Here is a 72,089-nt window from a genome sequence, read left to right as displayed (position 1 = left end):
TTGATGCCTGTTCTTTCTGTCGCGATAAAGATGTTAATTTCCATATTGCTAATGTATTTTCCCAACTTAAAGAAGTGAAAAGAAATTTTTCTTTTGAACACAGTTATCAGAGCCATGATGGCCAGATGCGTCTGAGAGTTACAACTGTTACTAGACGATGGGTGGATAGTTCCTTGGGCAATGAGGTAGGATGACTAGTTTTTCTCTATCCATTTTCCATGTCTATTTCTTTCTTGTTATCCAAGTAGAGAAAGATTGTCCACACCAGAACGTTGAGAACACGAGAACTATCTAGCCTTACCTGGTTCTGTTTGTGATTGGGCCCTTGTTTCTTGTGTTAATATTAGCATTCGATTCAAATATTAATCTAGAACCCCTGAATATCATTTATGGTCAATTCTCTCTGTTGTAATTTAAATCGTGCATCTGATTTCTGTTTGCGGATCTGTTTCTAAGATAGTTTGGACGACCACAAATTTATGATGTGGACTGCATGTTAATTATGACACAGGGACTTCTCTTGGATTGATGACAATACGTGACTGACATGCCTATATTAGTTTGAACAGTTGATGTTTTAAAATCTGTTTACTTAAATAAATGTGATTTACTCAGTGGCCACTACAAGTTTAGACTTTAGATTATGCACAAAAGGTTCCTATAAGTTATTAATGTATGTTTTGTCTTTTTTTTTTTTTTTTTTTTTTTTTTTTTTTTTTTGCCGCTGGGCAAAGATTTTCGGAATTTCTTAGTCTTTCCTATTTATTTTTCTGAGCATGTTTGTATTATGTTTTGTCAATTGACTTTCAATTTTGTAAGCTTTCTTACTTAGTATGCATTTAGAAATATCTTCAAACATGGAATGGACTGTAATGTCATTGGTAATTTGCTCTGTGCCTGCAGGATTTAGTTCAGGGATTCGATCAAGAAGTTGCGGCTGTAGTCTTGGCCAGACTAGCTTCTTATAAGATGGAGGTGGAGGTAATATAATATAATATAGAACCGTGACTAATGTGGATGACAAATTCTCATCCATCTGGCATAGGTCTAGGCTTTTCTTATGAATTAAAAGCTAAAACCTAGTTCTTGCTGCATAACGCAGCTATGATTCTGAATTTCGTCCACTAGTAAGTTTGAAAAATGAAGCTTGAGATAACTGTATTGGCATAAAATTATCTGACAATATTTGGGCATGCGTTGGTTTATATTGAAATGAAAAATTTCAAAATAAAACTAAAATACGTAACCAGAACATACAAAAGTTTGGACATGCATTTGTCTACTGCAAGTTTATCACCGTTGCTTCATGAGTGAAACTGCTCATCCTTTTTCCTGCATGGTTGAATTCGAAATGGATCCACGGTGTTCATTTTTTCCTACCGTAATTTCTTTGACCAATATTGAGGGTGGCTTTCGAATTTAGCATATTTTTCAGAAATTTATGATATTTAAAAAAGAAATGATGAAATTTTCAAGGTCAGAAGAATTATTGCCTTTGATTGCATCTTAGGGTGTTGTTTTATGGTACCTGTGACTTCATTTATTATTTCATCCATCAACTTGTTTTCCCTTGCCTTAAAACTTGGTGGACACATTCATCAATTTGATTGGTTCTATATTTGCAGGAAGGTTTTGATGCCACAAGGTGGGTAGATAGGAATCTGATTCGTCTATGTTCCAAATTTGGGGATTATCGGAAAGATGATCCAGCCTCATTCACATTGAATCCCTGTTTTTCATTGTTCCCCCAGATCATGTTTAATCTGCGTAGATCACAATTTGTACAGGTCAACTGCTTATAATGTTTATTTTCTTCTTTTTCACTTTTGCTTGTTTTATAATCTGATATCTCTATCTTTCCCTTTTTTCTCTTAGGTATTCAACAATAGTCCTGACGAGACAGCCTATTTTCGCATCTTATTGAACCGGGAGTCAATAAGCAATGCCATAGTCATGATTCAGCCCTCATTAGTATCATATGCATTTAATGCACATCCTGTACCAGTTTTGCTCGATGTCCAATCCATAGCAGCTGATCGTATTCTGTTGCTGGACTCCTATTTTAGTGTAGTTATTTTTCATGGAATGACAATAGCTCAATGGAGAAACATGGGTTACCAGAATCAGCAAGGACATGAGGTACATTTTCATGCTGATGTCTTTGTTTGTGGTTGTGAATATATATTATCTGTAAATACTTTTAGATCTTGGGCTGTTATTCACTTCAAAGCATTCTGTTTTCTCTTAGTTTGGTTGCTGAAAAGAGAGATTTGTTTGTTGTTGTATCAAGAAATCAGTTTGTCGCATCCTTCTAAATCTTTTTTTCTTAAAACAATTTTTCTTTAAATCCGACGTAGAAGAGGAAATATGGACAAATATAAGGGAATTCTAACATGCAAGACAAGAGTTGAAGAATATTATATCCGCACCTATTTGTTATCTGTATAATATCTTTTCACGAAGTCCAGTAAATGGGTGTTCTAGAGTCCTAATGAATTCTCAGTTTTTCGGTATTCACCTGCATTAATTTTTAAATGCTTTCATGATTTACAATAGTATCAGGAACGATAAATTGTCTTTATAGGATATACCTTATCTCTTCCAAATGAAGTTGTAAACCTAGTGGAAGTAGGAGATGGTACAACCTATTTATAGAGATCTAATCTTTTTTAATGCTTAATTAAAATTGTTGATACTATCAATGTAATGAGTTTTGAAGAGATCTCGATTTTTGTTAGATCGTATGATGTGATTCAAAGTCTTTGGGTGATACATTTTGAGTGAAATGCCTTGTTTACTTTGCTTTCTTACTTTATTGAAAGTTTCCACCTTCTTGTTCATAATCAACTAAAATTGGCTTTGGTACCGTAAATTCTCGTTGATGAGTGATTTTCTGGTCCGTAAACAGAACAAAAAATGCTTCATCTAGTTTTTGTTTTATGTCAAAGTTTTGCATTATTTTCCACGGGATTAAGATAAATTTCCATTCCCATGTTACAGCCTTTTGCCCAGTTATTGCAAAGTCCACATGACGAAGCACAGTTAATAATTCGTGAACGGTTTCCTGTACCAAGACTTGTGGTTTGTGATCAACATGGCTCTCAGGTAATAAACTTGATTATTCGGTATATTACCTTTAAAGTAAATGCTAATTCTGTTATCTATAAATAGAAAATTAATAATGTCTCCGAATATCGGGTTCTCTGAGATCCATATAGTTTATGATGTGGTAGGTTGGATAAATAGACGAGTTTCTTTGAATGCACATAAAATTATTGATCTGTCGACACGCTAGTTTAATAGACCTTTTTGGGATTTGGAATGTATTGGAGTCGCCGTAAATAAATGGAATGGTTCGTTTCTTTAAAATAATGTCTCGTGGTGATTTAAATTTTAAAATCTTGGAACAGGCACGATTCTTGTTGGCAAAGTTGAACCCTTCGGCGACCTACAACAATGCAAATGAGATGATGAACAGTGGCTCGGATGTGATTTTCACTGATGATGTGAGTCTACAAGTATTCATTGAACACCTTCAGCGGCTCGCAGTCCAAGCTTCTTAAGACTCAGTTTTATGCCTATTTGTAATCGAATCGCAAGAACGTATGTCGATTGCTGTTTGAGCAAATAGGAGAAAAGAAAAAAAAAGTGCTGTTCGTTTTCGGGGGTGAGATGTTTCTTTTTCTTCGTTTGTAATTTTAAGTGGCTGTGGAGAAAAAAAACAAAGAAGAGAAGAGGATATAGCTGTAAGTTAAAAGACATTTTTGGGTTCAGGATTATATATTGATTGATTGGTATTTTTTACCTTTGAAATTGTGAATCACTCACTACTGCATAAGACTGGATTACATTTTTGTATTGCGCTTTGAAGGTAGACCAGTTGTTTAGTATGCAACCTTTTTTATTTTCTTAAATATTTATTTGAAATATTTAATTTGAAGTATATTACTACTATGCCCCTAACCCCTACTTGTGGTATAAAGCTGCTTCCTTTTTGTTTTTAGGGTAAATTACACCCACACCCCTGAGGTATGCTTAAATAACTTTAAGGTCCCTGTGGTATCGATAATTACACTCACCCCCTTGAAACATAGTTATAAACTCTAATGGGATAGTGCATTGGATACTTTATTACGATAGAGTTCTAACGGATTATTGGTTTCAAGAACTGGTGGAGACAACAAAGAGTTATGGGTGATTTAAGAAATATTGGGGGAGTTATGTCACCCCATAACTCCCCATAACTCTATGTTATCTCCACCACTAGCTAAAAGTAATAGTCTATTAGAACCCTATCGGAATAATGTATCCAATGCATTATCCTGTTAGAGTTTCTAACTACGTTTCAGGGGTTAAGTGTAATTATCGATACCATAGGGACCTTAAAATTATTTAAGCATACCTCAGGGGTGTGGGTGTAATTTACTCTTGTTTTTATCTTGAGTTTATATCATTTGTTATTTTTGTGTTACATCAAATTGCTGAAAACTTCCCATGGTTTAATATTAACAAAAGTGCTTCTATTATGTTTATTTTTAGCTTTTTAGATGGTGGATTTTAGTTTTTAGTAGGTAGTCTACTAAAATATTTGAATCATATGGTTATTTTTGCTAATGAAAATAACACCATTTTTTTTAAAGTTAGATTAAATATAGTGGTATTGAAGAAAATATGTATATTCTTTTTTGGAACCTGGATCTTATATTTCTACATTGTTTATTCATATGTATTGCTAAACTAGAAAGGTGCATTTGAGCTGCACTACTAATTATTCTATGTAATTCTTTGTTTCTGGTATTTACTTTAGGATAGAGTTCACTTTGCCATGTACTATTGTTACTATCACATTCATCCTCTAGACTAGGGAACGTACCAAAGAGGTACCAAGTTTACCAATGTTACTCATTCCGTCTCTTTGTGGTGACGTGGCGTGTTGACTTTTAACCTTTGGTTTTTGTGACAATTTTACCCCATAAAAATTCTAGTGTATGTTTCTTTATCAAATAAAGTGATATTCTTTTAAATTTTTTATTTTTATTTTTTTCAATTGATTTGATAGAAATTGTACGGTTGTTTGGATTGAAGGAATTCACAAGGAATTTGAAATCCATATCCCTCCCTTTAAGTTGCTTTTAGAGCAATTGGTGTGGATTTCAAATGACTCTAAATTTGGGTAATTTCAAATCCATTCCCCAAATCAAATCCCCCTCCAAATCTTTCCATCCAGATGGACCCTTAGATTATAAGATAACGCGCATTTAATTAATTGATCAATCATCAAAAGCATTTAAACATCAGTTGTAAATTCACACAAATAAAATTTTATTAATGAAAAGACCGTTTACATAAATAATGAGGTATTTTTTATACTATCCTAACAATCTTCAAGTTAGACAAAGCCACACTGCTATACATTTTAACCATAATCCATAAAGATGACTATTAAAATAATTCGCCGGAAGGCTTTTCGTGAGTGGATCCAACTAGGTTATCTTATGATGCAATCTCTGTGACTACTGCGTCTCCTCGACCAACGAATTCTATAATGAGGTGATACTTCCGTTCAATATGCTTTCCTTTCTTGTGGGATCATGGTTCCCTCAAGTTTGCTACCGCCCCACTATTGTCACAATATAGCGCATAGCTAGTCGAATTGCTAGAATCACTCCTAAGCCCATAAGAAAATTTCTTAAGCATATAACCTCCTTTGCAGCTTCAGATGCAACTGCATATTCGGCTTCCATAGTCTAATCAACAATTCAAGATTGCTTGATAATTCTTCAATTAATGGCTCCACCACCCAAGCAAACACATATTCCGATGTTGATTTTCGAGAATCTCTATCGGATTGAAAATCCGAGCAAGCGTATCCTAAGGGAACTAGGTTGTTGCCTTGGTATACTAGCATATAATCTCAAGTCCTCCAGGGATAGTTGAGAACACGCTTTATCGCGGTCCAACGTCCCATTCCTGGATTAGACTAGTATTGGCTTACTATGCCTATGTCAAAGTAGATGTCCGGTCTAGTACGTAGCAAATTATACATGAGACTTCCGACTGTTGAAGCATAAAAAAATGTCTTTGTTTTTTCTATCTCATCATTTGTCTTGGAGATTGATCTTTATATAGAGAGATTCCATGTCTAAAAGGTAAAGATTTTTTCTTGGAATCTAGCATGCTAAAACGAGCAAGGATATCAGTATGACTTACACCTGAAAGCCCTAGCATCTTATTCTTGCGATCTCACATAAGCTTGATCCCAAGAATATACGAGGCTTCACCCAAGTCTTTTATATCGAGTTGACTCAATAACCAAACCCTAACAAATGATAGAATTCTACACCGTTTACTTTGAGAAGTATGTCATCTAAGAATACCATGGTTCATCCGGACGTTAACTGAAATCAATAGAATCAATTGATTGATCGAAATGAAATTTAATTTCCATGATCTTGATGCTTGCTCGCGTCCATAAATGAAATGCTTAAGTTTGCATATTAGATGTTCTTGGCCTTTAGCTATGAAACCATGAAGTTGCATCATATAGATGGATAGACTTCCATTAAAGAAATGTGTATTGATGTCCATATGTCGTATTTCCTAATCAAAATAGGTGGCAATGGAAAGTAGAATGCACATAGACTTAAATATGGCTACTAGCGAACAAGTCTCCTCATTACCGGTCCCTTTTTTTCCCTCCATGAGTGAACCTTTTCGCTACTAGTCTCGCTTTGAAGGTTTCCACATTTCTGTCTATGCCTCTCTTTCTTTTATAAATCCACTTGCATCGTATGGGGCGGATCTCATTTGCTGGTTATACAAGTTCCCAGACTTGGTTAGAATGCATAATCCACTGTTTTAAGCCAATTACTATAATATATATCGCGGATTGTTTCATCATAATTTCTAGGTTCAGATACTTGTTCTTCCGGGAGCTTGTCACAGGATTCTCTAAGAACATGTATCTTTCAGGTTCATTTCGAATCATCCCACTACGATGAAGTACCATTGGTGTTACGTTTGATCCTCAATTTCCCTCCCAATATCTACATATATTATATTTTTCATTTTTCTTTTTTACTTATTAGTAAACGAACTGCTATGAATTTTTTCATGCAAACACTCTTAGAGTAGGTGACCAACAAGCCAAATTAAGACTGTGGTCTTTTCATTTTTACTTGTAAACAATCTATTTCGTAATCAATGAAAATCTATTTTTGGCAAGCTATAACATTTATTTATACGTAGATAATTCATTTAGCATCCTAACAATTAAATTAGTTTCTAGTCGATGGGTTACCCAAATAATTAGGATAGCGACCTTTGTTGTTTGAGACTAGCACTTAGTGTATGTGAGTTGAGTCTCATCAACTACAATGTAAAGACTTTAGCATACATACGTGAATTCTCATAGTCGACGAGTTCAATGAACACCCTCGTCCTAGAATATCTAAGTGGTTCCCAATAACCGAGTAGAAGTTCTATGATTATATTTGTATACAATTAGTCCATATGACCTAATACATCAATGCGACTTTATTAGAGGACCAACTGTGTTATGACCTATCCCTAAGTCTCCTCGAAGACCGCTCAAACGGCCAACATTCACGTAGCTCGAAATCTCGTGTGAGGTTTTGCATTTTAGTTAGGGATTTAACCGTTTGCTTAATTGCATGTTTGTCCTGTGTGTTCTTCAAGTATATCGTTCAAGGAATCTTCGGCCGAAGTAGAAAGTGTGGTGATTAAAGAAAATGGTTTCTCAAAGTCACATACGAATGGACTTTATGGCTTTGGAACGCAAGCAAAACTATCGAATAATATTAGAGGTCTCAGTGGACCAATGCCTCTAGTTCGATTGAGACATATGTTTGTTAAAGGGACCGCTCTGTACGCGAACTATAATTAAAGGTTCTTTGCAGGCACTTCATCTGTATCTAGGGAATTATGATACGTAGTTGTTAGACGTCAATTATAATTCGTTTGGCTTTAACCGATATGATCGGCGATGAAGATTAAAATTGTTTTAATCCAAATTGAAAAATTTGGGACAAGTCCGTAATCGAATAAAGAGTTATTCGAATCACAAAGAGTTGTGGGCCTACGACTAGTTTACACCTGAACCATTGATGGTCGCACTTCTTGTGGAGAGGATTCCTTAATATGGTGAAGTAAGATTAGTTAGTTAATCTTAGCTAAAATAGATTCAATATGATTGAATCTAAAATTCATAAGAGTTGATTATGAATTAAAAGAAAACGAGGAAATCATTTTTATAGATTTTATGTGAACTTTCTAAATTGAGAATTCTACCAATTTGGGAGGTACCACGGAAATAGAGGTTTCCAAAAGTGAAAAACTGAGAAATACAATATAAATGCAATATGGTACTTGAAATCACGAGGAGATTATAATCCTCACGAATGTATAATTGTTATACTTTTTTGGAGTTGGCATTTGAGAGTTACTAGGAATTAAAGAAAGGTGGTTCTAAAAGATTCTTCACGAGCTTGAGTTTTTGACTTCTAGTTTAATTAAGAGACCAAATCTACAAGTCAAATAAATCCCATAAATAAGATGTTTGGGATGGATAATTAACACCAATGTTGTTAGAACTGGACCGAATCGGCCGGTCGGACCGGTTCGACCGTAACCCGGCAATAAAGCGGTCCGATCTGACATCTAAAATTGGAAAAATCGAAAACCGGGGTCAAATGAGCAAAATCCGGTTCGACCAGGTAAAACCCGAGAACCGACGAGTCAGTCAAGGAACCCGATTTTCGGCCAAAACGTCTCACATCACCGCTGAGTTGGTTATTTGTGGCTAGATTTGAGCGAACCTTGACAGACTTAGTAGTGGATGGCCGGATCTAGTCATGAGTGATCGAAAGATTGTTGGATATGGTCATGGGTAATCGAATAGGGGTGGCCGATTGCCGGATTAGAAGAATAAAAAATGAAAAAATATAGAGTACAAGCAATAAAATATAGTAAAAAGTGAGATGAAGTAGATAAAAAGTTAAAATAATAAGTGGGAGATTAAAAATATAAAGAAAATAATATTTTTAAACATTAAAATTAATAAAATAATGGCATATTAAAAAAATCAAAAACCCGGTTGAACCGGTTCGACCCTATAAACCCATGACCCAAATGATCGTCCGGTTCTATAGCCGGCCCGGTTCTGAAAACATTGATTAACACACAACAATTAATCTCTCTATAGCCCTCTCGGCCTGCCCCCTCTCTCGCCCCCTTCACTGCGCCACCGTCGTCGGTACTCTGTCGCTTCGTCGTCGCAACTCCTCTGGTTTTGTCTTCCATTTTCTTCACCTATTAAACCTTAGTACTTTCTAGTGCAATTACTTTGGTGGATTAATCTCTTCAATTTAAATTTAAAACCATGATTATGCATACTAATTGATTATGCATACTAATTGATTATGCTATGTTTTATGAATTTATGTTCATGAATTCGCATGATAGAATTTTTTTAAACTTCTACTGCGTATGCATGTCGATTCCCAACCCGCATTCCATGACTTCTTACCATGGGTCCAATAGTACGTGCCTAGGAGGAATATCTTAAATCCCAGTGCTCAATTAGTAATGAACTCTCAACTAGAAATTATAAAATGAGAACTTAGTTAATTTATCTTTAATTAGAGAGTAAACTGTAAAAAGTATCCATGTGTAATCACTAAATAGCAAATACCCCATTGTAATAAATAAATTAGCAAAAACCCTCATGTGAAATTTAGTCAAAGGCAGAAACCCCTCTAGTTGATTTTCGTGAGGCTCACTCGCTGAATGTGCGGCTGGTAGCTGATTTTTGGACGTGAAATGACGAAATTGTCCCTTAAATTGTATTTATATTACATGTATATATGTAATCTTTTATTTGATTGTTTAGAGATTAAAATATTATTAAAAAAATAATAAACATTAAACTAAAAAATATTAAAAATTTGGTAATCACATAAAGTATATTTTTTTTAAATACAAAATAAAGAAATACATAATAATCGAATTTAAGTGTTCTTTTGATGTAGAGATAATTTAAAATATATACATAAATTATCTGATAATAAACATAGAATAAAGGGGTTTTTGTGCATAGGTCCATAACCAAACATCTTTATTATCCTAGGTTTAGGGGCTATATCTCTTCCACCAATAAGCCCACCCCTTTAATAATTATTATAAATAAAGGAAACACATATGACAATATTACCCCCAACCATTTGTATACAATTCTTAATTGTAACCCCAATTTAATCAATTTTGTCCACAAAAATCCAATTTTGATCACAAAAATCCAATTTAGACTTTTTTTTTTCAAATTTTTTTTGCCACAGGATTCCGGCGTTGACTTTTTGATTTTTTTTTTTCCGCCGCCGGATTCCGGCGTTGACCTCCGGTCTCCGGCGTTGATTTTTTTAGTGTTTTTTTTATTTAATTTTTTTTTTTACGTCAGCCGATGAACGTTGACCGTAATTGGGCTGTCACTGACAGTAAATTAACGTAATTATACTGTGAATGACAGTACATTAACGTAATTGTACTGCCGTTGACAATTTATTTATGTGATTGTTTTGCCGTTGACAATAAATTAACGTATTATTTTTATTATTTTTATTTGTTATTTTTTTTTTAATTTTGTTTGATTTGTTGACAAGTCAACGTAATTATATTACTGTCGTTGACAGTAAAATAAGTGTAAACACAATAATATTACTGTCAACCACATCAATATTATTATTTTTTAAGGTTTTTTATTTTGTTTGAGTTATTCACGGAGTAACGCAATAATATTACTATCTATTATTGTAATATTACTATAAACACAATAATATTACTGTGGTCGACGGTTATATTACTGTTGTTATAGTAATATTGCTGTCAACCACATCAATATTATTATTTTGTTTGTTTGAGTTATTCACGGAGTAACGTGATAATATTATTGTCTATTATTGTAATATTACTGTGGTTGATGGTAATATTACTGTTGTTATAGTAATATTACTGTCACTCACAGTTATATTAATTCTTTTGGTTTTTTATTATGTTTACATTTGTTGAACGATCAACATAGTAATATTACTCTATTACACAATAATAATGATTTTTGTTTTGTTAATATTACAGTGCTAGAGATTAATATAACAATATTACTTTGTTAAACTGTAGTATAGTTAATATTACTGTCAATCACAACAATATTGCTGTTTAAACGAAAAAAAAGATGTTAAAGAAAGAAAGAAAGAAAAAAAAAAAAATCGAAAAAGTCAACGCCGGAGACCGGTGGCGGAAAAAAAAAAAAGTTAACACCGGAGATCGGCTGTCAACGGCTACCTGACCACCGGTTCGGTTAGAACCGGAACCGGAACCGAAACCGAACCGGGGTCCACGGTTTTAGAACCGAACCGGAACCGGTTTGACCGGAATCGGAACCGGAACCGAAAAAACCGGTTCGGTTCCGGTTCCTCATTTTCGGAACCGAGAACCGACGGTTAGAACCGCAGTTTTAACCGATTGAACCGGTTTTAAAAATAAAATAAATATATATATATATATATATATATATATATATATATATATATATATATATATATATATATATATATATATATATATATATATATATATATATATATATATATATATATATATATATGCAACGAATATATGCAGGACTAAAATTACTAAGTGCAAGACCTTACTTGATGCAATACCAAAATATAAATAAACTTACTAAGAGCAAGACTGGAAATTACAAATATAACCCCAATATTGATTTTGATACTATTCATTCAAATTAGACATAATTACTATTGCAAGACCAAAAAGAAAAAAAAAAAGAAAAAAAAAAAAAATAAAGGAGAAATTGAAAAACGAGAGAAAGGGATGTTGTAGGGGAAGAAGAAAAGAACACAAATCCGCTGCCGAAGAATTGTCGCCGCCCATCCGCTGCCAAAGAATTGTCGCCGCCCAACCGCGGGTGCTTGAAAAGGAAGAGAATAAGAATATGGAGAAGGAGGAGAAGAAGAAGAAGAGAGGAAGAAGAAGAAGAAGAAGAAGAAGAAGAAGAAGAAGAAGAAGAAGAAGAAGAAGAAGAAGAAGAAGAAGAAGAAGAAGAAGAAGAAGAAGAAGAAGAAGAAGAAGAAGAAGAAGAAGAAGAAGAAGAAGAAGAAGAAGAAGAAGAAGAAGAAGAAGAAGAAGAAGAAGAAGAAGAAGAAGAAGAAGAAGAAGAAGAAGAAGAAGAAGAAGAAGAAGAAGAAGAAGAAGAAGAAGAAGAAGAAGAAGAAGAAGAAGAAGAAGAAGAAGAAGAAGAAGAAGAAGAAGAAGAAGAAGAAGAAGAAGAAGAAGAAGAAGAAGAAGAAGAAGAAGAAGAAGAAGAAGAAGAAGAAGAAGAAGAAGAAGAAGAAGAAGAAGAAGAAGAAGAAGAAGAAGAAGAAGAAGAAGAAGAAAATTCGACCTGTACATGTTGAGTTTTTGGTGAAAAATCTACATTTAAATGTCGATTTTTTGGCAAAAATCAAGATGTTGATTTTTTGGCGAAAAATCGACATGTAGATGTCGATTGTTGTCACAAAAATCGACATCTAGAGTTGATGTCGATTTTTTGCTAAAAAATCAACATCTAATAGTCGAATTTTGTGACAAAATTCGACATGTCAATGTCGAATTTTGACTGTGCAAATTTTCTTTTTGAAAACTTAAAAATCGATCACCTAACTATAAAAATACATTCATTCATAGTTTGTTTTCTATTTTTTTTCTATAGAATTCTCCATATTGATGTCTCGTGACTCCATAATGTTATCATTTGCATGTTTTAGTAAGATTTGATGGTTTTGGGTGTTGAGGATTTTTGGAGAAGATGAAGAATTTTTCTTTTGAAGAATTTGTGTGAAATGGGTTTGTGAGGAAGATGAAATGGGTTTTGCTTGTGTGGTCTTGCACAAAGGAAGTTGTGGAATTTTGTAACTGTGGATTTTCTATTTTAGTAAGGGTATAATAGTCTTTTAGTAATTCATTTGGTGAAAAATTAGATTTTGTCTTCCCCTAAGTAATTTTTGCGATTGCATATAGTCGCCGCCATATATATATATATATATATATATATATATATATATATATATATATATATATATACATATATATATATATATACATATATATATATATATACATATATATATATATATATATATACATATATATATATATATATATATATATACATATATATATATATATATATATATATATATATATATATATATATATATATATATATATATATATATATATATATATATTAAGAACCGGACGGTTCTACGGTTCTAAACGGGAACCGAACCACAAGGAACCGGATTTTTTCGGTTCAGTTCCGGTTCCTCCAAAATCGGAACTGGAACCGAACCGAACCGTGGCCTGGTCTATCAATTGCGGTTGACCGACAGTCAACGGCGGTGACAGACGAATTTGTCCATAAAAATGTGTTTTGGGTCAAAATTGAATAATTTGTAAAATTTAGGGTCAAATTGAGGTTAAATTAAATTAAGGATGAAATTGGAGCATATTAAAGTATGATGGGCTATTTTTGTCTTTTACAAAAATCTGGATCATGTGTGGACTTATTTGTAAAGGAGTTTTTTGTCTGGATCTCTTTATGAATAAGTACTCATTGATGGGCTTATTTGTAAAGACCCCTAGAATAAAAGATCCCATTGTACTTTTCTAGTTAAGATATAACAAAAATAAAATAATAAAAATATTTATGAAATATAAGAATCTATTAATTGCAAAATCCCGGGGGTATTTGTGTCTTTTTATATTAAGTCAATACTTAAATGAATAATAGGCCAAGTGTACTATTTAAATAATTTCATAGGGGGTTTTTGCTAGTTTACTTATCACAAGAGGGATTTTGCTATTTACTAATTACACAGGGGTACCTTTTGCAGTTTACTCAAAATTAGACGATCTGCCAAAGAAAAAAAAAAAACAGATTTTGTATTATCTCTAGAATTCTCTTTACTATCTCACATAGGACATCATAGGAAGTTTGGGGCTGGAAAAGAGTGCCGAGAGCGGCCCAAGAACAATTATTACTTATTAGTTCTTTTCAAATCGTTAATTATTAAAAGTTTAAAACTTAAAACCACAACACCCCTTCAACAAAGAACAAAAAGAAACCACCACACAGGAAAAATATTTTTAGCGCCTCAATTTTTTGTTTCCTATTCGTTTTTGTCCGAAACTCGCACCGTTTTTGTTTTTGTTTTTAAACAGTAATCCAAAATTCGTACTTGATGGCGGGGAAGCGAGTCAGAATTGGTGGGAAATTTCAACCCAAGAAGGTGCGCGCGCTCTCAAAATTGATGTTGCCTTGTTATCCGTTCAAATCGAAATATTAAAACTTTGAGGTAATTGCAAATACCACCCCTGTGTAATCTCTAATTGTCAAATACCCCCCTGTGGAAAAAAAACTCACTAACTCCCCCTTATGTTAACAAAGTCAAGGCATCCGGACCCCTGGAGGCAAATCGTGTCTCTCGCTCGCGGAATGTGCGATTTTTTATTCTATTTTCAGGGTGAAATGACATAAATACCCCTTTATAAGAGGAAAAAAAACCAGATTGATTTAATTATAAATAATCTAAAGTTATAGGACTAAATTGTAATTATCAAAACTGTTAAAACAAACATAAAGTATACAAGAAAAAAAAAAGAATAAAAAAAATGAAATCTGAAGGAATTCAATCGTCTTCTTCCCCAAATTTCTTTTTCCACCGCCTCCCCTTTTCTTCCACCAACCGCCTCCTCCACTCTCTTCTCGTCGGTGATACCGTCCGTAGCAGAGCTTATTCCCTCTTCGCCTTCATGAGTATCTCATCCTCCATCGCCAATTTCTCTTTGTCGCCGCAAAGTTCTTGAAGAACCCCACCCCTTTGGCATTCGTCGATAATGAGGATTTTCAGCCCTTGCGTTCTTCAACCACGGTTTTCTGGCTACAAAACGACGAATGCGGGGAAGTTTTTCCGACGAGATCTAAAGGCGCGGGCTGGTCCTAGGTAGGTTCGACGGGGCAGGCTTTTTCGGCCAAATCTTCCGACGAATTCTGAAGGTGGGGGTTTCGTTCGAAGTAGATTCAAGAGGGGCAAGTGTTTTCCGGGCAAATTGAACGGAAACACTTTGATTCCGGCGAGTTGTGAGGCATTAATATTGAAAAATATTAAGAATCAACGAAGATAAATGTCTTCTTGATGATTTAAATGAAGAATTATATATATATATATATATATATATATATATATATATTGTGTTTATAGCTACCATTTTCACTGTTGTGGTGGTGGGTATGGAGAAGATGGTTGTGGTGGTGGTGTAGCAGGGCAGCAGCAGGTTGAGCAGATGGAGAAGATGGTTGTGGTGAAGACCTTTTTTTTTCTTTTTTTTTTTTTAATAATTATTGTTATTTAATATAAAATGTAACAAACAAAACATATAAAAATACTATAAAAAAAACATATAAGAACTTTTAATATTACAATATATATTTAATTCTTGTTTAATTTTAATTTTAATTTTTAAGAATTAAAAATAAATACATAATATTTATTAAATTAAAGTGATTCTAAAATTTAGGTATTATACTTTACGAATTGGTAAAAAAAACCCCTAAGGGTATTTTTGTCTATTCACAGTTAGTCAAAGCCTAAAATAAAAAAGGGTGCAGTGTGCTTCGAAAACGTTAACACAGGGGGGAGTTAGTGAGTTTTTTTATTACAGGGGGGTATTTGACAATTAGAGATTACACAGGGGTGGTATTTGCAATAAGCTCTTAAAACTTTACCTTTTTTCCCAATCCATTGGTTCTTGTAAACCATGTTTGCGTTATCCATGTTAGAAACTAAACCCATGCAGCGTTTTGTTTTCTGATTTGTTTATTCCCCCCCTTTAATTTACAACTAAGTTGGTGTTTGCAAAAGCTTTTTGGTAAGTGATTCCAAACTTTTTGTTTTTGGCTCAAAACACTTTTCAAATGTTTGCAATACCAACGGTTGCTTCTACTTTTCTTAAAATAAGCTGATTTAAGATAAAATATAAAAAGTACTCCTCAACCAACTTCTTCTAGAAATAAGTTGCTCGCAATTGGCCCGCATGGATGTAGCTCAACTGGTTCCGAGGTGGTAAGTTGGTATAAAGTCCCAGAGATCGAATTCCCGCAGCCGCAGTGTTGGAATTCCAACTCCAATGGTTGGTTCCTTGTGGGCACCAGGTCCGGGTCCGCTACCTTAACGGGCCGTTAAGTCACCATGATTTACATTCCTCCATCAAATACTGACCATGATTTACATTCCTCCATCAAATACTTGTCAGGGGCCAAGGGATGGGGGCCTTGGGGCGAGGGATTTCGCCTTTTGATATAAGTTGCTAGCAATTGTTTTTCTTAGAGTTTGCAAACACCTCCAACTTTTAAAAATAATCACTTATTGTTGACTTAATTCACAATCACCAACTTCTACTTTCTGAAAACTTTTGCGAACCCCACCCGAATATTTAAGTTTTTTTCCAATTTGACGGTTGTGTAAGTTGTCAATAGGTAAAAAAATATACATTAACTCCTATTATTTTCGCAGTAGAGTTTTAATTCAAGCTTCATCGTTGGTAGGGTGTGGGTTTGTGCATTATTCTTTTAGTTCTGATAAGATTTTATTTTTTAATAGAGTGCAAAGAGATGCAAGCCTGGTAATAATGATCGAATAAGTGAGTTGCCGGACGATATTCTTGTCACTATACTACATCTGCTACCGTTGAAGGAAGCTGCACGTACAAGTGTTCTTTCATCACGCTGGATATACTTGTGGAAAAATATCTCGTCCCTTGATTTTGATGCAGAAAGTGCTTTGGTCAAGATTGCAGATGACCGGAAGTTAAGCAATGAAGAGGGCTGCAAGTATGTCAAATGGGTGAATTGCGTTCTCCAATCACATAAAGCATCCACCGTGAAAGAATTCAGAGTGTGTTTCGATTTAGGCCGAAAGTACAAGTATGCAATCACTCAGTGGCTTGAATTTGCGTTTGCGAGAAATGTTGAGAGGTTGGAGTTGGATTTTTCACCCAGAACTTATAGAGTAGGCACAGTGGATTATGCATGTTTTGTTTTCCCGAACAAGTTCCTTAAACGCCCTTCACAAAGTTCCTCTATTAACTTTAGATCCCTTAAAGAGTTGTGTTTTAAATGTGTTACTGTGAGCGGTGAAGCTATTGAGTTCTTTCTACGCAAATGCCCTTTGCTCGAAAAATTGGTTGTTCAGAACGCAAGTCAGATATCAAATCTTGAAGTTTGTGGTTCATCCCTTGCTTTAAAACACTTGAAGTTAAAATCCTGCTACGATTTGAAATCCGTTAAGGTATCTGCTCCAAATCTTGCTTCACTTTCTATTTTGGATGCGGAAGGACTCTTGCTTGAGAATGTTCCAGCACTTGTTAAGGTATCTGTTACCTCTATTATTGATCAATATTCTGTCAAGAATTTACTTCCAACACTTTCTTGCTGCATTTTCCAATTGGAGATTCTTAGCTTGAACCTGGATGACCACGGAAAGGTTAGACAACGGAGTTGTGCTTGTTATTTCTTTATTTTTCATTTACACATAATTACGTTTTGTTATGTTTTATTTCACAGAAAATATTTCTACCCATGTTTCCTCAACTTCCTAAACTGAAGAAGTTGGTCATAAAATTTTGGGCAAAAGGTGAGCAAAGTCTTATGGGACTAACGTCTTTGATAAGGGCATTTCCCAACTTGCAGGAATTTGTTTTAAAGGTATGTTTGCTTTCATGTTGTTAATATATATACATCTTCCATGTTATTTATTTTTTCAATTGTCTATCAAATATAATTACTACCTCTCTTTGTTTGTGCTTATGAGTAATTATATTTTCTGTAGTGGACCTTTGTTTTCTTTTACATAGTAGCAATATATTTATCTATTAATTTTCTTTTTTCTCCATTTGCAGTTAAGGGTGTGGGATCATTTGAGGTCAAATGAAGAAGTGAAGAATTCTATCAAGTGTCCCCACGAGCACCTTAAAGTGGTCAAGTTTTGTGGCTATTACGGTCGCTCCAGTGATGCTGAATTAGTCGGATACATTTTAGATAATTGTATGGCGCTTGAGAAATTAGTTATTGATCCACGTTACCCATTCTTTTTCCGTAGAACACCATCGGACACCGAATTAGTTGAGGAACAAACTTCAAGGGATTACGCTAAGCAACAACTTAAAGCACAAGTACCTCAGCACATCGAATTTGTCATTCTTTAAATTAATTCTATAGGCATGTATATTAGTGTTGTGGTAAGATCTTCCCAGGAGTCGTCTGCTCTAGTCGTTATTGATACTTTTTGCACTAGTCGTTATTGATATTTTTCATTGCAAAATTAGCACTAGTTTCCAATGTGGTAATCTAATTTGCATGGCCATTTTAGATTTTTTGGCAGTATCGTGGTCTATTTGACATAGAAATTCCAACTCTTCAATTCAGAATGATGTATGACGTTATACAGTAGGGTAAACTGCATAAAAAACCGCTACGTTACGGAAAACCCACCAAATTACCTTGTGTTAATTTTATTGCGTAAAATCCCCTGTGTTTTATTTTATCGTGCGTGAAATCCCCTATTCTGTTAAAAATTAACACCGTTAACTATTGAGTAGGTTTAATGCAAGTTTTTCGTAACACGGGGGGTTTGGTGCATGATATTTACAATAAAAGTGAAATTTATGCAAAATTTATGTATTTATTTATTTAAAATTTGAATTATTTTTTTCAAATTAAGTCAACCACATTTATTCAATCTTTCAGAGTCAAATTTTCGAAATTATAAATATAAAAATTTGGGATAATTACAATTTTGGTCCCTCAAGTTTGCACGTTTTTCACATTCGGTTCCCCATTTATCACCGTCAATAAAATACACACTAATGTTGTCACATTTTAACACATTTAGTCCCTTCGTCTGTTTAACCGTTAAGTAGTAACGGTCAACAGTTGAATTTGGGGTTATTCTTTGAGAAAATTGCAATAAGACCCCTGTATTCTTCCAAAATATGCTAAAAACCTCTAAAATTTTATCCAACCATAATTTAACCCCAATTTCATCAATTAACCAATTTTACCAATGACCCCGATTTTTCAAAATTAGGTAATCCGACGCTGACTTTCTTTTTAACTCCGTTAACTCTTTTTTCGATTGATCTTTTTTTGTCGCTGTTGACCGATGTTGAATGTCGGGTTAACAACGTTGACATTTTCTTTTTCTTAATTTTTATTTTATTTTTATTTAAATTGCTGAGTAACTTGAAAAATATAATTCTAAATAATTCAAAGTTGATAATCGGTGAGAAAATAATATCATAAAAAAGTCAAAATAAAGAAAAAGGAAAAAAGTCAACGCATCTCAATGACGAAATTTTTCAGACAAAAAAAAGATAAATATTAACGGCCGGTGTTAGCCCCAAAAACCGTTGTACTAGAGTGGTTATCTCATTCCAAGTTCGTCTTCTTCATATTTTTTTGGGAAGAAATTTGGGATGGACTGGCGGTTCCACGAAGAAAAAAATGAGGGAAATAAATTATGGGTTTTAGATTTTTTTTTAAATTGTATTTAGGTCCTAGAATTTTAGATAAAAACTTTGTTAGAAGTTTGTAATTTTAATATTACGATACTTGATATTAATGTAGTATTATTATTGTGTTATACTGTAATTGTGTTGATCGAAAAAAAAGGTCACCCGAAAAAGTTCGAAAAAATTGAAGAAAAATAAAATTCAACATTGTTAACCGAGAATACAATGTCGGTGAATGGCGTCAAAAACAATAATAAAAAAAAAGTCAATGCCGAAAAAAAAAAATCAACGACGGTCAACGGTCAGCGGTAATAGTGGTAAAAATCGGGGTCGTTTGCCAAAATTGATTAAATGATGAAATTTGAGTTAAATTAGGGTTGAATAAAATTTTAGGGGTTTTTAGAATATTTTAAAAGAATGCAGGGGTCTGAGTGCAATTTTCTCTATGAAAAATTAATTGGTGGCATATATCTTGAATACACAAGTAAAAGTAAAATTACATATAGTTATTTATGAAGAAGAAGAGAGATAGATACTTGATCTCCTCTATAATTTGATCTCTTTAATCTTAACTTTGTTGTTTTGAAAACGACAAGTAAAATATTTCACATTGATACGTGTCTTGAAGATACATATAATGGAAAATTATAAGAGAAAATATTCTCCAAGTTTGTGAATTGGAATGCTACCGTAGTAGCAATATTATGGATCTATATTATGATCATGAAGTGACAACATAAAAGCTCAAGTTGCACTCATAATAGCAAAATAAAGATTATTAATAGCATATCGTACTATACGAGTTGTGAGCTAATAAAAAACTCGTTCAATTGTTGTTATTCTTTGAAAGAGAAAACAACAATATTAAAACATCAAAGAAATATGTTGACATGAATAGCTATCATGGTGCTCAAGCTTATTCGCTATAAATTTTATCTCATCATTAGAAGTGAAAGAGAGATGAGAAATATGAAAAATGATTGGTCATATATATCCATTTCTCGATAAAGCATGTTGATAAGCTTTATCAAGCACCAATGGAAAACAAAAAGATATTGCGTTGATTTTGGAGCCATGATGTTACCAATTCAATTAAAGCTGCAAATTTCACTCCAAATCCATATCTATGGAGGTATGCACATGATTTTTTGTTTGGTGTTAGATGAGATGAAATTTCAAACCAAATGTAAAAAAGGGGATCTGATTTTCTTGTTAAATTCCAAACCCTATGCATATTCTTATTTTTCGAAATCTACAATTTACTACCAAATTTTCAAAAAAAAATAATTTTAGTCCCCCAGATTTGAAAATTTTACGATTCAGTCCAAAGGTTTTTCAGAATATGTAGCTCGTTCCTTTCATCATCCGCAATTATGAATATATTTCAGCATTTTCAGTTTTCAACGAAGTTTTCAAATTTTCAGCCTTGTCCCTAAGGTTTTTAAAATTTACAGTTTGATCCCTAAATTTTAAAAATTTACAGTTTGGTCCCTCGATTTTGAAATTTTTGAAATTTTGTCATTTATGTTCATAACCTGTTAGATTCTTAAACGTAGTTACTTTCATCTAGATAACATGCTATATCACATGGTTTATTTATTATTTATGCTATGCAATATTTTGCACCATAATGGGAGATATTTCCATGGCATACATTGTCAATTGCCATTTTAATGAGATACTTTTCCCACCGTTAAGGGGGAGATAAGAAGCCGGTTCTTGTATAACGGCGTGACTTATATGAAATGATCTTTGTCTCATCTAAATTTGTGCATGGAAATATTTAAGCACAAAAGAAAAAGGAATTCATTTACAACAATTTTAATGTGTAAATGGCTAGATGCATTTATCGAAAAAATGGTAACTTGAAATTATTACATATGTTGCAAATGAGTGCAAGAAAAAATGTACAAGAACACATTGCACATTATATTTTGCCATGAAAGGCTTATACACGAATGTCCTCGAAGGACAAATTTCACATTGCGATTGCATCGTGAATCCCTAAATGGGTGAAAATAATTATGGTACACAGCTAACCAATTACATTTATACAGATAAGAGGGGAAAATATATATGTTGGTTCGAATGATTAACACCCCAAGAAGTGGGTGAATATCGTGTAAATAAAGTCTTCTAGCGCTAGTAGCGTCATACTCTCATCCTATTACTTATCTCATTCATGAAAGGATTCGTCTTAAAGACGATGTTGGGGATGCCTCAACCAATATCCATTACTATGATATGAGAATACTTGCCAGCTATGGTTGCATAAATGAAATCTATATTTGGATGAGAAAATAATTGATGATTGCACGGTAGCTACCGAGATCATTTTAAATCGAACCATTATGTGTCAATAAAGAGTTGATTGCAAATAAATCATGGTTAGCTTGCTCTCGAAGTAAATAGATAGGCATTTGAGACCATTAGTTCTCAATTTTGTTGTTGTACCAATATACTATCTTAAAGAATTGAAAATTATTTTCGGATAAATATTCAAGTACCAAATTGAATTTGTTTATATTGAGTTTGAAAATAAAGTGGACAACTAGTCCTCAATACTCCCTCCGCATTCTGAAACTCAAAAGCGCGCATTTTGTACATGTAGGACATTTGTATTGAAATAAATAATGAGCTCAAGCACATAAAGTATTATGACAAACTTCATTGATGCAATAAAGAAAATTCTCTAAAAGATAAAAATACATGGTACATGAAAATATATGAATCTCTACAACAGATCGTACCCACAAATGCTACAATCCATATTTATTCTCTAAGGAGAATCCGGTACCGGAAAGTGAAATAGTGATATCTTGATTGATTTTAAAGAAATATGGGGAGTACTAAAGATCTTATCGAATAACTATATGTACAATTTTTTTATAATGTGAAGAGCTTGAAGCTCATACATTTTAATAGATGTCGACATCTAATTGGTCATTAAAAAATGCAATTGACCATGAGTATTTGAAATTATTCATGAAATAAATTGTACATTGACTTGAACTCAACACACATAAGTTGTGAAGTCTTTAGTACACAAGTGGCTACAATCATTGCGGTAAATTTGAATGCCGTTTGAAAATGTATTTTTATGATGCAATCATTTTATGACGGTATTCAAAATACTTGGCATGGCATCATATGGATGCAATTACCGCATATCTATATGATCATAAAATTAATGAAGAACTGATAATGCGTTGTGCATATAATCAGAGGTCTCGTGAGTTAGACTCTAGAAATGATCAATTTACATATTATCTTCAAAATATGGTACATTCACCTCAGTGAATACCTTGTTAATGATCAAATAATTTGACTTAACATTATCATGGTATAGATGTGAATGATCTAAATCTTGTGGAGACTCACGAAGAGCCCACAAAGACGGTCAATTATTTGGTGACATAATTTGAGATGAAAAATCTTGGAAGGGCAAAATTTATCTGGAAAAGAAGATCTATTAAATGGAATCTTTATCAATTAATACACATAAGAGATGGATAAGACTCATTCTATTGAGTGGCATTATGTTTGTCCAATCATTGGATATAGTTAAAGATCTTTTAGGCCCTCGAGAAGATAAAGAAAGAATTGCAAGTTCCAAAAGTGTAAAATGTGTACTACACTATCTTTATGGAAAATCTCGTGGATCTTAAAGAGGATATATAGTTGGCTATATCAAAATCAAAAAATAAATTATCATATTCATATATCGGAGTTTTGCCAACTACATCATTGGGAAGATGATTAAAAGTCATATGTCGAAATCAGGGGGAGCGTGATCAGCAACGACAACCCTGTACTCATTTTTCTTCGTCCAAGTTTTTGTCCCATAGGGTTTTCCTTGGCAAGGTTTAGCAGTGTCACGCTCACAAGTTTCAGATGGATATGTATTCCTTTTCCTTCGTTTAGGTTTTGTCCCATCGGGTTTTTTTAACAAGGTTTTAACGAGGCATATTCCATAAATGGTGGACATCCAAGGGGAGTATTGTGAATTCCTGGAGGTTATGGATGACCACCATTACACTCTCCATTAAACCCACATTACCTCCACCATTATTCATCGTTAAGGTCTTGTAACTCATGACCTTTGACTAGCTTTTCTAGACCTATAAATTAGGTGCAATGTATTGTATTTTGTAAACTTGAAGAGATAGAATAACATATTACATATTCTCCCTACTTTGTTCTCTTCTTCTTTGCATAGGATTTCCTAGTTTCTCAACAAAAATGACCATTTTTTGGGCTATTAGCGAGAACCCCTTCTAGCATTTTTTAGATAAGGATGGGTCCTGTCCCTTTTCCTTTATTAGTGATAGGTCCAGCTTTTTTAAATTCCCAAATCTACCCTTCTTTACTATTCTCCACTACTAATGCCTATTTCATTTTTTTTAATTATAATATTCGTTTATTTATTTAAAAAATAATTTTTGTTTCAATTATAATTTTTTTTCTCCAGTTTTATGTTTTCAAAATAGATTATAAAATTTCCGATAAATTTTTCAAAATCAAATATTTCCATAATCAACCATAAATTACTGAAAACAACTACTTTTTTTTGTTCGTTTATTTCCCGAATCGAAAACCACAAAAGTAATTGTTTTTCATAGCAGGTTTACTAAAAAATAAATCAACTACAAAATTAACGAAAATCAACGATAAAAAATAGAAAATCAACTAAAAAATCGTCAAAATCAACTATTTCCGCTTTGGGTTGTGCGCGTGCAGACACTTGAGGCTCGATTAAGACATTGTTCCGCTTTGAATCTATCTCCGCTCAAAACATAAAAGTTGTATAACTTTGAGTTACCGTTCCATAACATGGTGAATCATCTTAATGGACTTTAGATGAGAGAGTTATAAGTCGAATCGTAAACTCAGCCAGAATCAAACGGAACTTTCGGGATGCATGATATTCGACATGCCCAACGAATTATCTTCTTCCTTTTCTTCTGATTCCTAAACAAGGACTCTTCAAAGGCCCGATTCAAGCCTTTATTCTTCAATTCCAACACGAACATCTCCATTAATCTCACTCGCTTTCTCTTCTTCCAATTCTTCATCTTGAAGCTTGTCGAGATCGTATCATACTCCCCCACTTTAAAAGGATTCATCCTCGAATCCGGACAAATATAAAAAGGTGTATAAATGAAATCTGTCTCATGATCGATCCCTCTCTCTGGCAGTAATCTAAGACATCTCTCCAACTCAATGACATCCCTCCAAGTGCGATCTTGATCATTGTTTGGTTGAGGCAAGACAAAAGTTGATTTCACGATCACCACCATCTCATCAACATGCACAATGTGAGTTTGCACTTTGTTTAGCTCCTCCTTAGCTTCGATGCATGGCAGGATCATATCATTCTCAACCTCTTCAAAAGGATTCGCCCTCGAATCCGAACCTTCTTTTTCTTCCCCATCGTACTCTATCTCAGCATTCTCAGTTACTTCTTCTTCATCTAACACATCAATAACTCCCAAATCTGTTCGAGTGTTCTCATTATAAAAACCTTGACGAGTATCTTCCTTTTCAAGTCGCGATAAAGAAGCACACTTTCTCTTCAATTCCTCGTAGTCTCGTTCCTTCGTCTCAAACTGAATCTTGGTTTTGAATTGCTCTCTTTTGGGCATTTGTAATGGTTCTCCCGTTTGGCTTGCTGAAGATCTCCTATGTGATTTCCAACTCGATGAACTCCTTCATAACATGCCTCAAGCTCTGCATCTTTAATTCCCTATAATATTGTGAAGGAACGAACCTCCTTCTCATAACTGCCTTCATGGACTCCCAATATTCAATTGCTGGTTCGCCACAATGCCACCTAGTTAAGACAAATTGGTCCCACCAAGTAATTTCATAGTCAATGAACGCTTCGACGACGAGCTTCACCTTCTTCTTTTTGGAATAATAATGACAATTGAATGCGAGTTCAAGCTTTCTTTCCCATTGAATGTACGCCTCGGGGTTACTCTTACCTTGAAAATATGGTATTGCCAACTTGATTGAATTAAAGTTTTGATCTGCTCCATCTTATTCTTGACAAAAATATCCTCGACTCGATCTATCCAATCCAGGCCCTCGTCCCATACTCTCCATCCTTGATGTGCAAGCAATCACACCAAAACTTCTATCATCATAAACCTCTTTATCACGGTGAGGTATAACAGGTTGGTGAATATCACGTCGTACGTATGGCCCCCGAACATGTTGATCTTTGTGTTCTTCGTTTATTTTCCAATTGATCATGGATTCCCTCTAGTGCTTTAAGTAAGGGTTCGAAGCGTTTATCCATTGCCGACATCCTACCTTGCTCCACTCTTTCTTCTTTGTAAGTGCCTTTCTCGGACATGATCAAAGTATTTTTTTTTCTTTTATTTTTTTATTATTTTCTTTTGACACTAATAAACCCTAACTTGGGGTGGAACGAACTCTAAACATGAATAAAATTCGAATTCTTTTCCCTATATTTTTTTGTACTTTAGACAAAACGAACTTAGATTCTAAGAAATTTCAAACAAAAATAAATTTTGATTTTTCTTTTTGGTTTATGGACTCAGTATAAACAAAACGGTAGACTAGAAGACTCAACAACAATGGACACAAAACGTAAAATAAAACGCGGACACGAAAAACAGACTGACTCATCAATTAAGATAAATGATAGGCGAAACCGTCTTAGGAACATGGCTCTGATACCAAATGATAGGAAGCACGCCAACCATGTGATGAGACCCGATATCAATACTTCGGATATGAAATCCTGGACCGTCCAACAGAAGGAATCAAAGGGTGGAATTGCGACCCGATGCATATAAAGAGGCAAGAACCTTGGTATGCGAAGACACCACAATCAATTGTGAAAGATTGATTGATAAGTTATGGGCGAACGCCACGTAGAAATTCCGATAAGTTCATAAAAAAAATAATGGTTCTTGAAGAACCGAAGAGATAATAATTTCAATTAATTTAGTAAAATTCGATCATTAATATAAGACAAATTGGCAACCTATTTATAAGTGCTAAAAGGACTCATTTTTCACAAGGAAAATGACTCTTACCTAAACTATAATAACGAAACCTATAAATAAGAAAATCCTAACGATAAAGAAATATAAAATAATAAAAACATAATGAATCCTAAAAAAAAACCTTGCCTAAATGAATTAAATAACTTGGTCTTCAAGTCGACTTCCCGATCACCCTTCTAAACTCGCGTAGACATTGGGTTGTGCACGTGCAGACACTTCAAGCTCGATTAAGACGTTGTTCCGCTTTGAGTCCCTCTCCGCTCAAAACATGAAAGTTGTAGAACTTTCATTTAGTTTTCCATAGCATGTTGAATCACCTTAATGGACTTCAGATGAGAGAGTTATAAGCCGAATGGCAAACTCTGCCAGAATCAAACAAGACTTGCGGGATGCATGATATTCGACATGTCCAACGAATTATCCTCTTCCTTTTCTTCCAATTCCTCAACAAGGACTCTTCAAAGGCCTGATTCAAGCCTGTATTCTTCAATTCTAACACGAACAGCTCCATTAATCTCACTTGTTTCTCTTCTTCCAATTCTTCATCTTGAATTTTGTTAGGATTGTATCAATAGTTGTTTTTAATAGCAGGTTTACTAAAAGCAAAGCAACTAAAAAATAAACAAAAATCAACGATAAAGAATCGAAATCAACTAAAAAATTGTCAAAAATTAACTATAATATTAACCCATTCTCTCTAATTACAACAATTCAAATATCTTATAACTAAGCACTCTAAAATATAATAAATCTCAAAAAAGTTCAATAAAAATTGTCATTTTAACCCATAATAATAATAATAATTACAGTGCCAGGATTATAACATTACGTTCTCAATTTATTCTGTAGAGGCCAAGAACCCAGATCCGACCACCACTGGAAACAACAACATTATGGGACTCTCCTCCGCCAAACTTTATATTTCCTGAATGATTCATTGAACAACGAAATTACAGAAAATGAAAAATGAAATATTTTGAGCCCCTAATTTCTACCATGGAATAAGAACAAAGTTTTCTTACCGAATTAAAATTAAATTCTTTCCAAAACCTAGCCTCTCAACGACTTTGCGGCTGCAAGCGGAGACGATAGTGGAGAGCGGTGGCCGGCAGAAGTGGAAGGGAGGAGATCTTATACTAAATGAGTGAGGGGGTTTCACTAATTATCCCCAACTATTTAAAGTCAGTATTCAAATCATGATTATAAGCCCTATTTTAATACCTATTTCATCAAATCACCAATTTTGACATTGACCCAATTTTAACAGCCATAACAGTTAGACTGTTTTTTTTTTTTTGGTCAGTCACAAAAGAACTACTAATCTATTTTAGCGTTACTGTGAAAATTATTGTTTTTTTGTGAAAATAAATATAAAAAACAATTACTGCTATTAAAAAAAAACATTTACATGGCCATTTTAGATTGATGATCAGTATCTTAGTCGATTAGAAAGAAAAAATTCAACTCTACAATTCATAAGGAAATATTATAAACATGAGATTTATTGAACAATATAAGTTATACGCTTTTTGAACCGACGACTATCGCTCTTCAATTGGCCAATAGGTCTTTAGTTTAACCAACAGGTATTTCAGAGAATGTGCTAGTAAAAGATGACAAATTGATCTTCACTGTTGATTTCGTAGTACTTGATATTGATGAGGCTAGGGAGAAACCTCTTATTTTAGGGAGACCGTTTTTAGCCACGTCGAAAACTCTAATTGATTGTGCTAGTGGTGATCTTACAATGACGGTGCATGATAGAACGATCAAATTTAATGTTTTTAGTGCTAATAAAAATCCATGAGATAATAATGATTGTTTTGCTATTGATCTTATGGATTTTACAAATCATAAAAATTTTGATGTTTTGAGCTGGTGAATCGAGTACCGTTCTAGAATTATCCTGCAATCCATCATAAAATATTTGCAGTTGACGCCACTCTTGTAAACCGTGATTGGGGCATCTTCTGGTAAGATGTTTAAACCGCTCCCATGTTTCGAAAAGTGCTTCGTCTGTCTCTTGCAGGAAGTTCTCTATTTGTCTCCGGATTTTTTCAACTTTGGTTGGGGAGTTGTATGTGTTCATGAAGAGTTGTGCTAGCTAAGGCCAAGATGAGATGAAGTGTGGTGCACGAGTTTGTAACCATTCTCGGGATGGCCCTTGTAGGGAGTGCTTGAAATGACGGTGTCGTTGCAGTGCTTCAGGTGACACCCCGTTCATCTTATGCGAATCGCACGTCTCAAGAAAGTTAACCAAGTGAAGGTGCGGATCTTAATGAGCTAATCCGCTGAACAACCCATTGCTTTGGAGCATAGTGAGGAGTCCCGCTCGAAATTCAACATTATTGGCTTCAATGGGGGCTGCTGGATGCTTGACTGAAACCCAGTGAGTGTCGGAACGGTGTACTCATGCAATGCTCGTTGACGAGGTTGTGGATTAATGAGCTGAAATTGCTCTTGCTCGTTGATGATATTTCCTTCCGCATCCAGTAAGCGTCCTTGGTCATCTCTCCTGCGATTATTTTCTCCTTCCATTGTTGCGGGAACGTTTTGAGCTAACCGTTGATTTCTCCTGGCGTGTCTAAAGGTTCGCTTGATTTCGGGATCAAAAGGTAGCAAGTTCATGTCGTGTCATTTTCGCATCAAAATTACCAAAAACAAAAATAATAAAATAAAATAATAAATTAAATAATCAAGTAAAATAAATAAACGTCTGAAGTAAGAAAAAATGCTCAAATTTGATATCTGAATAAATTGATAATTTAGCCATATTCCCCGGCAACGGCGCCAAAAACTTATTGGGATAAATACCTAACACGCAAGTGTACGTACCGCAAACAAGTAGTAAAAGTGTACTCGTAAGAGTCAGATGTCGATCCCACATGGAATACTCAAATTACCTAATTCCTATGTACCAAATTCTAACAATTGTGATTTTTATCCAGCCTACGCACGGTTGTCAAAATTAATCAACTAAATAATTAAACTAATTATAAAAGACAATAAAAATGAAATAATATCAATAAAAACGGATGTAGGATTTTATCTTCTCCCTATACGATAATTCATCACCCAATCAGCCTCTATCATGCAAGTTACGATTCATGGTTATTAACCCGAGACACTAAAATACTCATAACCCGTTGTCGTGTGTATTACGAGTCTATTATTCATAAACGGTTCACTATATGTCTCTGAAAACCAATTATGAATAAAGTACTAACTATCAAGTCTCATAAACGGCTACCTAAGGTGATATCTGTATGTCTACGACACCACATGCAATTGACACACTCATCCAGTGAAAACTACTCGAAGGCTCTTCTATCCATGTTCATATTATTAAAACGATCTGTCGATTCAATTCTAATAATAACACATAGCAACATAAATTAGCTAGGTTCATACACTAAATAAGATCATATAGAAGAAATAATCATGGAATTAAACTTGCATAATATTAGAAAAATAGGTTCAAATCACCACATATGGTTCTAATAAAATCCTAGATTAAAAACTTAGCTACTCATGTTGTTCTCTACGAAAAAATCATAAAAATATAAAAAGACAGAGATTTAGAAAAGATAGATAAAAGAAGAATTATGATGAAGATTAGTCAGGTCTTCGTCTTCGATTCTCCGTTCTCTTGCTCCTCTTGCTCTAAGATTGTGTAAAAAGTGCGATCCTAATTGTGTGCTTGAATTGGTATTATATAGGGTGGAAAACTTGGAGAAGAAGGTAGTTTTCTTGTGCAATTAGAATTCTTTTATTGTACCTCTACATCTTCTCGGACGGCCATATGGACTTGCAATTCAAATTCGAGACGGCCGTCTCAATTCCAGATACTTTGTTCTTCCCAGGAAAATATTCTGACGAGTGTCTGAATTCCAAGTGTATTTCACGGACAGCCGTTTGGGCTCTTACTATTCAGATTTTTGACTTCTTCACTTTTCGCCTATATTTTCTCCTAAATTGTATTTTTGGCCCTCTATTTATCCAATTCTTGAATTTGTACCTAAAACGCAATAAATCAACACTTTAAGCACCAATTATCAACAAAATACACCAAAAGCTCCATTTAAAAGATATGATAAAGTGTAAAAATATACACTTAACAATATTACTAGGGGTGCAAGTTGGAATACAAATTTCAATTTCCACCTGTTCCTATCCAAAAAGTTTCGATTTTGTTACAACTTTTTTCCCGACTTCTGAAATTTCAATTTCCGATTTTTTTAATTGGAATTGGAATTATGTAAAGAGAATTTGAATTTTCGATTTCGATCAGATTTAATTCCTGAAATAAATTTTGATTTTTTCCCGAAAAATGCACTTATAAATAATATATATTATACAATACTTATATTAAGTTTTTTGGTTTTCTGAAACAGTAATTTGATTTAAGTTTTGATTTAGGATTTTGATATATTGAATTGTTGTTAGAAGTTTTATTCGATACTATGATGTGGTTTATTTTTATTTATTTTTTTGAAGTGAAATTTAGTAGTTATTAGTTTTACTTTTATCGATGCGGATGTTCTTAGTTTTGAAAAATTATGAAATTTCAAAAAAAGTCCCTTTAAGTTTTGAAATTTTAAAACTTATGTGATTTAAAAAAAAATCCGAAATTCCGAAATTTCGGGGACTTTTGGAATTCGAAGTTTTTAGTATTTTGGAATTTAATTTAGAATTGGAATTAATTTTCTACTTACGAATTTTTTTGAAAATTATCCAGATGATCTTATTCCAATCAAATCCATCCGACTTTCACCCCTAGATATTGCAAATGAGGATAGTTCTTAGATTATATACGATCTAGAGTTCGGACCCCATCATGTTTTCATAGAGAGTGAAAATTAGGAATTTTTTTTACAGGCTAATTTAATAGGAGTATATAGATATTTATTCTTCTAATTAGATATTGAGTTTACTTGCTAGACACCCTTTATCTTGGACTTATATAGATAGAGATCCTAATTGCTAGATTAATATAGGTATAAGTCCTTTCATCCAAAAAAAAAATAATAAAATAAAATAATTAGTATATAGACATAAACACCCTCAATTAATACGAAAACAAACCTCATATATCCTCTCTCCAATCTCATGTTTATCTCACCTTATATTTAATCCCTCATATCTCCCTTTGTATCTCTCTCTCTCTCTCTCTCTCTCTCTCCATGGTTGAGGGAGATGTTGTCTATGGCGATGGCGGCGACTATGGCGGTGGAGGCGATGGCATAGGGTGAATGTTTATGGAGGTAAGGAGGTGACGACTATGGCGATTAGAGAAGGTGGTGTGAGGTCAGATCGATGGTGGGAGGCAGCGGCGATAGTTTAATTTGGTCGACGACTAGGGTTTCATTTGGTGGGCGTCTAGGGTTGGTAGTCGGCTAGAATTTGGAAGATAGTGTTTGGCGGCGCTGGAGAGTTGTTGGCTGCTAGGATTTGGTTTTCAATTTTCTGTTTCCGAAACAGACCCAAAGTTTTTGTGCTATCCATTTTGGATTCTTCTTATGATTTGGTTTCTAATGTAACTTCTCCATATAAAATGATTTATCAATCTAGTCTATCCAGGTCGATGCGTACAAATTGATTTCTAAATAAATGTCTATCACGTTTTTCTAACCCTAGATATGTTTTCTTCCAAATGAAGTAATTACAAGAGTTTAGAAATAATTATGATATCTTAGAAGTAATTATGATATATGAGGAATAAACATCGACTAACTCAGTATCAACTGTCGCGTTAAATAGAAGATGCAATCATTTGTTTCTAATGATTTGGCCATCCAGAAAAAACTACACATAGATCATTCTCAAAATACTAATAAATTAATACTCGCATAATTCTTTTATACATACATATTTTTTCTTCTTTAGTTTTATTTTTTACTGGTTTATTTGGCAATGGTACAATGTAGGATGAGACAAAGGCATATTATACCTTTGTAAGTGATAGGAAAATACATTACCTTCTTAAGAAATTTTGCAACAAAAACACTTTGGTTTACCGAAGCGTGGTCTTCTTGTTTGACGGGCAATGGCTTAATTGTAAACGCACCCCATTTCAGGTAATTATAAAATTGAAGTTCAAAATATTTATTGAAATTCCAATGAAATTTTAAATATTTATTATTAAAAAAAAATCTTATTTCACCGTATTTAGTTTCACACAATAAGTTATTATTTTTTGCTTATATGCGATCTCCGATTGTTTCAAACTAAGAGTGTTTAATTAAGGTTACAACGCAAGTATTAAAAAGCTAATATCTTTTAACAAATCTTTGAAATATATGTATGCATATGATGATTAAAATTCTCTTCCCACTAATTATCTCTAATAATTACTCTTTCTATTTGTGAAAGTTAAATTATTTTTTTTGCTTGTTAATAATAGTAAGATTTTGAAAAAAATATTTACCACTGCATCATTGAAATTTTAAAGTAGGGTTTATTAGGGATAACCCCCTTGTTCATATTTTCTAATGAGGTAGATCCAATTTTTTTTCCCCTTTTTGAGATAGACCCAATTTTGCCAACTTGGCAAAATATATTATATAATTTTCCTTTAATACCCCTGTTTTATTTTTAAACGGCATTTATTTCCTTTACTACGTGATTTGAGATTTGCTGATACGTTGCCTAAAATCACGGAATAAAATTACGTGAGATCATTGGCCGTTATATCAAATCGTGTACAATATTTTTCGAAGGTTCTCTTCAGCGTTCCAGCGGTTCTTTATCGTCTTTGAAGATTTCTGCACCGTCGTTGAAATAGGATCGAATTTGAGCGTTCGTTGTTGGACGTTGTTAACCGGGTATGAATGCATTATTCGTTTTTATTTTTCGCTCAATGTCTAGGATTGTCGATTACGGTGGTTAGAAATTTTAAGAGTTGTGTTGATACTTGATTCTATGAAGTAGAACGTTTTTTAACAAAATTACGTCGTCATATATACATTGTTATTTTTGGCGGATGATGTTTGTTTGGAAGAGGATTGACAGAGTTAGAAGAGGATGGTTCACGCAGATCGGACCAGAGTTGTTTTATATGAGCTTCGTAGTTGGTTTATGCAATAATCGGAATAATTGTCCGATGTGGTCGAGTTCATGTTTTTGATCCAGATCCATAGTTGGTTTATTTGTTTATAACAGCCGATTTAAGTGTGCTGGGTAGTACATTAAAATATAGTTCGTAGTCTTTTTTAAATTAGCGTATGGATTTTGCATTTTAAGTTTATTTTTGATGATATTAATGTATTTGTCATTCAAATGTTTGCAGTCTATTTAATCATTTTTTAGTATTCTGCATTTTTAATTTTGTTTCATGATTTTAGGTTTTTTCGATGGCGAATTTCGTAAGGATTTTGTTGAGGTTGGTGGGTTGGTTGCTATAAAGAGGTGTTTACGATGTAATGGCTCGGTAACTTCGGTTAAGTTTTAAACCGTTGTAATACAGTAGTATACTATTATGAATACCGTATGATACTACCATTATCATTTTATTATACTATTATGAGATTATTAATGTACTAGAGTTTTTTAACTCGACATATTGGTTTGATTGTGTTATGATGTGTTTTATGTATTTTATCAAAACCCTAGATTGAAACTATGAGATTATTAATGTACTATTTTATTGGTTATGTTGGAATACTTTACGTTGGTGCTGTTCTCAATGTTCTTGTCATTTCAGTGGTATATTGTTTGTAACACAATTCATATCACTACTATAACCGTAATATACTATCATAGCAGATCAATGTACTAGATTGAAATTATTAATATACTATGTGGTTGAATAATACGGGATCCATAGTCGATTAACGAGATCCATAGTCGAATTAGATGAATAAGATAGTCTATTACATGATATAAGGAAAATTACCCTAATTGATTAGTATTTCAAACAAACATATTATTCAGTTTCCATATATATTATTATTTTTTCATATATATTATTATTTACCCTAATCGTTTTCATATAATAAGGAAAATTATCCTAATTGATTAGTATTTCAAACAAACATATTATTCAATTTCCATATATATTATTATTTTTCCAATAGTCAATTAACTAAACCCATAGTCGAATTAGATACATGGGATAGTCTATTAAAAGATATGAGATAGTCTATTAATTTTAAAACACAAGTCCGCCGCCGTCACTTCTCAAATCTAGGGTTTTGATGATTCTTCGGCCCATAGTCGATTAACGAGATCCATAGTAAAATTATACCAGTGGGATAGTATATTAATACAGATGTAATTCGACTATGCATCTCGTTAATCAACTATGGGCCGAAGAATTATCAAAACCCTAGATTTGAGTAATCCTAGATCTGAGTAACCCTAGATTGGAGCAGTGACGGCGACGGCGATGGCGACGGCAACGGCGGCGGCCAACGACGATATCACTTGTGGTGGATGTCCTGCACATCAATTTTTGCAATATCACTGATTTAGTGCTCGAATGCGGTATGCGATTATAACAGATCTGCAATTTACACAAACGTGATAGTCGATTTAGCCAAAACATATCAACAAATCGATGGATGATAGCGATTCAACGAGTGGCGACGACGTACCTACGACAGCTTGCTCGGAGTGCACGAAAATCGTCGTTTCACGGGAGTGCAGACGTCTTCCCCTTCAATCGGCCGTACTGGGAAGTTGTTCTGGGAGGTTTTGCAGTTTATTCGATAGTGGGTTTGGGATGATAGTGATTTAACGGGAAAATATGAAGGGATTTGATTTTATTTCAAAAGGTAAAGTAACGGGTTTTGTGGGATTTGATTGAGGGTAATTATGTAATTAAAAAAAGTTTGGGCTGTTATCAAAATGGCAAATATAAATTTGGGTCTACCCCTATTATTTGAATGTTTAAGGGGGTTATATCTAATAGACCCTTTAAAGTAATGTGCATATAGTAAGAAACAACATAATTTTCAGAAGCAAAAGTTATTTTGTAATAGAATGAATATAAATGAACAAACAATGGAATTTTATTATATTTTTTGTTTTCATCTTAATAAATTGTAGATTTTCCGTTTTTGGGAATAAAAGTAATAATGATGTAAAATAAAATTTTGGCAGCTCGACATGGAATATGGGGATACTATTGATGTCATGATTCGTCAATAGGAGGTTGCCCCATTATTATTTTTTTCTTTGTGGTTGGACGTATAGTATCTAAGAAACTATCTTTCTTTCCACTTAAATGTTTGGGCAACGGATGATATGACGATAAGCGGTTTTTTTCTATTCTTATTCTATTATCGATGACTAATGTATAGCAAATTTGAGTTTCAATTTGTTTAATTTAAATTTACGATACATAAGATATTTAATTTATATAATTTATTTCGATAATTTGTTTAGGGGCACTTCATTTTTTCTTTACGGATAATTTATCGAATACCCACAAACCATAACACATAACTAAGGATCACAAAATTATCTTTTCTTCTTTTTTTTTTTTCCTTTGGAAAAGAAGCATTTTATGAAGCGACAAGCGATAAACCCGAGGGGAGGTTAGAGTCCTCCATAAAATGATTACATGGATGTTCCGCAAGACAATGACCTTAACAATTGCCCGAATAATTGAAAAAAATGAAAGGATCACATATCAAAGAATATCTCAATTTTGAAGCATATTTACGACTATGTTAAATAAGTTTTTCTTCTGAAAATCATGGTACGATTAGGTGTTCTTTTAAGACATGACGGTGTACAAGGTTACCAAAACCCAACCCACGGTACATTGATGGACTTGATACTTAGTATAAGTTAATTGTTTTGTATTGTTATTTGCTTAATTATGGTATTTTGTTTAAGGTAGGATTTTATAGTTTTAAGTATAAATACTCAGACACGTACTTTGGTTTTATATATGATGAATAATACGATTTTTATGACTTCTTGCTTAAGTAAAAATTAGACAATACCTTGAGATTGTATCAATTGGGACAATAAAGAACGTTTAGAGAGTTTGAGATTATATATCATGAATAGTACTATTTTTCTGACTTCAAGCGTAAGTGAGAATTAGAGAATACTTTGGGATTGTATCATTTTCATGCTGAGTTGTTGGAGTTAATCATGTATTGTGTTACTTATTGTTGAATTAGACACAAAAATCTGAATGGAGGAAAGGGAAGAAAAACAGAGATTAGGCAAGGCGTTTCGAGGAAACTTTCTTCAAGATAATTATTTCCCCACTACGTTGCAAATGGCTTCGACGGAAATATTATCTCCAGGATACAATGCCTTAACACAATAATCTAGATTGCAATTCTAGATTATCTATGAATATTAGAACTCAACCCAATAAATATAGAGGAGAAAGATAGCAGGGAATTTAAAATTGGAATTAAAGAAAGTATTTTTATTATATTCAAATTCTCTAGAATGAAAGAATATTTATAATAGTAGAAGTGTCTATCTAAGAAGACACTTCAAATAAACGTTTGCACCGTTTCTTTCGAAAAGACCAGTTATATATCCAAGTATATCTTTAAAGAACCGTTTCAAAACTACACATTGTTTTATTTATTTATTTATTCTTCTTTTTTTATTTCCTGTATTATATATATTATATTATAAATAAATATATATATAGAAAATCTTAGAAAATAAGTTATATGTAAATTCATATAACAATCCCCACTAATTTACATATAACATAAGACAGAATTAAGACCTATACAAAGATGGGATTTATGCAGTGTATATCCCCAAGTGGACTAAACCTTAAACTTGGGGCTGAATATGAACTGCAAGAAAACATATTCACACCACATATGAGTTCTACCTTCAAACTTCGGTAGCGCATTAAATGGGCCTTGCGCTAAATCCTGCTTAGCAAGTACTCGTAAGATTTACCAATATAATCTATAAGAAGCGGCCTCTCACTTCTCTACATGCAAAGGTAAACTTATCACAGGTGTTCACAACTCACCTTTCTTAGATAAAGCTATAAGTTTATTAAGGACTCGTAGTCCAACCTTCTGTTGTGATATTTAGTGCATTAACCAATATGGGACTTTTTAAAGAAATAGTAAACCCCCACTATTCCTCATACAATTCACTTGAAATGTATCCTAGTTTCCATTTCACTAGATATCTCTGGTTAAATTGCCTTTTAAACTCTAAATTTTGATTGCCAACATTGGTGGTATCAAAGTATAAAAGTTGGTTTCAATCAAAGTATCAATTTGTTGGTAATAGCCCCATATTCTTCATGGTTTCGAATATTTTATCTCCGGATAACGGCTTTGTGAAAGGGTCTGCTAGCATTTGTTTCGTAGGTAAGTATTGCAATACAACTCTTCCCTTTTTCACGAGCCTTCTAACAAAATTATATCTCATAGATATATGCTTACTATTGTTTGTGATTCTTTCATTCTTTGCATTATGGATTGCGGCTTGATAGTCACAATACAAAGTAATCGAGTTTCCAGGTGAATCAATAAAAGGAATACTCCGTAGGAATCTCGTAAACCATATTATTTCTTTACTTGCAATTGACATTGCAATATATTCAGATTCCATAGAAGATAATGCCACACAATTTTGTTTCTTGGAAGACCAAACAACAATTGCTCCACCTAAGGTAAACACCCACCCACTGGTAGATTTTGAGCTCTCTTTATTTGATGCCCAATTTGCATCACTGTAACATTCAAGTACAGAACTTGTACACTTATAATGCATCCCATAATTTAGAGTATTCTTCAAGTATCTCAATACTCTATGTAATTCTTTCCAGTGATGTTCACTAGGATTGCTAGTGAATCTACTCAATATGCCGACGGCACATGCAAGATCAGGTCTTGTATGATTTACAACATACATCATGCTCCCAAGAATCTTGGCATATTCTTCTTGATTTACTGTTGTTCCATCATTAGGAACTAACTTAACATGAGGGTCGATAGGTGTATTGGAAGGTTTACAATCAAAATGATTGAATTTCCTCAACACCTTTTCAATATAATGTGATTGAGTTAAAATGAACTCACCATCTCTTTTAAGGACCTTAACCCCCAAAATAACATCAACAGGACCTAAGTCCTTCATATCAAATGCTTGTTTTAAATAATCTTTGGATTCATTAATACAATCCATACTAGTGCCAAAAATTAAGAGATCGTCAACATAAAGAGTAACAAGTACTTTATAATTGCTAGTGATCGTAGTAAATACACAACTCTCTACTTTACTACTCTTAAAGCCGAATTTCTTAATTTCAGTTTTAAATTTCTTATACCATTGCCTAGGTGCTTGTTTGAGCCCATATAGAGACTTGTTCAATTTACAAACTTTATGCTCTTGTCCTTTGACCACATAGCCTTCAGGTTGATCACTATAAATTTCTTCTTCTAAATCGCCATTTAGAAATGCGGTTTTAACATCCATTTGATGAACATCGAGTTTATACATAGAAGCAATAGCAAACATAATTCTAATAGAAGTGAATTTAGTAACAGGAGAAAAAGTCTCAAAATAATCAATTTCTTCCTTTTGACTAAAACCTTTAGCTACAAGTCTTGCTTTATATTTATCAATTGTTCCATCTGTTTTGAGCTTCTTTCTCAAAACCCATTTGCAGCTAATAGGTTTAGTATTGGGAGGAAGATTAGTGAGAGTCCAAATATTATTATCACATATAGATTTAATTTCATCATCCATGGCCCTTTTCCACATATTTGCATCAGGAGAAGACATAGCCTCTTTGAAGGATTTTGGATCTTCTTCCAAAAGATATGTAAGCATATCAGGACCAAAGTTCTTTGCTATTCTTTGTCTTTTACTCTTTCGTAATTCAGGTAATTCATTTTCTCTCTCAATATTATCATTTATATCATCATGTGAATGACTATTATTCAGAGAGGTAGAAGTAGCATAAGATAAATGTGAATGCAAATCAAGATCAGCAGATAAATCTTTTTCTACATCAAGTTTATCAATATCTTTAATAGTTAAATGTTCAAAGAAAATGGCATGGGCAGATTCAAACACCTATTTGAACCAATATCTAAGAATCTAAAAGCTTTACTATGATTCGAGTAACCAAGAAATATAGATTTAATTGATTTACTACCCAATTTTGATCTTTTCAATGTAGCATCTAAAGCAAAAGCAATGCAGCCCCAGACTTTAAAGTAAGTAATATTTGGTTTTCTATTATTCAATAATTCATAAGGGGATTTCATATATTTTTTACTAATAATTCTATTAGTAATATAACATGCAATAAGTAAAGCTTCACCCCAATAGTGCATAGGCAATTTAGAGTGAATGATCATAGCACTAACCATTTCTAATAAAGTCCTATTTTTCCTTTCGGCTACACCATTTTGAGGTGGTGTATTGGGTGCAGAAAATTCTCTAACAATTCCATTTTGTTCACAGAATGTAATTAAATCATTTAATCTATATTCACCTCCTCTATCGGATCTCAATGTTTTAATTTTCTTATTGGTTTTATTCTCAATTTCTTCTTTAAAAATCCTGAATTTTTCAAAGGCCTCATCTTTGGTTTTCAATAAATAAACATAGGTAAATTTCGAAAAATCATCGGGAAAAGTAATAAAATATATTTTTCCTCCTCTAGTTAAAATATCTTTATTATCACAAATATCCGTATGAATTAATTCTAATAAAGATGACGTTCTATTCACAGATTTAAATGGAGGTCAAACTATTTTAGATTGGGCACAACACTCACATGTATTCATAGATAGAATATTTTTAGATTTAGGAACTAAGTCATAAGAGATCATATGTTGCATAGCATTTATACCAATATGTCCTAATCTTGAGTGCCAAAGAGAATTCGAATCATGCTCAACAATATAAGAAGAACTGGTAATATTCTTATTGATACTTAACAAATACATATTATCTTTCACATAGCCTTTCCCAACAAATGATCCCTTTTTAGAGATGATCACTTTTTGGGATTCAAATGTAACTTTAAAGCCATTTTCATCAAGCCTATTTATTGATACAAGACTCTTTCTCATGCCAGGAATGTGATACACATCTCGAAGAGTAAGCACTTTTCCAGAAGAAAGCGAAATTTGCACTGTTCCTTTTCCCATGACTGTACTCGTAGATGAATTTCCCATGTAGACAGTTTTGGAGCCATTCATCTCTTCATATGTTTTGAATAAATTTTTGTATGGAGTGACATGGCAAGTTGCTCCAGAATCCAGCCACCAATTTTCGTCGGTGTGCACCATACAGACTTCGGTAAGAACAGCAACGAAATCCTCTTTTACCAAATTTGCTTCATCTTTCTTTTGGCCTTTTCGATGACGGCAAAACCGGGCTGTATGGCCTGGTTTTCCACAAACAAAACAAGGACCATACTTCTTTTTCTTGTTTTCATCGTTAGACTTTTGAAAGGAATGTTTCCTCTGTTTTGAACCATGCTTGAATTTTGGAGTCGTTTTCGAATTAGAAGCTTCGAGGTTGTGCACTTTCTCGATTTTCTCGGAATTAGTCGAAATCGATCCCTTTCGAGATTGACTCTCAATTTGAATGTGTTGAAGTAACTCGTCCAAACCGAGAGCCTTCTTCTTGTGTTTCAACTTACTTTGGTAATCATTCCAAGAAGATGGAAGTTTACCAATCATAGTCGAAACTTGAAAAGTTTCGGAAATTGCTTCTCCAGCATCAACACACTCCGTAGCAATGTCACATAACTCATTTTACTTGATCAATAATAGGCTTGGAATCCGCCATTTGATATTCTATGTATTTGTTTATCAAATAAGATTTATTACCAGCATCTTCATTAACGTACCTGCGTTGTATAGCATTCCAAAGTTGGGCAGCGGTGTTGTGGACATGGAACACGTTAAATAGTGCGTTGCTCATTGATTGCAGAATTGTGAATCGACAAACATAATCGTCATCATCCCACTTTTTCCGTTTGTCCGTCAATTCCCTTGCTTCTTGAGCCGTAAGCACCGTTGGCGTTGAACTTGTTGCGTCGGGTTTTGGATCAGTTAGCACATATGCAACCTTCACAATTGTTAGCAAATACATGATCTTCATGCTCCACCGTTTGTAGTTTATTCCATTGAATCTTTCCAGCCTCTCCACATCTTGAAATTGTGCCTTGAGTAGTGATGAATCCATTGGAAGTATAATTATCTTGAAATTGTTGAATTAGACACAAAAATCTGAATGGAGGAAAGGGAAGAAAAACAGAGATTAGGCAAGGCGTTTCGAGGAAACTTTCTTCAAGATAATTATTTCCCCACTACGTTGCAAATGGCTTCGACGGAAATATTATCTCCAGGATACAATGTCTTAACACAATAATCTAGATTGCAATTCTAGATTATCTATGAATATTAGAACTCAACCCAATAAATATAGAGGAGAAAGATAGGAGGGGAATTTAAAATTGGAATTAAAGAAAGTATTTTTATTATATTCAAATTCTCTAGAATGAAAGAATATTTATAATAGTAGAAGTGTCTATCTAAGAAGACACTTCAAATAAACGTTTGCACCATTTCTTTCCAAAAGACCACTTATATATCCAAGTATATCTTTAAAGAACCGTTTCAAAACTACACATTGTTTTATTTATTTTTTCTTCTTTTTTTATTTCCTGTATTATATATATTATATTATAAATAAATATATATATAGAAAATCTTAGAAAATAAGTTATATGTAAATTCATATAACACTTATGTAACATATTCATTTATATACAACGATCACGGGATTGGTTTTGTTAAGCCTAAAAGAGGTATCCGTCAAGGTGATCTTCTTTCGCCAGATTTACTTTTGTTTATTGCATATGGCTTAAGTACTATTATTAGACATGAAGGTTGAGGAATCCAAAGGGAATATAACAAGTATACATGTTAGATCAAGGGCACCTCGTATATCTCAATTACTGTGACAACCCCCTTTTCCAAAAATTTAATTCCAAACCTGATTGTCTTATACCAAAATTTTGTACGTAACGAATTACATAATTTATACTATAGGTTTTAAGAGAATAACTTAACTGATTTCTATAACTATTATGTGCTTGATTTAATTAGTAAATTCCCAATCTAGTAAGTGTGCTCTAACCATGCTGATTTCGTGATTTAGATGTGTTTATGTGACTTACGGGATTTTATGAAAATTAATCATGTATCTTACATGAGTAGTTAAGTGTTTTACACGTATACGCACTATAGATAATTAGTGATTATTTAATTGACCTTCATTATTTTCTTTTTTTTTTTTTTTTTTGTCATAGAATTTTATTGAAACTTAGATTAACAAACTATTGTTCATCACATTATAATGTTTGGGAATTGGATGATACGAGGACAAGTATTTTTTTTTTAATTTTGTAATTATGTTATCGACGACCAATATGTAGGAAGGAGATTTTAGTTTTCAATTTATGGTTTAACGTATTTAATTTATACAATTTATTTGGGTATTATTTTTTAGGGTGACATTTAAATTTTTTAATTAGTGTTAATTTTTAGAATACCCACAAACCATAACCCATAATTATTGATCCCAAAATTATCCTTTCTTATATTTTTTTTCTATGGAAAAGGAACATTTCAATAAGCGACAAAGATAAACCTGATGAGAGGATATAGAGCTTCATAAAATTATTGCATTGAAGTATCTCATCGAATGAGCATAAAAATTCCCCAAATATTTGAAAAAGTGAAAGGAACACATCCCAAGAATTTCTCAATGTTTAAGCATATTTACAACATAGTTAAATGGGTTTTTCTTCAGCATTTACATCTCCGTCTCAAGGAGTCTAGTTTTAAGCAATGACAGTGGATTCGATGCTTTCCTCCAAGCAGTCCAAGTTGTAAACTAAACGTCGATGGCTCTCATAAAGGGGAGTATTCCTCAGGAGGTGGCATTATTTGTACGCATGAAGGAAAAGTTATAAGATGTTTCTCATAATTCTTTTGGTCAAGATTCTCTACTACTTGCGAAATCCCATGATATATTGGAGGGCATTTCTATATGTAGGCAGGGCGATTGTATTGGGTCAGGTGGGTGTGGAGTCGAACTCAAAACTGGTTGTGGCTATGATTAATGGCAATGCTCCGATTGCTTGGGAAATTCAGTATGTCATTAATAAAATCCGGCAACTCCTACCGAATTTGTGGTATGTTCAACATGTTTTAAGTGATGGGAACAAAGTGGTAGATGGTCTAGCTAAACTGGCTCATGATTAATCGTTTTGAGTCCTCCACCACCGAATTTTGAAGTTAAAGTATCTTTCTCCCTATTCTTGTATCTCCTCTCGATCTCATTCTGTTTTTTGGTGTTTTATGGTATTTTCTGTTGTAAAATTCAGTTGCAGCCGAAAAAGTCGATGAAGAAGATGGGCAACAACAAGCCAATTAGAGGAAATCAACTATGTAATCACATACAATTAGTTATAGGCAGTCATATACAGTCATATGTAGTGATCTATAGTCATATTAAGATATGTACTTTTTTTTAATGAACAATAATGCTGATGGTTGTTTTAGTTGAAGAATTTACACATGTAATTTTTTGAATATATATTGTGGGAATACAAGTTGACTTGTAATAACAAGATTCAAATTATGATTTTGTTTTTTTTTTGTTTGAATGTCGATTGAACATTTCATAAACAAGAATTTTTTTTTTATAATTTGTTAAATATGACTGATCTACCCTATATAATTGAGAATATACAATTTTAAGTTGAAAATGTGAAAATTTGTATATGAAGCAAGAATATAACATTATGTGACTATAGTCATATATAATCATATTCGAAATAGTAAACTTTTAGGGCAAAAAAATCAGAACAGAAAAATAAATTTATATTTTATTTTGTTTCTAAAAAAAAGAAAGCTAGAAAAACCAAAATGCTAAATGCAGTTCGTGTAAATGTTGAATGCAGTGAGGGAAAACATTTCATGTATGGGACATCATAGTCTTTTTGCCTCTTCAGGGGTATCTCAAAGAAAGAATTTTGGGGGTGAACTTACCCATATATATTTTTCTTTTTCATATTAGGGGTGTATATCAAATGGGCCCCCTCTCTCTCTCTCTCTCTCTCTCTCTCTCTCTCTCTCTATATATATATATATATATATATATATATATATATATATATATATATATATATATATATATATATATATGGTCTGGATTTAAAATATTAAATTTAGATGTTTATAATATTTTTATTATATTTATATATATGTTTATATATATATTTATATATTTATATTTATATAATCTCTCTATACTTATATATATATACGCTTATATATATATATATATATATATATATATATATATATATATATATATATATATATATATATATTATTTACGTATATATATATATATATATATTATTTACGATAACATGCGAAAACGATACGCCGATATTTTTCGATTCGATAACCCTGGTATTACGTGAATAACTTAAATACTTTCTATACCTATTTATGAAAATTAATGATGTGTGTGTCTTCACTTAGTAATTATTTTCATTAATCCTACACGCAAGCATGCTTAGTCATTTGAAAGGACATTCATTTTTTTTCTTCTTTTTTACACATAAATCCACACTTGTCTTCTCTCCTCTATCACCACCGAAGCACCACCACCTATGTCGTCCAACATCTTATATTTATGCAAGAAAAGAAAATCACCTATATAACTATATATTTGGACTAAGTCAAGAACACCATCAAAAACACTTGCACTATCTCATGAGAACAAAGCACCTCTCAAGTTTACACTCAAACGCTATCCTTCTCATATCACCTAGCTTGCTTTGGAATTGGAGGTACTTCTTACAGAAGTAACATTTCATTGAAGAAAATAACTTCCATTTTCATTCTTTTTTTATTCACTGAAATCGTTATTTCTTTGAAGATTTCTTTTGCCTAAATCGTATTTTTATTTTGACTTTAGGTAAGAAATTTTGAATTTCTTGCTACGATAAAATGGTATCTTAGTATCAGAAGGATTTTCCAAAATTACTTCAAAGATTTTATGAATTTCGAAATTAAGGGCTTTTTATTATGTGTTAATTGTTATTTTTTCATTCATATATGCATGTCTATTATATGTTCATAATCAGTGAATCTATGTGTTTCTTGTTTACATATTAGATTTCTAATTATTTAGGATAGTTGCAGGAAAAAATGAATTCATCGTATGATCGGTTAAATCATGAATCTTCAAATGAATACTGATAAAGGGTTGTTGAATTTTATTTAAGGATGTTTTAAAGTGGATATAAAGTGTTTCCACTTTATGATCATGATTTGGATGATAGATGTTATTGTGGATGATGTTTTGGGATGTATGGTTTCTGAGTTTGTTGAATGTGTGTTGTGTGTATGATAACTAATGGTGATTTTATAATTTTGATTTTCCTAGATTCATTAGATTTCGGTTTAGTTAGTATAACTAGAGTACTAGGGTTATGATTTGTTGGGGAAGAATAATAATAAAAAATGCTCAATACATTTTACGCTTTCGTTAGAATATTGAATCTTGTCACAACACTGAATCATCTACTCAAATATAAATAAATAAATAAAATGTGAGATTTATTCATTATTGTCCATTTCGGATATGTACCATAATTATATATAAAGTGACTTCACCTCATAATGAATAAAAAAAAAAAAAAAAAAAAAGTGATTGTTTCAGATCTAAATTATTTACTTAACCAGTATTTTTAGTCAAATTAATATATTTGAGGATTGTGTAAACTTGTAATTTTTGTGTTTGTAATTACATTTACATCATCTCGTACCGTACCACTAATGTTGTTATCACACACATAACATAAATACCATAGACGCATACAATTAAGCTCACATAAAGTCTTCTCATTTCACTCTATGAACATACACTAAGAAACATAAGTGTTTTAGGGCTACAAAATGGTCAAATAAAATAATAATGGAAAAAGGGTCATAGAAGTTCAAAGTTCACCAGCTAAAATCATGCTTCGCTCCAAGTCCCAGGTATGCTTTTTCACTGGTTTTCAATTTTCTTCTTCCGAAACTTATAACCCATGTTTTTGTGCTATGATTTTTGGCTTTATGTCATAATTTCATTTGTAATGTAAACAAAGCATGTTTGAGTGTACGATTAGTGAAAATAATTACTAAGTTACAATACAAGTGGACGATAATATAAATGAGCGTGTGTGTTTGTACGTATATAATGCAGATGTGTTTATGCACAAATGTCATATGTATTTATGCATAGAAAATTATTCGTTAATACCGTTAATTAAAATTTCACAAATTTTTACATAAGACACATAAGAAAGTCACAGATAAATAATTAGTGTAAACCATGTTATAAGTTTACATAAATCATGTAATTAAATTCGAGCATATAAAAATATATCATTGATTATCTATAGTGCGTATACGTGTAAAACATTCAACTACTCATGTAAGATACATGATTAATTTACATAATACCCCATAAGTAACATAATCACATATAAATCACGAAATCAATTTAACTCTAGATTAGAAATTTACTAATTTAATCTAGCACATAATAGGTATATAAAGTATTAAAGTTATTCACGTAAATTCTATAGTATAAATTAGTCATTCACCTAATATATTTTATGTAAACAAATTCAGGATAAGAAAATTAGATTTGGAATTAGAGGTTTGTTAAAGGGGTTGTTACAATATTTAAGATATACACGTTGCCCCTCTGATCTAACAGTTACACTTGTTATATTCCTTTTGGATTCCTCATGTCTAATAACAGTACTTAGGCCATCTCCAATAAACAAAAATAGATATGACGAAAGAGGTTGACCTTGACGAATACATATCGGTGTATCTAAGTGAATATGTAACAAAAGTAACACAAGACATGATGAACTCCAAAATCTAGCATTAAAACTTAATCTAACCATGATTTTTCCAAGAAAAACCAATTTGACACACTCATAAATATACTTAAACATTGAGAAATGATTTGATACATGTTCCTTTCCTTGTGTCAAACATTCGGACAATTGTTATGCTCATTGTCTTGCGAAAATTCCATGTAATGATTTTATGGAGGACTCTAACTTCCCATCGGGTTTACCGTTTGTTGCTTAATAAAATGCTTCTTTTTCATAGAATAAACATAGAAGAAAATATATATAAGTTCAAGATGCTTAGTTATGTGTTATGGTTTGTGGTTAGTTCAAAAAAAGATTCCCTAAAAAATGATTATTGAAATAAATATTATAAATCAAATAACTTCAATTTAAATTAAACAAATTGAAAATTAAAATATGTTGAACATTGGTTACTGATAATATAATAAGAAAAATAAAAAATAAATCTTATCCTCATAGAATCCAATTTTCAAACATTTAAATGTAATGAAAAATAGTTTATTAAAGACTACACGTCTAACTATGGAAAAAAAAGTTTAAATAAAAAGAAACTCTCATATGTATAGTAAAATGGAGCAACCTCCTTGTTGATGAAGCATGACATAAATATTATCTCAATCTACCATGCGAGCTGCAACAAATTTTTTTTACATTATTATTACTTATATTCCAAAAACAAATATGAAATTCCACAAATTATCAAGATGAAAACGAATATATAATATATAGGGGAAATTTGCTAGACACCCCTAATTTTGGACTTATATAGGTGGAAATCCAAGTGATTAGATGAATATAGGTGTAGGTCCCTTGCCTATTAAAATTAATATGAATTAAATAAAATTAATTGTATATGGACACAAATATCCTTAACTAATATTTATATAAAAATATTATTTTAGAAAATAAAGAAATAGACCCACAAATCACTCTCATTTTTTTCTCTCTCCTCTCTCCATATCTTTCTCTCTCTCACACGCATTTATCTCTCTCTCTCCTCTTTCCTATCTACATATCTTTCTCTCTCACCCTCTCACGCCTCCCTCTCTCTCTCTCTCTCTCTCTCTCTCTCTCTCTCTCTCTCTCTCTCTCTCTCTCTCTCTCTCTCTCTCTCTCTCTCTCTCTCTCTCTCTCTCTCTCTCTCTCTCTCTCTCTCTCTCTCTCTCTCTTACTTACATATTTATCTCTCTCTATAATTTTATGTTTGCATTTATTATTAATTTGACTCCAAACAACAAACATCAAACATCAAACAACAAAAGGAATTTGAAAACACATATTTAAATTGTTGTAATATGATATTTACTTGTTATATTTTTTGGTATAATTTCATCATAAATATTTATTTGCATATTTTTATTTAATAAAATCTTTAAATATTCAATTATCTTATTCACAATTTTTTTTTTATTTTTTTCCAAGTTGTAAGTTGTAACAGGAAAATGCAAATTACATACAACAACAAAATGCAAAATACAAAAGAAATGGTAAACAAACTGCAAATTTTAGAATGGTGTTTTTTTTTCTTTGTTAATTATGTATTACTGTTATATCATTTTGTAAATAGCGAACTGCACGATGAATAATTGCAAACATTAAAATGTCAAACATAAATTTGCGATTTGTATTAGTATGAGAAAAAAATAATACTGCATAATGCAATAGCAAAACAATCATTTTCTTTTGCAATTTTAAACTTGGAATTTGCAAGGTGATGTAAAAGATGAAACCCTTTTATCAACAAACGTAAACTGAAACTGCAAACTGTAATACACCGGATTACAAAATGAGGTTTGAACAATATTGTGGAATCGGTTGTTCTTTCTGTAACGGTTGGTTGTTCTTGGGTCTCGACTACAGTCTGAGTTGATTTTTCTTTTCCTTTTCGATGATTTAGTGACTTGTTTCCTTTTATTTGGCTTGGCTGTTGGAAAAGAAAAAGGGAAAAATCAGAGCTATGGAATTATCCAAACAATGTTATTGCAAAATATCAAACAACTAACAACTTTTGCAAGTTTATACAAGACTTGCAAAATGCATACTACAAATAAAAACATCATATGTAAGTAAACGATACATGAATCAGTCGAATAAAAATGGTACTTGAAAATAGCAAACATCATTTGCAAACAACTAACAACACTACTCAAAATTAACCAAAAAAATCAAAATTCAGATTACATAAGTACCAAAATCAGCCACAAAAATAGCAAAATACAGAATCAAAGTGACAAACTTTAAAGAGCAAAATGCAAACCGAGTTTAAAAAAACGCATAAAAACTCAGACTAACATCAAACAAACCTTAATAATTGTAACTTAAAATGCAGCTACATTTTGTTTAAGAATAAACATAACCAAAGTTATAACATTACCGAACCCCTCAATTGTTTGATTTTGGGGATTCGAAGTCATCATCCTCATGGAAAAAAAAAGGTTCTCAAATTAGTATCGAATTATTCGAAATAAATTGCAAACCAGCAAAATGCAAAATAAAATAAAAACAGCAAAATTGAAAATAAAATAAACAACATGCAAATGCAGAACATAAAAATTCAAAATGCACACACTAATCATACAAATAGTTTATAGAATCATTGCTTACCAATATTTAATCGTTTTTTGTCCATTGTATAAATCCCAAACAGAAACACCAGCCGATGTCTTCAAACAACAAACAATTGGAAAATCACGAACATAAAAGGGGGCAAACTGGTTCAGCAAATCAAACAACAAACGACTTTGTAATGTTTGTTTTAGAATAAACATAATTAGGTTCTTCAAATGTATTGTTTTAGAATAAACATAACCAAAGTCGTAACATAAACAAGCCCCTCAATTTACCTGATTTCGGGGATTGGAAATCATCATCATCCTTTGCTGTTAAGGGGGAAAAAAAACGGGTTCTCAAATTATTATTGAAATATTTGAAATAAATAGCAAAAAAACAAAATACAAAAGAAAAAAAGGAACAAAATACAAATTTCGAGATGAAAGAAAAAAAATCAAAAGTGAAAACCCAACATGCAAATAAAATTTTATACAAAGGATCATTGATTACCAAGACTTAATCGTGTTTTGGCCATCGTATGAACTCCAAACAAATCGATACCCTTTGTCCTTTGGCTGCTAGCTTTATGTTTTGCCTTATAATTCATATACTTCCACAATTTTCACACAATTATATTATTGCAAAATGCTAGCTAGTCTTCTTGCATATAATATCGAACGAAGGCAAACGGAGTAAAGGCAAAATGCTCAGACCTGGTAATTTGTAAACAGCAAACGAACCATAATGCAAATAGTGAACAACAAATTTGTAAACCGCAAACGAAACAAATGCAAATATTGAACAACAAATCGAACAAAGACAAAATGCAAACGACCAAGTAAAACTGCAAACAATCAAACACCCAAAACCTATGGAAGGATTCAAAATTCGTGGTGAGATTTTCGCTTTGAAGAAACAGGGAGGAAATCGATTTCCATATTTTTGCAATTGTAATTTTCGGAACAACAAACCCTGTAAACAGCAAACGAAAACAAATCGAAACAAATTTGTAAACAACAAACGAAACAACTGCAAATATTGAACAGCAAATCGAAAACGAAGACAAAATGCAAAAGACCAAGTAAAACTGCAAACAATCAAACACCCAAAACCTATGGAAGGATTCAAAATTCGTGGTGAGATTTTCGCTTTGAAGCAACATTGATGAAATCGATTTCAATATTTTTGCAATTGGAATTTTCGAAACAACAAACCCTGTAAACAGCAATCGAAAACAAATCGAAACAAATTTGTAAACAACAAACGAAACAAATGCAAATATTGAACAGCAAATCGAAAACGAAGACAAAATGCAACCGACCTGGTAAAACTGCAAACGACCAATTGCCCAAAACCTATGGAAGGATTCAAAATTCGTGGTGAGATTTTCGATTTGAAGAAATAGGGGAGAAATCGAATTCCAGATGTTTGCAATTATAAATTTCGGATTTGCAGTATAATAGGGAGAGAAATGGGGGATTTGATTTTGAAGATATATTTTACCGTATATTACTAGGGATATTGATAGGGGTACTTTTGACAAATTATAAATACAAAAATTTGCTGGAAATTAGAGTTTATTAAATGGATTTGAACACATATAATCTCTTATAGGAGGACCTATAGCAAATTGCCCCTAATATATAACAAAATTCCATTGTTTGTTTATTTATATTGATTCTATTTCTAAATAATTTTCAACCTTGACAATATGTTGTTCCCCGTTATCTGCATATTACTTTAAACTTTCAATGATGTAGTAGTCATTATTTTTTCTCAATCTTGTTATTATTAATTAACTTTCCCAAAATAGAATAGTAATTATAAGAGAAATCAGTGAGAAGGGAATAATAACAGTATATACATACATATATATTTATAAGATTTGTACATATTTAATAGCTTTTTAATATTTCTGTTGCAACATTGGGTTGAAACGATAGGAGACCGCGTATAACCAAAATATAATAACTTAGTGTGTGATATTCTATATAGTGAAATAAGATTATTTTTTGAGTATAAACATATAATTTTCATTTGAAATTTCAATAAATATTTAGAAATTCAATTTTATTAATTACCTCAAGCGGGGTGCAATTACTATTAAGCCGTTACCCGACAAACATGAAGACCACTGTTTGGCAGTCCAAAGCGTTTTTGTTGTAAAACCTTTTTAGTGGGTAATATATCTTCATATTACAACCAAACTAATAATATACTTATGTCTCAGCGTGCCATTATACCATTGCCAAATAAATAAGTACAAAGAAATAATTAAGAATATATATATATCTATATATATATATATATATATATATATATATATATATATATATATATATAATATATATATATATATATATATATATATATATATATATATATATATATATATATATATAAAAGAATAGTGCGAGTATTAATTCATTGTTATTTCTAAAATGATCTGTGTGAATTTATTTTCTATGGCCAAATTATTCAAAAAAAATAATTCATCTTCTATAGGGGTGGAAATAAGAATAAAATTTTCGAATTCTGCCAATTTCGGTCCGAAAAATATCCGAATTTGGAACCGTAATTATTATTCCAATAGTATATAAAATTACCGGAAATTCAGTTTAGTTCAATTTCAGTTATGAATATTTCTATAGTTTTTCAAAATATATAATATAACTTTATGACATATTTTTTAATTCCATAGTATAACTTATTATATTTTATATGAAAATTATATATAGTGAAGGGTCAAGTAAATTAAAATATAAGAAAAGTTTAAATGGTATCAGAAACATTATGTTACATTTTTCCTTATAAGAAAATTTATGTTTGAATTTGTTGTTCCTCCATGTGTTTTTATATATTGTGTATTGTCAAAATTTCCAAAATTTCTGAAATTCCGCTGATTCCAAGCCGTTCTGAAGTCGAGATAATTTTTTTCATTCCGATTTGTTTAGAACACATATTAGAACTCATATTTTACTTCCGAAATAAATTGGAAATTTTCTGAAAAAGTTATTTCCGATCCATTCTGCTAAATTTTCACCCCTAATCTTTTTTTAATGCGACTATTGATACTGAGTTAGTCGACGTTTATTTCTAAGCTATCTTAATTACTTCTTAGATATTGTAATTATTTGTAAGATCTCGTAACTATTTCAGTTGGAAGAAAAAGCATCTACTATTAATAAAAGGTGTTAGATATTTATTTGGAAATTAATTTAGTGTTGTGAGCAACGATCTGAATCGTCTAGGATGATAAATCTTTTTATGTAGGCATATTAAATTAGAAATGAAATCATAACAAGGCAAAAAAAAGGATAGCACAAAAACATGGGTTAGGTTCGGAAGAAGAAAATTGAAAACTAATGAAAAACGTACCGGAGTCTTCAACCAAAACGTGCCTCTGTCGTATAATTCTCAGATATAGTCTACTCTATTGCATATAGGGTACTCTCTCTCTCTCTCTCTCTCTCTCTCTCTCTCTCTCTCTCTCTCTCTCTATATATATATATATATATATATATATATATATATATATATATATATATATATATATATATATATATATATATATATATATGTGTGTGTGTGTGTGTGTATGTATATGTACGTGTATTTGCATGTGTTTGTTTACGCATTAATGTCATATATATTTATGCATTGAAAATTACTCACAAAATGCATTGAGCAATATAATTTAAATATTCTCACGACAAAGCAAAATATATTGACCAATTTGTTTTTACTGTTCTTGTCCGACAAACTACGACCCACATACTCTATTTATACTAACTACTAACTAAACTTAAATATAATGCACCTATCCAAATAAATACCAATAAAATCACCATTAATTATCACCAGGGCCAGTCCAGCGTATTCAGGGGGTAAGGGGTGAGAATTTTTTATTAATTGTTCGGTAGTTCACTCCAAAGTACACAAATAACACACCTTGAGCAAACACGTAAACCATACAACCCCAAAAGACCATCCACAACATTATTTATCATCCAAATTATGCTCATAAAGAGGAAACACTTCCCTCCACTTATTAAATGAGATTATTTCCATAATTCTCATTAAAACATCCTTAAATAAAATCCAACAACCCTTTATTAGTATTGAGCAAAAGGTTCATGATTTAACCAATCATGTAATCAATTCATTTTTTCCTGCAATAATTCAAAATCTTAAATATTTAACCAAGAAACACATAGATTCACATAATTTTAATATAAAATAGACATGCATGAAAGAAAAAGTAAAGATTAGCGCATAATTTCAACTTTTACCCAAAGTGCCCTTAATTTAAAAATACATAAAAATCTTTGAAGTAATTCTGGAAAATTCTTCTCATACTATACTACCACTTAATTGTAACAAAAAATCTGAAATTTCTTACTTAAAGATGAAAGAGGAAAAATATTTAGCCAAAAGAAAACATTCAAAATAAATGAGGATTTCTGTGGTGAAAAAAAAAAAGGAAATGGATGCTATTTTCTTCAACGAAATTTTACTTCTTTTAGAGGTAGCTCCAAGTCAAAGCTAACTATGTGAATGGAGAAAAATAGCGTTCGAGTGTCAAGTTGAGAGGTGTTTCGCTATCCCGAGAGGGAACAAGTGTTCTTGATGGTGTTTTTGTCTTAGTCCAAACACATAGTTAAATAGGGGATTCACATTTTAATTTTCTTTATTAATTTTCTTCAATAAATATAAACTGTTAGCCAATGGTGGTAGTGCTTTGGCGGTGAAAGAAAGAGAAGACAAATGTGGGTGTAAGTGTTAAAAGAAGGAAAAATGTTCTTTCAAATGACTAAGTATACATGAATTTAAGATTAATAGAAATAATTACTAAGTGAAATATGGTTGATCGTGCAGATAAGCTAATATCTTTTAAAATTAACAATATTATCAATTAATATGTCACAAACACAAACATCATATATATATATATATATATATATATATATAATTGTGTCTATGCATGTCTTATGCATGTGTGCATATATTTATGCATTATTGTCATATATATTTATTTATAGAAAATTATTATGTAATAATCTTAATTAAAATTTGATAAATTATCAAATAGGAGACAAAATAAATTCACCTATTAATATTTATGTAAAAAATATAATAATTTTACATAAATCATGTAATTAAGCTCGAACATATGCAAATATAGTTAACTAGTTATCTAGATATGTGTGACACACTTAATGACTCTTAGAAGACACATCATTAATTTTCATAAAACTCACATATGTCACATAATCACTGATAAATCATGAAATGAACTTCACTAGAGCACAAATACTAGATTTGAAATTTATTAATGAAATCTAGCACATAATAGATATCTAAAGCACTTAAGTTATTAAGGTAAATACTCTAGACTTAGTTATGCAATTTACCTAATATATTTTACGTAAAAAATCCGGGATAAGGTAATTAGTTGAGATATAGACGGTTCCCGTGTTCTAACAATTATACTTGTTACATTCACTTTGATGCCTTGTGTCTAATAACAAAACGTATGGTAAACGGAATCATAGGGGTTGCATTGGAACTTCAGTACGTGATCACTGGAATTCGTAAGCTCCTCTCAGCGGATAGGCGCATAGACCATATTCATCGAAAGCGAAATCAAGTGGCGGACGGTTTGGCCAAGTTGGCTTTTAGGCACAAAACTATTAACGACTCCGACACCCCCCTTCAGTACGTGATCACTTCGTAAGTCCTCTCAGCGGATAGGCGCGTAGACCATATTGATCGAAAGCGAAATCAAGTGGCGGACGGTTTGGCCAAGTTGGCTCTTAGGCACAACCCCCCGCCCCCTATGTGTGTGTGTGTGTCTATATATATATATATATGTATATGTATATATATATATATATATATATATATGGTCTGAGTTTAAAATATAGTCTGAGTGTACATGCATGTAATTATAAGGGTATATATAGAGAGGGAAGTTAAAAGAAACAAATGTACGTTATCATAGTTTTACATCCATCACGTGAGTAATAATGTTAATTTTTTTTTTTAATTTAAATTAAAGGTCTTAATTAGTGCCCTATCTCCATCATATGCAAGTCCGAAAACTGGATTCTTTTCTACCTTTTTTTATTTGCTCCTCGTGACCCAATTTATTCCATATAAATCAATTATTTTGTTTTATGTTTCATTTATTAAATATATTATTATTCAATGTAATAACTGGAGATTGCCTCTGTTCTTCCTACCTAATATCGTGCAACATAGAGATCTTCTACGAAATAAAAGTACAATTTTGGCAAACATTTGGTATGTGTTCCTTTAACTTTTTCAAACATTTGGAGAATTTTCATGCTCGTTCTCATGCGAAACTTCCATGCAAAGATTTTATAAAGCTAGCTCTAAATGCTCCCATCAAATTTGCCGTTGTCGGATAGTGAAATATTTATTTTCCATAGGAAAAAAAATATAAGAGAAGATAATTTTGGGATGATTAACTAAGTGTTATGGTTTGTGGGTATTCCAAAAATTAGCCCTAAATCAAAAAACAAAACGTCACCCTAAAAAATAATACCTAAATAAATATTTCAAAATTAAATAACTTAAACTAAAATTAAACAAAATAAAAACTAATAACTGCTACATATTGGTCATCGCTGACATAGATAAAAAAAAACAAAAGAAAATACTTATCCTCATATAATCCAATCCCCCCAAACGGTGAATGGAACGAACAACAGTTTGTTAATCTAAGTTACAATAAAATTGTACGACCAAAAAAAAAAAACAAAGAACGAAGGTTATATGAGAAAATAATTCTCATATGTCCATCCCAATGAGGCATCCTCCATCTTGATGAAGCATGATATCAATAGTATTCCCATCTTCCATACCGAGCTGTAACAAATTTATTTTACATCAATATTATTTCCATTACATTCCACAAAAAATGTAAATCCACAATTTATCAAGATGAAAACGTAACGACATTCCCCTGTTGTTCATTCTATTTCAAAAGAACGTTTGCTTCTGAGAAATTATGTTGCTTAATATTATCTACACATTACATTATAATTTCAATGATTCAATACTCATTTTTATTCTAAATTTTACTATTGTTACTTAAGCTTCACAAATAAAAAAAAAGTTATTAGACAATATTAGTGGGAAGGAAATTTGAATCATTATATACATACCTATATTTCAAAGATTTATGCATATTTAATAGCGTTTAATAGAATGCAACCTTAATTAAATACTCTTAGTTTGAAAGGATACATATAAGCAAAACAAATTCTTTTAGTATGTAAAATTTTATATAGTGAAATAAGATTCCTTTATAAAAAAAAATAAAATCTCATTTTAAATTTTAATAAATATTTTAAACTTCACTTTAAAAAGAAAAGGGTATTTAGAACTTCAACTTTATTAATTACCTGAAGTGGGGTGCGATTGCTATTAAACCATTTCCCATCGAACAAAAAGACAACGGTTTGGTAGTCCACACCGTTTTCTTTGCAAAATTTTTGAAGAAGGTAACGTATCTCCTTATCACATCCAAACTTGTAATATGCCTCCGTCTCATCCTACCATTATACCATTGCTAAATAAACGAGTAAAAAAAACACATGGATGTATAAAATAATTATGCGAGTATTAATTCATTGGTGTTTGGAGAATGATCTGTGTAAATTTTTCCTTATGGTCAAATCATTACAAAAAAAAAAATGATTGCATCTTCTACTTAACGCGATGGGTGATAGTGAATTAGCTAATGTTTATTTCTTAGATATCATAATTAGTCCTTAGATATCGTAACTGTTTTTAAGATCTCATTATTACTTCATTTGAAAGGAAAAAAATATATAGGGTTGCAAAAAGTTGTAAACTATTTATTTGAAATATAATTTGTGTGCAACGATATATATTGATATATTAGAATTATAAATCGTTTTTACATGAAAAAATACGTTATGAACCAAATCATAACAAGGAGCCACAAATGATGGCAAAAAACATGGGTTAGTTTCGGAAGAAGAAAATTGAAAACTAATCGAAAAGAATACCTGTTGTTTGAAGCAAAGCATGATTTTAGCAGGTGCACTTTGTTCTTCTATGGCTCTCTTGCCATTGTTATAGTCTTCCCCGACAAACCATTACATAGGTACTCTACTTATACTAACTAAATTGAAATCTAATGCATCTAGCAAAATCACCATTAATTATCACACACACTAAAGCACACACTCACAACACACGTTGAGCAAAAACTGAAACCACACAGCCCCGAAAAATCATCTACAACATTATTTATCATTCAAATTATACTCATAAAGGGAAACACTTTTTTTCGACTTATTAATTGAGATACTTACTATTATTTACATTTAAACGTCCTCAAATAAAATCCAACAACCCTTAATCAATATTAAGCCGAAGATTCATGATTTAATCAATCATATAATCAATTCATTTTTTCCTGCACTAATTCGAACTCTTGAAATATTTAAACAAGAAACACATAGATTCACATACTATGAACATATAAAGAAAGAAAAATTAAAGATTAGCACATAATTTCAACTTTCATCCAAAACGTCCTATATTAAAAAATACATGAAAATATTTGAAGTAATTTTGGAAAATCCTTCTCATACTATGATACTATTTAATTTCAGCAAGAAATCTAAAATTTATTACCTAAAGATGAAATCCTTCTCATACTATGATACTATTTAATTTCAACTTTCACCCAAAAGAAATGAAGATTTATGTGGAAAAAAATGGAAATGTAGCTATTTTCTTCAACGAAATGTTACCTCTTTAAGAGGTAGCTCCAAATCCAAACTAACTAGGAGAATGGAGAAAAATAGCGTTTGAGTGTCAGGTTGAGAAGTGTTTCGCTCTCCCATGAGGGGGAAAGTGTTCTTGATGGTGTTCTTGGCTTAGTCCAAAGATATAGTTATATAGGGTATTCGCATTTTGATTTTCTTTATTTATTTTCTTGAATAAATCTAAGGTGTTGGCCGACGGAGGTGGTGGGCTTCGACGGTGATAATAAATGTGGGTTTAAGTGTTAGAATAAGGAAGAATGTCATTTCAAATGACTAAGCATGGATGAGCATAAGATTAATGTAAATGATTACTAAGTATATACATATATCATATATATATATATATATATATATATATATATGATATATATATATATATATATATATATATATATATATATATATATATGTGTGTGTGTGTCTTATGCATGTGTGCATGCACTAATGTCATATTATTTATTTATGGAAAATTATTATGTAATAATATAAATTAAAATTTCAAAAATATCACATAAGAGACAAAATAAATTCACCTATAAATATTTATTGTAAAATATATAATAATTTTCCATAAATCATGTTATGCTCGAACATATGGATATATTATCTAGATATGTGAAACATGCTTAAAGACTCTTATAAGACACGTCATTAATTTTCATAAAACTCACATAAGTCACATAAATCATGGAATGAAATTCACTAGAGCACATATACTAGATTATAAGTTTATTAATAACATCTAGCATACAATAGTTATCGAAAGCACTTACGTTATTCAGTTAAATACTCTAGTACTATTTGTGCAATTCACATAATATATTTTACGTAATCAATTCCGTGATAAAGTAATTAGTTGAAATATACACGATGCCCGTGTTCTAACAACTATACTTGTTAAATACACTTTTGATGCCGTGTGTGTAATAACAAAAGTTATGATAAACAAAATCATAGGAGTTGCATGGGAACTTCAGTACATGATCGATGGAATTCATAAGCTCCTCTAGCCGGATAGGCACGTAGATCACATTTATCAAGAGCAAAATCAAGTGGCGGACGGTTTGGCCAACTTGGCTCTTAGGCACAAAACTAATTTAAATATATATTTGCAGTAGCATTGACCTTCCTAGTATGATTCGGGAGTTAGTTTTAATGGATACTTTAGGACTTTCTACTTTCGTAATAGTTAATAAGGCGTCATCTTTTCCTTGTTCTAGGTTGACAAGGTTTTTAACCGGGCCCTCCTGTGCCTTTATGAAATAAAAGTACAATTTTGATTAGAACAAAAAAAAAAAAAAAAAAAACTTAAGCGTTCTGCAATATAAATGAATATGTAATAGAGGTAAAAAAAATACATGATTAACTCTAGAAATCGAGCATGAAAACTTAACCTAATGAGGATTTTCCTAAGAAAAACTCATTTGACTATTTCGTAAATAATTAAAGAATGAGAATTGTTTGATATGTGTTCCTTTAACATTTTTCAAACATTTGAGGAATTTTTATGCTCATTCTCAGGCGAAACTTCCATGCAAAGATTTTATGAAGCTCTATATTCTCCTGTCAGGTTTACCGTTATCAGTTAATGATATGCTTCTTCTCCATAAAAAAATATAAGAGACGATAATTTTGGAATGATTAACTGTGTTATGGTTTGTGGGAATTCCAAAAAAAAAAAACTTAAATAAAAACAAAATATCACCCTAAAAAATAATTAATACCCAAATAAATAGTTCAAAATTAAATATCTTAAACATAAATTAAACAAATTAAAAACTAAAATTTGCTATAAGACAAAAAAAACAAAAAAAAAACAAAAAAAAAAACAAAACAAAACAAAATACTTATCCGCGTATAATCCAATTCCTCCAAACTTTTAATGAAATGGACATTTTTTTTGTTAATCTAAGTTTCAATAAAATTCTACGACAACAAAAGAAAAAGTGAAAAACAAAGAACGAAAGTTATATGAGAAATAATTATCATAAGTACATTCCAACGATCGTCCATCTTGATGAAGCATGACATCAGTGGTATCCCCATTTCCATACCGAGCTGCAACAAATTTATTTTTTACATCAATATTATTACCACTATATTCCACAAAAAATGAAAATCTACAATTTATCAAAATGAAAACGAAAAAAAATTCCCTTTTTGTTCATCTATGTGCATTATATTTCAAAACAATGTTAGCGTCTGAGAAATTATGTTGGTTAATATTATCCGCGCATTATATTAAAATTTCAATGATTCAGTACTCATTTTTTTTCTAAATCTTACTACTGTTAATTATGTTTCACAAATAAAATGAGTAGTTATTAGACAATATTAGTGAGAAGGAAATTTGATCATTGCATACATACCTATATTTCAAAGATTTATGCACATTTAATAGCTTTTAATAGTTGTGATGCAACCTTAATTAAACACTCTTAGTTTGAAACGATGGCAGATCGCATATCATCAAAACAAATTGATTTAGTATTTAAAATTTTATACGTTAAAATACGCATCCTTTCTATGCATAAACAAATAAAATCTTATTTCACATGTCAACAAATATTTTGAACTTCAACTTTATTAGTTACCTGAAGTGGGGTGCGATTGCTATTAAGTCGTTTCCCATCAGACAACAAGACAATGGTTTGGTTGTCTAAACCTTTTTCTTTACAACATTTTTGAAGAAGGTAACGTACCTTCCTATCACATCTAATATGCCTCTGTCTCATCCTACCATTATACCATTGCTAAATAAATGAGTATAAAAAGGAGAAAAAACATGGACGTATAAAATAAATATGAAAGTATTAATTCATTGATATTTTGAGAATGATACATGTACACTTTTCCTTATAGTCGAATCATTAGAAAAAAAATGAATGAATGTTTTACTTCGCGACATGTAACACTTTGTTAGTCAACGTTTATTTCTAAGATATGGTAATTTATTCTAACATATCGTAATTATTTTCCAGATCTCATTATTACTTCATTTAAAAGAAAATAATATTTAGGGTTGGAAAAGGTGTTAGATATTTGTTTGAAATTTAATTTGTGTGCAACGATCTGAAACGACTAGATTGATAAATCGTTTTATTTGAAAAAATTCCATTGTAAACCAAATAATGACAAAGAGCCAAAAATGATGGCACAAAAACATAGGTTAGTTTCGGAAGAAGAAAATAAAAAACTAATGGGAAAACATACATGTGACTTGAAGCAAAGCATGAGTTTAGCAGGTGCACTTTATTCTTCTATGGCCCTCTTGCCATTATTGATTTGTTTTGCCATTTTTTACCTCTAAAACACTTATGCTTGTTTTTGTGTATGTAGAGAGAGAGAGAGAGAGAGAGAGAGAGAGAGAGAGAGAGAGAGAGAGAGAGAGAGAGAGAGAGAGAGAGAGAGAGAGAGAGAGATAGATTTGTGTGTGTACACTTGATTATATGCGATTATGGTATTTATGTTTATTATGTGTGTGGTAAAAAACATAGTATGATAAAATGAGGTAAATGTGATTACAAAAACAATTTCTGTAAATACAAGTTTACACAATCCACACACATATTGGACTAAATATACTAGTCAAATAAACAATTAATATCTGAAACAATTGCTTTTGTTTTTTCTCTCTATCTATTATGAGGTGTAGTCACTTTATATGTATATATGCTATATCTCCTAAATAGAAAATAAATAAATATATCTCACGCTCTTGTTATTTATTTATAATTGGGTAAATTATTTACTCTCTTCATAAGATTAAATATTATCACAGAAGCGCAAAATAAATTGAGCAATTTAATTTCTTTATTCTTCACCGACAAACCGTGACCTACTTACTCTCCTTATACTAACTAAACTAAAATACAATGCATCTAGCGCAATCAATATTAATAAAATCACCATTAATTATCACACAGACCAAAGCACACACACAACACACGTTGAGCAAAAACATAAACCATACAACCACAAAAGATTATCTACAAGATTATTTATCATCCAAATTATGCTTATTAAATGAGATTTTTACCATTATTTTTATTATAATCTCCTTAAATAAAATCCAACAATTGTTTATCAATATTGAGCTGAAGATTCACGATTAACCAATAATATAATCAATTCATTTTTTTCCTGCAATAATTTGAAAACCCAAAATATTTTACCAAGTAACACATGGATTCACATATTATGGAAATATAATAAACATGCATGAAAGAAAAATTAAAGTTAGCACATAGATTCAACTTTCACCCAAAATGCCCTTAAATTAAGAATACATAAAAATCGTTTAAGAAATTTTGGAAAATCATTCTCATAATATGATACTATTTAATTGCAGCAAGAAATCTAAAGTTTCTTAGATAAAGAGGCAAGATGAAATTGATTTATCCAAGAGAAAACCTTCAAAAGAAATGAGGATTTCTGTATGATAAAAAAAGAATAGAAATGGATGCTATTTGTTCAACGAAATGTTACCTGTTTATGAGGTAGCTCCAAATCCAAACTAACTAGGTCAAATTGAAAGGTGTTTCTCTCTCGAGAGAGGGGGCAAGTGTTATTTATGGTGTTCTGGATTTGGTCCAAATATGTAGTTATATAGGGGATCAGCATTTTGATTTTCTTTATTTATTCTCTTGAATAAATATAAGGTATAGGCCGACGCAGGAGGTTGTGCTTCGGTGATAATAGAAGAGAGAACACAAATGTGGGTTTGAGTGTTAAAATAAGGAACAATGTCGTTTCAAATGACTAAGCATGCCTGAGTGTAGGACTAATGAAAATAATTACTCAGTAAAATATGGACGATTAGGGAAATCATGATTAGGTTATATTTTCATTCTCGATTTGAGGAGTTAATCATGTATTATTTTTACATTTATTACATATTCATTTATACTAACAAAAAAAAAAGTAATGGATTTTGTTAAGCTTTAAAGAGGTATTCATCATTTTCGCCATATTAATATTTTTGTATTCAAGAGAGTATAAGTTTTGTTATTTTTTTAAACTGTTTTTTGGCCAAAATTTTAGTCTTTTTTTTTCATGAAGACACATGGGGGCCTCGTTAAAAACCTTATGTGATTAAGTTTTGTTAACTATTTATGGAAAATTATTATATGTGATTTAGTGTAAAACATATAATAATTTTCCATAAATCATGTCATTAAGCTCGAACTTATGGAAATATAGTTAACTAATTATCTAAATATGTGTAACACACTTAACGACTCTCATAAGACATATCATTAATTTTCATAAAACTCGCACAAGTCACATAATCACACATAAATCATGAATGAACTTCACTAGAGCACATATACTAGACTTGAAATTTATCAATGAAATCTAGGACATAATAGGTATCGAAAGAACTTACATTATTCATGTAAATACTCTAGTACTATTTATGCAATTCACCTAATAAATTTTACGTAATTTTTTTTGTGATAAGGCTATTAGTTGAGATATGCACGGTGCCCGTGTTCTAACAACTGTACTTGTTAAATTCACTTTGATACCTTGTGTGTAATAACAAATCTTATGGTAAACATAATCATATGAGTTGCATGGAAACTTGAGTACATGATCAATGGAATTCGTTAGCTCCTCTAGCCGAATAGGTATTTTGATCACATTTATAGAGAGCAAAATCAAGTGGCGGATGGTTTAGCCACATTGGTTCTTAGGCACAAAACTAATTTATATTTTTGCAGTTGTATAGATGTTCCTAGTATGATTTGGCAAATATTTTTAATGGATACTTTAGGACTTTGTACTTTTCATAATTGTAAATAAGGGGGTACGATTCTCCTTGCTATAGACTGACAAGATTTTTAACGAGGCCCCCATGTGTCTTCATGAAAAAAAAGTACAATTTTGACCAAAAAACAATTAAAAAAATAACAAAACTTATAACCTCTTGAATACAAAAATATTAATATGGTGAAATGATGAATACCTTTTTAAAGCTTAACAAAACCCATATCTTTTTTTTTAGTATAAATGAATATGTAATAAAGGTAAAAATAATACATGATTAACTCCCCAAATTGAGAATGAAAACATAACCTAATCATGATTTCCCTAAGAAAAACCCATTTGTCTATTTCACAAATATACTTAAACATTGACATATTGTTTGATGTGTTCCTTTAACGTTTTCGGACATTAGGGGGATTTTTATGCTCATTCTCATGCGAAAACTTCCATGCAAATATTTTATGAAGCTCTACATTCTCATGTCAGGTTTACTGTTGTCGCTTAATGAAATGCTTCTTCTCCATAAAAATAAATATAAGAGAAGATAATTTTTGGATGATTAACTGTGTTATGGTTTGTGGGAATTCCAAAAAAAAAATTAAATACAAAACAAAATATCAACCTAAAAAATAATACCCAAATAAATAGTTCAAAATTAAATATCTTAAACATAAATTGAACAAATTAAAAACTAAATTATGCTATATATATTGATCATTGTTGATAAAATAAAAAACGCATTCGAAAATACTTGTCCTCATAATATCCAATTCTCCCAAACTTTTAATGGAATTAACAATAGTTTGATAATCTATGTTTCAATAAAATTCTACGACAAAAAAAAAAAAAAAAAAAGAGAGAGAGAACGAAGGTTATAGGAGAAATAATTCTCATATGTCCATTCCAACGAGGCATCCTCCATCTTGATGAAGCATGACATCAATGATATCCCCATCTTCCATACCGAGCTGTAACAAATTTATTTTTCATCAATATTATTTCCATTATATTCCACAAAAAAATGAAAATCTACTATTTATCAAAATCAAAACATAACAAAATTCCCTTGTAGTTCATTTATGTTCATTCTATTTCAAAATAACTTTTTCTTTTGAGAAATTATGATGATTAATATTATTTTCACATTACACTAAAATTTCAATAATTCGGTGCTCAAATTTTTTTTTCTTCTAAATCTTAGTATTGTTAATTAAGTTTCACAAATAAAAAGAGTAGTTAATTATTAGACAATATTAGTGAGAATGAAATTTGAATCATTATATGCATACCTGTATTTCAAAGATTTATGCATATTTAAAGCTTTTAATAGTTGTGATGCGACCTTAATTTAACACACTTAGTTTCAAAGGATGGGAGATCGCATATAACTGTATAAGCCAAACAAATTGATTTAGTATGTCAAATAATATAAGGTGAAATAAGGTTGTATTCTAAGTATAAACAAATAAAATCTCATTTGCAATTTCAATAAATATTTTGAACTTCAACTTTATTAATTACCTGAAGTGGGGTGCGACTGCTATTAACCCGTTTCCCATCGAATAAAAAGACAACAGTTTGGTAGTCCAAACCGTTAGTTTTGCAAAAATTTTGAAGAAGATAACGTATCTTCATATCGCATCCAAACCTGTAATATGTCTCCGTACCATCCTACCATTATACCATTGCAAATTAAATGAGTAAAGAAGGCAAAAAGACACATGGATATATAAAATAATTATGCGAGTATTAATTCATTGGTGTTTTGAGAATAATCGGTGTTCATTTTTCATTATGGTCAAATCTTTAGAAAAAAAATGATTGCATCATCTACTTAATGCGATGGGTGATACTTAGAGTCAATGTTTATTTCTAAGATATCATAATTATTTTAAAGATCTAATTATTACTTTATTTGAAAGAAAAAAAAAACATCTACGATTAGAAAAAAAGGGTTACATATTTATTTGAAATTTAATTTGTGTGCAACGATCTGGATCGACAAGATGATAAATTATTTTATATAAAAAATATATTATAAACCAAATTATAACAAGGAGCACAAAATGATGGCACAAGAACATGGGTTGGTTCCGAAAGAAGAAAATTAAAAACTAATGGAAAAGCATACTTGTGACTTGAAGCAAAGCATGATTTTAGCAGGTGCACTTTGTTCTTCTATGGGCCTCTTTCCATTGTTATATTGTTTTGCCATTTTTTAACTCTAAAACACTTATGTCTGTTTGTGTGTGTGTAGAGAGAGAGGGAGAGATAGAGATTAGAAGACTGTGTGTACAATTGATTATACGCGTTTTAGGTATTTATGTTTATTGGGTATGTGATAAAAAAACATAGTATTATGAAATGATGTAAATGTGATTACAAACACAATTTTTTCAAATACAGGTTTACACAATCCACAAATATATTTGACTAAATATACTGGTCAAATAAATAATTAAGATCTGAAACAATTACTTTTTTTTTTCTCTCTATCTATTATGAGGTGCAGTCAATTTATATGTATATATGGTACATCCCCTAAATAGAAAATAAATAAATTTCACATTCTTGTTATTTATTTATAATTGAATAAATGATTAAATCTCTTCATAAGATTAAATATTCTCACGAAAGCGCAAAATGTAGTGAGCATTTTTTGTACTATTCTTCTCCGACAAACCATGACCTGCGTACTCTACTTATGCTAACTAAACTAGAATCTAATGAATCTAGCAAAATCATTAGCAATAAAATTACCATGAATTATCAAACACACCAAAGCACACACCCAACACCCGTTGAGCAAACACAGAAACTATGCAACCCCAAAACATCATCTACAACATTGTTTATCATCCAAATTATGCTCATGAAGTGGAAACGTTTTGCCTTCACTTATAATATGAGATTCTTACCATTATTTTCATTAAACATCTTAAGTAAAATCCAACAATTCTTTTATCTCTATTGAGCTGAAAAATCATGATTTAACCAATCATATAATCAATTCATATTTTTTCTGCAATAATTCGAAATATTAAAATATTTAACCAAGAAACACGTAGATTCACATATTATGAACATATAATATACATGCATGAAACAAAAATTAAATATTATCACATAATTTTAACTTTCACCCGAAACGTTCTTATTTTAAAAATATATAAAAAAAATATTTTAAATAATTTTTGAAAATTCTTCTCATATTATGATACTATTCAATTGCAGGAAGAAACCTAATTTTTTTTTAACTAAAGAAGAAATAGGAAAACCAGTTATCCAAAAGAAAACCTTCAAAACAAATGAGGATCTCTATGAAAAAAAAAGAAAAAAAATGGAAGCTATTTTCTACAACGAAATGTTACCTCTTTAAGAGGTAACTCCAAATACAAACTAACTACGTGAACGTAGAAAAATATAATTCCATAGGGGATTCGCATTTTAATTTTCTTCAATAATTATAAGGTGTGGCCAACGGAGTTGGTGGTACTTGGTCGGTGATAAAAGAGAGAAGACACATGTGGGTTTAATTGTTAAAAAAGGAAGAATGTCCTTTCAAATCATGACAAAACATGCACAAGTGGAGGATTAATGGGAATAATTACTAAGTGAAATTTGGAATATATATATAATTTTGTGTGTGTTCATGTTTTCACGTCTTATGCATGTGTTTATGCACTCATGTCATATATATGGTATTCATATAAAATTATTTTGTAATAATATTAATTAAAATTTCAAAAAATCTCACATAGGACACAAAATAAATTCACCTATAAATAATTAGTGTAAAATATATAACAATTTTACATAAACCATGTAATTAAGCTCGGATATATGGAAATATAGTTCACTATTATCTAGATATGTGCAACACCCTTAACGACTCTTATAAGACACATCATTAATTTTTAGAATTTTCAAAAAGTAACATATGTCACATAATCACAGATAAATCATGAAATGAACTTAACTAGAGAACAAATACTAGATTAGAGATTTACTATTTAAATCTGACACATAAAAGGTACATAAAGCACTTTACTTAATCACGTAAATATTAGAGTATGATTTATGCAATTCACTTAATATATTTTAGGTAAAAAATTCTGAGATAAGGTAATTAGGTTTGTAATTAGAGTTTTTGAAATGTGCGTTGCTACTATTGTTGAGATATACACGGTGCCCGTGTTCTTACAACTATACTTGTTAAATTCACTTTGAAATCCTTGTGTCTAATAACAAAACTAAGGCCCTTTGCAATATAAAGTAACAGATATGGCGAAAAAGACGCTTACCTCTGTAAGGCTTACAAAACCAATTTTTTTTTTTTTTTTGTTTAATACAAATGAGTTAGTAATAGAGGAAACAAAATACATGAATATCTCCACAAATCGAGCATGGAAACTTAACCTGATCAGGATTTTCATACGAAAAACCCACTTGACTATGTCGTAAATATACATAAACGTTAATAAATCTTTTGATATGCGTTCCTTTCATTTTTTTCAAACATTTGAGGAATTTGTATACTCATTCTCATGCGAAACTTTCATGCAATAATTTTATGAAGCTCTATATCCTCCTGTCATGTTTATGGTTGCCGTTTAATGACATGCTTTCCATAGGGAAAAAAATAGAAGAGAAGTTTAATTTTGGGATCATTAACTATGTGTTTTTATTTGTGGGTATTCCCAAAATTACCCCTACAGATCAGGCTAAAAAATAATGACCAAATAAATAGTTTAAAGTAAATATCTTAAACATAAATTAAAAAAAAATAAAAACTAAAATCTACTATATATTGGTCATCGCTAGCATAACTAAAAAAAAAATTAAAGATCCTCATTTCATCAGATTCTCAAACATTTAATGGACTGAACAATATTTTGTTAATCTATGTTTCAATAAAATTCAATGACAAAAAAAGGAAAAAAAAAAAAAAAAAAAAAAAGAACCAAGGTCATATGACAAATAACTCTCATATGTCAAGTCCAATGAGGCATTCTGTTGATGAAGCATGATATCAATAGTATCCCATCTTTCATGCCAAGCTGCAACAAATTCATTACATCATTATTATTTCCATAATATTCCACAAAATACTGAAAATCCACGGTTTATCAATATTAAAACGAATATATAAATACAACAAAATTCCCCTTAGTTCATTTATATTCATTCTATTTCAAAATAATTTTTCACTTGTGACAAATTATGTTGTTTCATATTATCTGCGCATTATATTAAAATTCCAATGATGCATTACTCAATGTTTTTTCCATATCATACTACTGTTAATTAAGTTTCACAAATAAAAAGAGTAGTTATTAGACAAAATTAGTGAGAAGAAAATTTGAATCATTATATTCATACCTATATTTCAAAGATTTATACATATTTAATAGCTTTTAATAGTTGTGGTGCAACCTTAATTAAACACTCTTAGTTTTAAAGGAAGGGAGATCGCATATACGCAAAACAAATTTATTTAGTATGTAAAATTTTATATGGTGGAATAAGGTTCCTTTCTAAGTATAAACAAATAAAATCCCACTTGAAATTTCAATAAAAATTTTGAACTTCAAATTTATTAATTACCTGAAGTGGGGTGCGATTACTGTTTTGCATGTCGATTGAAAAGACAATTGTTTGGTAGTCCAAATCGTTTTCTTAGCAAATTTTTTGAAGTAGGTAACGTATCTTCTTATCACATCCAAAAACTGTAATATGCCTATGTCTCATCCTACCATTATAACAATGCAATAGAAAATAAGAAAAAAAATGTATGTATAAAATTATTATGCGAGTATTAATTCATTGGTGCTTTGAGAAGGATCTATGTATTTTTTTATTATGACCAAATCATGAGAAAAAAATGATTGCATATTCTATTTAACACGACGGGAGATACTGAGTTAGTCAATGTTTATTTCTAAGATATTGTAATTAGTTCTTCGATACCGTAATTATTTTTAAGATCTTATTATTACTTCATTTGGAGAAAAAAATATCTGGGGTTGAAGAAAGGTGTTAGATATTTACTTCAAATTTAATTTATGTGCGACAGTGTGGATTGACAAGATTGATAAATTATTTTATATGAAAAAATTTGCATTAGAAACCAAATCATAACAAGATGCCAAAAAGGATAACACAAAAACACGGGTTAGTTTCAGAAGAAGAAAATTGAAAACCAATGGAAATACATACCTAAGACTTGAAGCAAAGCATGATTTAAACAGGTGCACTTTGTATAGTCTCTAACCATTGTTATTTTGGTTTTTCCATTTTCTAACCCTAAAACACTTACGTATCTTTGTGTGTGTGTGTGTGTGTGTGTGTGTGTGAGAGAGAGAGAGAGAGAGAGAGAGAGAGAGAGAGAGAGAGAGAGAGAGAGAGAGAGAGAGAGAGAGAGAGAGAGAGAGAGCGAAGAGATTATTAAATGTGATTATAAACACAATTTCTACAAATGCATGTTTACACAATCCACAAAGATATTTGACTAAATATACTCGTGAAATAAATAATTAATATTTGAAACAATTACTTCTTTTTCTATCTATTATGAGGTACAGTTACTTTAGATGTATACATGGTACGTCTCTTAAATAGAAAGAAAAAAAATCTCACATTTATCTATTTATATTTTTTAGGTAGATAATTCAATATCTTCATAAGATTTAATATTCTAACAAAAGTGCTAAATGTGTTGAGCAATTTTTTTTTATCATTCTTCCCCGACAAACCAAAACCCACGTACTCTAAAGCACACACACAACACACGTTCAGCAAACATAGAAACCATACAGCCCCAATAGAACATCAACAACAACATTCATCATCCAAATTATGCTCATAAAGTGGAAACACTTTTCTCTATTTATGAAATGAAATTCTTACCACTTGTTCATTAAAACATCCTTAAATAAAATCCAACAACCCTTTATCAGTATTAAGTTGAAGATTCAGAATTTAATTAATCATAAAATCAATTCATTTTATTCTTGCAATGATCCTTTTCAGTTCATAATCTTAAAATACTTAGCCAAGAAACACATAGATTCATATATTATGAACATACAATAGACATGCATGAAAGAAAAATTAAAGATTAGCACATACTTTCAACTTTCACCCAAAACGCCCTTAATTTGAAATACATAAAAAATGTTTTAAGTAATTTTGGAAAATTATTCTGATAGTATAATACTATTTAATTGCTACAAGAAATCTAAAATTTCTTACATAAAGAGGAAAGAGGAAAACGATTTAGCCAAAAGGAAACCTTTAAAAGATATGAAG

General features: G+C 31.4%; 4 protein-coding genes and 1 non-coding gene across 5 annotated transcripts in view; 3 read left to right on the top strand and 2 right to left on the bottom strand.

Annotated features, from left to right (window-relative positions):
* The window catches only part of LOC105956241 (protein transport protein SEC23 E), a 9,064-nt gene extending 5,150 nt beyond the window's left edge, over positions 1 to 3,914 (top strand). The window contains exons 7-12 of the mRNA XM_012980086.2: positions 104 to 185; positions 904 to 981; positions 1,626 to 1,787; positions 1,876 to 2,139; positions 3,001 to 3,105; positions 3,411 to 3,914. Coding sequence (XP_012835540.1) covers positions 104 to 185; positions 904 to 981; positions 1,626 to 1,787; positions 1,876 to 2,139; positions 3,001 to 3,105; positions 3,411 to 3,563 — 844 coding nt within the window. The 3' untranslated portion in view covers positions 3,564 to 3,914. The remainder of the gene's footprint in view (positions 1 to 103; positions 186 to 903; positions 982 to 1,625; positions 1,788 to 1,875; positions 2,140 to 3,000; positions 3,106 to 3,410) is intronic.
* Positions 3,915 to 14,140: 10,226 nt separating this feature from the next.
* LOC105956231 (F-box/LRR-repeat protein At3g26922) lies at positions 14,141 to 18,458 on the top strand. Its single transcript, XM_012980076.2, has 4 exons — positions 14,141 to 14,369; positions 16,740 to 17,621; positions 17,702 to 17,842; positions 18,037 to 18,458. Exons 1-4 carry the CDS (start codon positions 14,322 to 14,324, stop codon positions 18,340 to 18,342), a joined length of 1,377 nt encoding a protein of 458 aa, XP_012835530.2. The 5' UTR covers positions 14,141 to 14,321; the 3' UTR covers positions 18,343 to 18,458.
* A 10,178-nt stretch (positions 18,459 to 28,636) lies between these two features.
* Positions 28,637 to 28,743, top strand: LOC148769104 (small nucleolar RNA R71). Its single transcript, XR_016032333.1, has one exon. It is a non-coding gene; the product is annotated as a small nucleolar RNA R71 (small nucleolar RNA).
* Positions 28,744 to 56,991: 28,248 nt separating this feature from the next.
* LOC148769103 (small ubiquitin-related modifier 1-like) lies at positions 56,992 to 59,084 on the bottom strand. The gene is made up of 3 exons (XM_088820232.1): positions 58,992 to 59,084; positions 57,609 to 57,758; positions 56,992 to 57,069 (listed from the first exon to the last, which is right to left on the bottom strand). The coding sequence occupies exons 1-3, from the start codon at positions 59,082 to 59,084 to the stop codon at positions 56,992 to 56,994; spliced, it is 321 nt and encodes a 106-aa protein (XP_088676358.1).
* A 6,584-nt stretch (positions 59,085 to 65,668) lies between these two features.
* Positions 65,669 to 66,993, bottom strand: LOC148769102 (small ubiquitin-related modifier 1-like). Its single transcript, XM_088820231.1, has 3 exons — positions 66,910 to 66,993; positions 66,300 to 66,449; positions 65,669 to 65,746 (listed from the first exon to the last, which is right to left on the bottom strand). The coding sequence occupies exons 1-3, from the start codon at positions 66,991 to 66,993 to the stop codon at positions 65,669 to 65,671; spliced, it is 312 nt and encodes a 103-aa protein (XP_088676357.1).
* Positions 66,994 to 72,089: the final 5,096 nt, after the last annotated feature.

This window comes from Erythranthe guttata, chromosome 7 (assembly GCF_056151865.1).
Source record: "Erythranthe guttata isolate IM_541 chromosome 7, IM_541, whole genome shotgun sequence".
Classification (NCBI taxonomy): domain Eukaryota; kingdom Viridiplantae; phylum Streptophyta; class Magnoliopsida; order Lamiales; family Phrymaceae; genus Erythranthe; species Erythranthe guttata.
This window is presented reverse-complemented; position numbering and strand designations above follow the sequence as displayed.

What these genes read in the sequence shown, in the direction of transcription:
- LOC105956231 (XM_012980076.2), top strand. Translation starts at nt 14,322, where the DNA reads ATGGCGGGGAAGCGAGTCAGAATTGGTGGGAAATTTCAACCCAAGAAG. An exon ending in ACCTGGATGACCACGGAAAG is followed by an intron (nt 17,622 to 17,701) that starts GTTAGACAACGG and finishes TTTATTTCACAG; the next exon opens with AAAATATTTCTACCCATGTT. An exon ending in TGCAGGAATTTGTTTTAAAG is followed by an intron (nt 17,843 to 18,036) that starts GTATGTTTGCTT and finishes CTCCATTTGCAG; the next exon opens with TTAAGGGTGTGGGATCATTT.
- LOC148769103 (XM_088820232.1), bottom strand. Translation starts at nt 59,084, where the DNA reads ATGGGAGAGCGAAACACTTCTCAACCTGACACTCAAACGCTATTTTTC. An exon ending in TGGAGCTACCTCTTAAAGAG is followed by an intron (nt 57,759 to 58,991) that starts GTAACATTTCGT and finishes GTATAATGGTAG; the next exon opens with GATGAGACGGAGGCATATTA. An exon ending in GCAATCGCACCCCACTTCAG is followed by an intron (nt 57,070 to 57,608) that starts GTAATTAATAAA and finishes AATTTGTTACAG; the next exon opens with CTCGGTATGGAAGATGGGAA.
- LOC148769102 (XM_088820231.1), bottom strand. Translation starts at nt 66,993, where the DNA reads ATGGCAAAACAATATAACAATGGAAAGAGGCCCATAGAAGAACAAAGT. An exon ending in TGCTTTGCTTCAAGTCACAA is followed by an intron (nt 66,450 to 66,909) that starts GTATGCTTTTCC and finishes GTATAATGGTAG; the next exon opens with GATGGTACGGAGACATATTA. An exon ending in GCAGTCGCACCCCACTTCAG is followed by an intron (nt 65,747 to 66,299) that starts GTAATTAATAAA and finishes AATTTGTTACAG; the next exon opens with CTCGGTATGGAAGATGGGGA.